General features: G+C 43.2%; 1 protein-coding gene and 2 long non-coding RNA genes across 3 annotated transcripts; all 3 read left to right on the top strand.

Moving 5' to 3' along the window:
* The first annotated feature begins 27,284 nt into the window (after nucleotides 1-27,284).
* Nucleotides 27,285-29,575, top strand: LOC130199775 (uncharacterized). The gene is made up of 4 exons (XR_008832883.1): nucleotides 27,285-27,338; nucleotides 27,899-27,930; nucleotides 28,289-28,315; nucleotides 28,534-29,575. It is a non-coding gene; the product is annotated as an uncharacterized LOC130199775 (long non-coding RNA).
* Nucleotides 29,576-48,741: 19,166 nt separating this feature from the next.
* LOC130199766 (acidic mammalian chitinase-like) lies at nucleotides 48,742-51,009 on the top strand. The gene is made up of 4 exons (XM_056423510.1): nucleotides 48,742-48,779; nucleotides 49,335-49,366; nucleotides 49,725-49,751; nucleotides 49,970-51,009. The coding sequence occupies exons 2-4, from the start codon at nucleotides 49,342-49,344 to the stop codon at nucleotides 50,332-50,334; spliced, it is 417 nt and encodes a 138-aa protein (XP_056279485.1). The 5' UTR covers nucleotides 48,742-48,779; nucleotides 49,335-49,341; the 3' UTR covers nucleotides 50,335-51,009.
* Nucleotides 51,010-69,079: 18,070 nt separating this feature from the next.
* LOC130199345 (uncharacterized) lies at nucleotides 69,080-70,235 on the top strand. The gene is made up of 3 exons (XR_008832809.1): nucleotides 69,080-69,253; nucleotides 69,403-69,557; nucleotides 70,164-70,235. It is a non-coding gene; the product is annotated as an uncharacterized LOC130199345 (long non-coding RNA).
* Nucleotides 70,236-72,089: the final 1,854 nt, after the last annotated feature.

Genomic DNA, 72,089 nt, shown 5'->3' with positions numbered 1-72,089 from the left:
TCTGGTATTAGTACGTTCACATCAGACAACCTTAGATTTAAATTATAATAATAAATATAAGAATCCCTGCATCACTGCTTTTATGAATAATAGAATAAATACAATTGCAATCACTTTCAAGTAAACCAGATTGCTCCATCAGACAAGAAACAAAAGCTCAATGTTGAGCTTTAGTTTAGAAGAACAACAGCAGAAAAGACAAACTCACGGAGGTAGGACCTGGCAAGTCGCCAAGAATCTCGGCCGTCTTTCATGCACAGGCGTAACCTTTTAATGCCTTCACGTAAACATGTATACGAAGGTACAGGCATTTCAACATGTAATTATTAATGACTTAGTTGTATGTCTGTGTCCTTTTAACTTGTCGTCGACACGCTGGCGTGACGGACGGGCTCTCATAGCGGCTGAGTCCAGAGCTATACCGATGAAGGTTATGCTCTGAGACGGGCGCAGAGAGCATTTCTGCATGTTCACCCTGAGGCCCAATAGGGCCACATGGGAGAGAAGGCGGGTGGTGTCTTGTGCAGCCTGAGGCTGGGACGGTGCACAGATCAGCCAATCGTCCAAATACGGCATTATCTTCATGCCCTGCAACTGCAGGGGGGAAAGGGCAGCCGCAACACATCTTGTGAACACACGTGGGGAAAGGGAGAGTCCGAATGGAAGCACCCTGAACTGAAAACAACGGCCTTGAAAGGCAAAATGAAGGAACTGTCTGTGACGAGGCACAATGGGGACATGAAAATAGGCATCCTTCAAGTCGACTGACGTGAACCAGTCCCCTCTGGAGACGGTACGAAGGATGTCTGCCGTGCTGAGCATGTGGAATGACAAGACCTTCAGGAACTTGTTGAGTCCCCTCAGATCTAGGATTGGGCGGAGTCCGCCATCTTTCTTCCTTACGAGGAAGTAGGTTGAATAGAACCCCCTGGGCTGTGACAGGGAGTCCACCGCCTCGATTGCGCCCTTGGCCAGGAGTTTGGCAAGTTCCTGGCTCAAGGCTAAGGCCTTTGCCGGGTCGGCGATGGTGGTTACCCTGACCCGGCCGGAGGCTGGGGGCCGGCTACGGAATTGGAGCTTGTAGCCCTGGGTTAGGGTGGACACCACCCATGGGTCTGGGGCATGAGCTGCCCAGTAGCGGATCTGCTGCTGGGAGAAAAAACCAACGGCCGGCCCGGAGACTTCATCTCCTGCCCCCCCTGCCTCTAGTGGCTGTGGGGGGGCGGCTGTTAATCCCCGGGTTTGGAAACCGTCTGGGGAGTCTGCCAGAAACTTCACGTTGTGAGTGGGTTGGCCTCCCAGCGGGGTGCTGAGGCCTGTGCCGACTATTAAGGTGAGCGCGGGGCTGAAAATGGTCTCTGGGGGCCGGCGTGGGGCCCCTGGCCCCGCATGTCATGGCGAAGATCAGCGAACTGCTGCCTGGTCTGACCGGCTTGCACAGTTCGCTGGAGCGCCTGGAGCACGGCCGAGCCGAACATCTCCCCGGGCTCGACTGGGACAGTGCGGAGAGTCCTTCTACAGGTCTCCGACAGGTGTGACTGTGACAGCCAAACCTGGCGGCTGGTCTGTACCAGGGTGGACATCAGGCGCCCGAGCTCCCTCGACATGAGGCCAAACGCCTGCAGTGACGCATCACTGAGGCTGATAGAGGAGGCGTCGGGAGTATCCTGCTGCAGAGACTCCGAGAGGGCAAGCATGAGATGGGAGAGGGAGTTACCGATACGGCCCATGCGGGCTGCCGTGTTGTAGGCCTGGGAAAGCAGTTTGTCCGTGGCCCGACACTGGGGCCGAGGGCACCTGGCCTCCGGTCTTAGAGTCTCCTCCGGGGAAACTATGAGGGACGCAATAGTTGGCTCAATGGCTGGCATGCGCTCAAGACCATACTTGGCCGCGTCCTGCATGGACGCCAGGGTTCGTCCCTCGGCCGAAGGCCGGGAATGAGCACTGGTGTCTCCAGCATGCGTGTAACTCCCTCAGATAATCTACGGAGGGAGGGACAGAGAAGGTGGCGGGGACGGAAGTGCGCCTGAAGAACGCACTAACCTGTGGGGGTTTGGGCTGCTGTATATCCAGCTGAAGGCGTGCCAGAGCCATGAGCATGACAGACCCGATGGAGCCGTCCTCTCCACCCTCCGACCGACTCTGGACTGAGAGGTGAGAACCCGGCCTGGAAGCCTGGGTGCCCCGCCCGTCACTGTACTCTGTGAAGAGGTTGGCGGATGCCGCCACCGAGATAACGTCCTCCTCTGAGAACTGCTCGGCTGCGGGTGGATCTGATGCTTCAGTTTCCACCGCACTCGGGTGGAGGGCCCGGAGAAGGGACTTCATCTGCGCCAGCTCCGCAGCCATCAGCTCTACGCTAGAAGCTAGCGTGGCGGTCTTAGCCCTCTTGGGGGAAGCGCCCGCAGACAGGCCCGGGGTGGGTAATCGGGAGAATCGGGAGAGTTCCCGGTGGGCCGCTTCACTTCTGGGCCGGTCGAGAATTGTATTTGTTGACATTTGTCACGTTCGTCCATCTTCTCTTAAAGTGGGCTACACACGTTCCACATTCTGACACCGCAGCCTCTGCATGGGTTGTACCATGCGAGGAAGTTCACAACTCCCAAATAATAGAGTTGGTTCAGTCCATGATGGAACCAACCAACTCAATTTGGGAGAGGAGAACTTCCTAATCGAGTTGGTTCGGCCCTTAGCCGTCTTTTCCAAAAAGTGTTCTCAGCTATTGATAGCTGGGCCAGCCCGACCGCAACGATACGCGTCAGGGAGGATGGACGGGAGGAAGAGGGAAGGAGGGGCTGAAAAAGCCAGGTTGAAAAAAAGAAAGGCATTGGAGGAGGATGCTGCCAAATGTGCCAAGCTTACAGATTTATTTTCAAGAGGACAAACACAAGTGGCAACTGGTAAAGAGAAACAAAGGCCTTCTGATTAGCAACATAACTATTCGGCTCACGTTGTAGCCTTGATTAATATCATTGTAGCGTTGTCAACCTATTCCCAAGAAAAATATTAAATTGAATTAAAATATTAGCCTTTTTATATCACCCAAAATATGGCGATCCATAGACTTTGCAAATATTATGGAAATATTGATATATACTCTTGATATTGATATTGAAGTATGCAGTAATATGACTCTTAATTTTTCTTTGTAGCTTCGGAGCAGCAGATAAGACAGTCTCCTGCTGAAAATGATGAGCCCGACATTTGCAATGAGGAGGCCATGACTACAGGGACATGTAGAGAGGATAACAGAGGAAACAATATGAATTAAAGTGATATATTCTAAGAAAGAGCAGTATATGACAGTACTTGATGAACCAATATGCATTGTTTGCTCAGAAGTGGGTGTAGTAAAGGAGTAAATCACCACTTTATAATACTCATGCAGAAAAATTATAATGACCATGATAATGACCATGACAATGACCATGACGGCCCCCATGAGGTCTCACTCCAACAAATCTGTCCGACTGCCTAATCTGAGTCTGACACCCCTGCTACGCCCTTCTGCCTTTTTTAATGTTATGCATATTTTTTGTTAACTTCTCATCTTAAGTGGATTATTATTGTTGTATTTAACCTTTACATTATTTGTTGGACCATGGTATTAATAAAAGAACTACAGGATAGTAAGAGCTGAACTGTTGCTTCATTTATCCAATTTCCACTACCATGAAAAAAGTGGGCTGGTCTTGAGCCTGAAATTCCCGGGCTGAAAAGTGGCCCCACTCCGGCCCTGCCCGCAGAGACCGAAAGCCGGCGCTTGTAATGGTTCGGTTGGGATGGGTCTGGCTGGCCTGACGGAGGGAGGTCAAGCCTGCCGCTCAGGTGTTCCAATTCTGCCAGTCTTGCGGCCCTTACTGCGTATGGCAAAATGCCGCAGTTCATGCACGCATCTTCTGAGAGGCCCTCCCTCAGGTGCTCGAAGCCAAGGCAAGAGGGGCAAAGGTCATGGCCATCCTCGAGCTGGAGAGGAGTCATGCAGGTCCTACAGTCAACAGGGCTAAATTTAGCCATGGCTCTGGAGGGACCCTGAACGGGTCGAAGACAGTCCGTCGAGTGAGGGTAGAGCGCGGACGCTGGCCTCACCAGCATGGTAGCTGTAGTGGCTGGGGGTCGCAGCAGTAGCACTCCGCTACTGTGGCCCAGGTCCTGTAGGACAGGACGGAGACAGCCCGTCTAGTGAGGGTAGAGCCACCGCTGGCCTCTCTAGTACGGAAGCTGTGGCTGCTGGGGGGGGGGGGTCGCAGCAGTAGCACTCCGCTACTGTGGCCCAGGTCCTGAGGAGCAGGACGGAGACAGCCCGTCTAGTGAGGGTATCAGCCACCACTGGCCTCACTAGTATGGTAGCTGTGGCTGCTGGGGGTCGCAGCAGTAGCACTCTGCTACTGTGGCCCAGGTCCTGAGGGGCAGGACGGAGACAGCCCATCTAGTGAGGGTTGAGCCACCGTTGGCCTCACTAGTACGGTAGCTGTGGCTGCTGGGGGTCGCAGCAGTAGCACTCCGCTACTGTGACCCAGGTCCTGTAGGACCGGAGGCAGCTGTCGGAATTAGCGTGGCTTCCGTTAGCCCGAGTTAGCAATCTGCTAACTTTGCCTGGCGGCGATGCCACCAAGGTCAGCGCGCACCCTATCCGAGTAGCTACAGAGAGCTGGTCACGCCCGCGTCGCAGCCTGCGACGCCGAGCGGAGATACTCCCGTTCGCACACAGTTAGCAACACCGAGCGCGCTCTGCTATTGTGAAAAACTGCAACCATTGATAACAATTGGAACGCTCTCACCCGATTGACGCTTCGCGATGGAGGTCCTGGTGAGGAACGAAGGTAGACCTGATGCGTTCTCCGGGTCGACTCGATAGTCAGCAGTAAGAAAACGCGTCGTCTTCCCCCTCCGAGGGGAAGCTTGTCGCAGCCTCTGGAGGGCGAGGGATCGCAACTCCGACCAGTTGGTCGCAAGGCTCCACGCGACGAGCTTTAGATAAACCTCTGTACAACTTCAGCTTTTAGCTGATGCTAACTTAGAGATTCCGTTAGCCTGCGTTTGCGAGAAGATGAAAAAGGGACTGATCTCGGGATGACACCGGAACTTATACCCAGTGGGCGGGTCATCCGAGGTCACATGTGACTTTGTTGTCATTAAGACTCGACCTGCTTATGCTCGAGACGGAATAAATCCAGTGCTAAGCACCGCCTCTGGCAGTCAGAAAGGATGAAATAGAACACGGCTATGTAAGAAAACCCATTTTCAGGCGTTCATGAATCAGGTAGAGATCTTTTCTGACGTCGATCTTCCGCAGTCAGGAAGAAAACATTTCAGAAGACACTTCAGAAAAGGATCGAGAATGAGGAACAAATTGTTTCTGAATTTATTTTCATTTCATTTTGGAGAGCGACAGGGAACGTCTCCAAGATCGACCGGTCTATCGCGATCGACGGGTTGGCGACCACTGCTGTAAGGCAAGAAGGCACAAGGACTCCGGGAAAGAAGTAGTTCGTAATGTGCAATGAAGAGACGTGAATTCGTCCATTAGGGAAAAAAATGAAAAGAGGAGAGAGGAGCTTAGTGTATCCTAAGATGTCCCCCAGCAGGCTATAGGCCTATAGCAGCATAGAGGCTGGACAACGGCAAACCTGAGACAGCCCTAACTATAAGGGCATAGTTAGAGGCTTCCCTTGAAGATTATAAAAACAGCTGTTTCCAGGCGGAACACTGGAAGTGGAAAAAGCAGAAGTTGGGGCAGTGGTGTATAAATTACCCAAAAGCAATACTTCAGTCAAAGTAAAGATACCTTATGTGAAATTGACTCCAGTAAAAGTCACTTATGAGAACACTACTTGAGTTAAAGTATGAAAGATATCTCAAAAAATGTCTTACTTACAGTCAAAGTACTTTGTTACTATACACCCTACATACCATACACCACTGAGTATGGGAAATATCTCACCATGGGACTAATTATCGTTAGCAGAAGCATCGCCCCATGAAGCGGTTAGCCAGTAGCATGCTGTGTTGTTGAAAGGTATTGCACATTGCCATACTCACCAATTGAGATGCCTTAAGCCCAGTGGCTGAAAGAGCATTTAACTCGCCAAAGCCGTTGTTCTGGGTGATAATGTCCTTCTGTATGGACAAGACCAAAAGTAACTATTTAGCAGAGTAGCTACTTATAGCCAGTGAAATCCTGGACAGGCCTCGATTAAGGGCCATAAATGTTGTTGATCATCTTTATCATTAAATACTTTATTATACATCATTGGATTCAGGACTTTCTCTCCACCCGAGTCGGATATTTACATAACTGAAGGCTCTGGCTCCAATCCTACTTTTTAGGACTCTATGAACCACCAGTAGCCCCGCATTTAGTGAGCGCAGTGCTCCAGTGGGGCAATATGGTACTGCAAGCTCTCTGAGATATGATGGTAAATCACTAATTATGGCTTTGTCGTTGAGGAGAAGAAATCTAAATGTGATTCTTGATTTTACAGGTAGTGCAGAGCAGCTAATACAGGAGTACTGTGATTGTGGGGTTTTCACCTTAAAGATAAAGCCCCGCTAGTTGAATTACCAGACCAACTCCAATGACCACAGATGACAGACTCGAGCGCGTAGTTTTACTTGTCACAAGGAGAATGCCCTGAGCTGTGCCTCTGCACGTCTCCAAAACACTCTGGCTCAGTTCTCCCCCGACAATCCTTTTATTGAAGCAAGTCATTTACACAACACAGATGGGGTCTCTTCCGTATGAGCTTTACGACCCTAAATTCCTGTGTGGTGTGGGTGTGGGTATATGGTGAGAATAGAAAACAAACCTTTGTTCCTGTGTCTGCTCATTAACCCGATGTGACCCTGGAACCTTTTGCTCTCAGGGTGACCGGTATAGAATAAACAACACATCAATAATATGATTGTAATTATTAATCTTCTTCTAATAATTACAAACCTGTGGAGTAAACAATAATTCATAGGGCTTACATTCTTGAATAAAAATTGAAAACACATGATCCAAAACCTAACATTCCCTCCTGTTTTTCATTTTTTAGCTTTGTACTGTGTTTTTCTCATATTCAGACCTGGTTAACTTGTTATACACATTGGATGTTGCTCCTTGCCTCGCATGATCAGCCGCTGTGGAATAGATTTCCCTCTAACAGTATGGTTCCAGTTTACCCAAAATTCGGCTTCACATATCCCATTTCTCAAACCTGGAGCGTGGGGGGTGATATCGTCAATTATTATTCTGGCCTTTTAGTAACCTACCCCTGCCATGGATGCAAAACATTTAGCCTGCAATCTGCTCATCACTTTGCCATGGATGGTCACCTGGTCAGAGGAAGTAAGCAACACAGAACACATATAGCAATTCGTTTTCCCATATGCATATCAAGCTCCTCTTTTATGGAACCAGCTTCCAATTTCAGTCCGGGAGGCAGACACAGTCACCTCGTTTAAGAGTAGACTTAAGACCTTCCTCTTTGACAGAGCTTATAGTTAGGGCTGAATCAGGTTTGCCCTGGTCCAGCCCCTTGATATGCTGCTATAGGCTTATAGCTGCCGGGGGACGTTTTAGGATGCACTGAGTACCTATCTCCTCTTTTTTCTCTCCTTAAGGATGAATTTTCATCTCTCAATCACACGTTACTAACTCTGCTTTCTCCCCGGAAGTCCTTTTGACTTTACGTCTCATGGGGTCATCGGACCCTATGAGACGGCATAGATCCTATCTGCCTGATGGATCGTCTGGGTCGTGGAATTCCTGCTCATGACTACGCCACTGTCCTGTTGAGACTCCGCCCACTCCTCCTCCCCACCGCCATCTGCCTGATGGATCGTGGAGGTCTCCATCGTGGAATATGCCTACTATGAACTATTCATACACTCTGTCATATTCATTGAATGTATTTTAACTCTAAATCTGTCCTTCTGTACACATTACATATATTGCATCTGTCCATCCTAGGAGAGGGATCCTCCTCTGTTGCTCTCCTCCAGGTTTCTTCCCTTTTTTTCCCCCTGAAGGGTTATTTGGGAGTTTTTCCTGGTCCGATGTGAGGTTTTGGGGCAGGGATGTCTATGTGTACAGATTGTAAAGCACTCCGAGACAAATTTGTAATTTGTGAAATTGGGCTATACAAATAAACTGAATTGAATTGAATTGAATATAAAAACCATTTATTCTTCAGCCGTGGTTGTTTCTCTTCTTCGCTGTCCCGACCCCAGGGGTCGTTTTTCAGATGTGTCCATCTTTTCTGTCCGACTGCAGTTCGTCAGAGTTCAGCAGTCCTTCGACCTCTAGGGTCGCAGCAACTGTGGCCACTGCAAGTAACACCTTACCAAGCATTTTCTCAATGGATTGTGGCTCAGTTGATTTCTTCACCGGGTTGAGACTAGTGGCCACTAAAAGAACCACCACCCTTTGTAACCGGACTTCACACCACAATCCCGTCGTCTGCCTGGAGAGGTATTACCTTCTTGCAGTGGCTCTGATGTATCCAGGTGTTCCGCTCTGCAATTTTTAACGACGTTGGAGTAGTTAGCAAGACGGTGAATGGACCTTCCCAGCGTGGATGGCGCCAATGTTTTCTTTTCACCACCTTGATGAGGACCTGGTCCTCTGGCTCCACACGGGTGTTCTGGAGGGGAGCAGAGATGTCTGGCAGAGACGTTATTTGTTCGAGCGATCTAGTTACTTTTAAAAAGACGGCTCATCCAGTCAGCTAGTGCGTGCTCCGTCCCCGCCTCATCTACCTCTCTTATAGTGTCTATAATTGGTAGTCTAAACTGCCTCCCTGTCACTATTTCAAAAGGTGACACCCCCTGCGGAGTTGGCGTAATTCTCATGTATGTTTCAATAAAGTCCATGTTCAAATATTGGACTGGGTATGAGGGGGAAGGAAATTTCCCTCTCGTTGGTCTTTCATTTCCTTGTGCATTATGTCTGGAACATATCATACACGCTCTACAAAAGTTTTTGGAAAATGTTGTGTAATTGTATGTATGTAAATGCATGTTTATCATCCGTACCATCCCTCCTGTTGAGACAGTATAGTTATAATAATTATAATGCCGATATTATTTCAGTCTACACTGTAAAACCTGATGAGTAAAGTCAACTCAAATCGTTGAAGGAAACCGATTGCCTTGAACCGTTTAAGTTAAATAACTCAAATCCTTTTTGTGAAAATAATTGCTTAAATGGAGTATTCCTAACTCAAATATTTATTGTGAGGTATACTTAAATAAATAAGTGACTAGTACTAACTCCATTGTTTGAATTGAACTTAAACCATATTCATTATTGAAACTTATTTGTAACGTTTGTATGAACTCATTAAAATAATGTAAAAGCAAATGTATGATTTATGTATGTCTTACTTAAATAGCTTGTGTTACAACAACTCAAAATGGTATAGCAGCTACTCAATTCATTGAAGGAAACCGATTGCCTTGAACCTTTAAAGTTGCATTAACTCAATTCAAATACTCTGTTAGATACAATACATTTATTTGAACAAATATGATTCTTTGACCACAACATTACACATTGTGCCATTATTAAACATTATGAAATTTAAAAAAATGCAATCATTACAAAAAATACAATCTTTACAAAAAATGAAATCACTGAACAAATACATTTTGCTCACAACAAACTGAAACGTTGAAACGTTTTTAAAAAAAACATATTATCATTTATTTATAATTATTTTCTCTTAATTCCTGTCTCCTCTCCATTCCTGTCTCCTATCCATGCCCCTCTATTAACACAATGTTGGGCTTGCTTAACCCTTGTGTTGCCTTCGGGTCATTTTGACCCGATTCAATATTTAAGAACTATCTTAACTTAACTAACTATGCTACCTAATTTAACTAGGTGCGCTCTTTCATTTCCTCTGGAACAGGATGGGACATAACTAATCTCAGCAGCCAACAACAAGCAATTTTAAACCATGACTGCTGGAAGTATTGGTGCAGGACGTCCCCTGTTTACACCAGATGATTTTTTAAGGCCTGCAACTTAGGTTTGAGCTGCTTTCTTGTATCGTCTAGATTTAATAGGACAACCTGAATAAAGTCAAAAAAGCCACTCAGCTGCGCCGCATAGCTCAAATTGAGAGCATAAACCAAGCTGAACAACACCACCAGTGCATCAGTCCAATATCTGAGAGTCATAACCTGATCCTCCAGGATGACTGAGACATGGAGAGGTTGAAAGGGAATCCCTGCAGCCGTGTCCTCTTCAGCCACCACGGCCAACAGCTCCACTTCACCCTCCTGGAATGCTTCGAATTCCTCCTCCTGAAAAAGGGAGTACACATGAGGTCCAGAACATGTGTGTACCAAACACATCAACTAAGATAGACTAATTAATAAGATATAAACCTGAGCTGATACTCCTGGGAAACATATGAAATTAGTGTTCTTCAAGTATTCACAGGTGTAGCATAAAACAGTTAACAATGGTATGGTAGAGGAAGACACTTGATTGCAGAGGTGGGACAAAGTCATCAAGTCTAAGTCTCAAGTCTTTTCATTCAAATCTCAAGTCAAGTCCAGGGAGAATGAGAGATTAACGTTACCTTGCAACTGATGAGTCTTCTTTGAGGTACAGTGGCAGCCCTGCCAGTGCTGCTGTTCTAGTTGCACTGATGTCATTCTTGTCCTTTTACACAGAGAAAGGTTTTTAACCGAAATATTGAATATATGATTTTACAATTTTATTTCATTGATTTTGATGCAACATTTAATTGTATTTAATTGACCTTATAATTTGATAGCCGTTTCATCAATTCAGTCATTATTATTGTAGTTACTTCCAACCTTCAGTCAACATTAATAGCACCCTTACCTGCTCCTCATATGCCATCAGCAGATCTGCCATCTTCTCACCAAAAGCTCCAGTCTTCCTCTCTTTGTAGAGTTTGAGCAGCTTTGCAGTGTTTTTATCGAGCGCAGCGAAGAAGGAATATTGAAGGCTTTGATTTATGATCCTATGGAATTCGCCATAGAGCTGTACCAAACACAAAAGCAAAAAGAGACATCCCATAATGAGCCTAAAATTAAAAAATGTTGGACAACAGTTACAATTCCTAAGCATATCTGTAAAGGGCAAGCAGGTTGCAATGAAGCTGTTATTTTTCAAAGTTTCCCAGAGTAAGATTCGAAGTAATGTATTTTTTACATAAATCATGAGCTGTTTCCCTGATGAAATTATCCTGAGGACAATGTCACAATACATTTTAAAAATCAAATCAAGCAATAATCAATGTTGGTTGTTTGTGTATAAAACATGTCACCTTTGTTTTTTGTGTAGTGTCCCATTATGTTTTACTTACTTGAGCTTCAGAGAAGAGGGCAGGCCATCTGTCTTTCAATTCTGCGATGGGAGGAGCTAAGGTCACAATCTCTTCACGGCGGAGTGGAAAGGTGCGCTGCATGTGCTGATGGACGAGAACCATGTCTCTGTCAGCTGGCATCTTTTTGAATTCCTCCAGGATCTCCATCCTTCTGGTCTCCAGTGTGTCCTTGTTCTCACCACAGGGATAGTTAGGGAGGAACTGGATTTCCCCTCTTCTGGGTCGTTTAATGCTGGCCCGGGATGGTGTCCCCTCCGGGTTGCTGCGGCTGCGCTTTCCTGCATTCACAGAGTGCATTCATTTAATCTAAAACCGGAATGAAATGTTTAGGCGTGAGGATCAGTTTGCTTGACACTTTGAAGAATACTGACCAGTCTGTTGTGTGGTAGCTTCTTGGACTTTCTCCTATACATCTGCTTTTATCAGCAACTCCTGCAGAGATGAGAGAATGGGCACATACATACATGTATGCTGTAAAGACTCAATAAGGTACTCCACAGGCTTAACAAGTGGAAACTTGTTTTCATAATATGACTTCCTCTTCTTAGCAGTTGACAATGGAGCATCAGATGTAATTGATTTGTGCAAAACGTTACTCTGAGACTGCTTGGACAATATCACTTACAACTGTGGCAGTTAAAGGGCAGTTATGTTTTTTCAGTACTTTCGTAACAGCTTCTTCGACAAGAGGTTTTGATCGTGCAAACAACTCATCAACATGCTCAATGAGTTCCTGTGCTGCCCTCTCTGATACAAGGAGAATAGTTTGCAGTTTCAAAAAGAAGGCTGCCAAATTATGTTCCAATTGGTCAGCTAAACCATCAGTGCTGCTACCAGCCACTGGGTTGGAATAGATATTGTCTTCATCTGAAAGAGCTGCATCTTGGACAAGTTCAATATCCTGGGAATCATTTGGCACTACAACAGACACATCGTAATCAGAGTTATTCTGATATTCTCTGCATTTGTGAGAATTATAACCTGCAGTCCCTGAATGGACATGGAACAGTTTGCTTCATTTTTAAATGTCCCCTTAGATGAAGAAACATATCCCTGCTTGAAATCACACAGAGGGCAATGAAATGCCAAATTCAAGATTCAAGATTCAAGATTCAAGATGTTTTATTTGTCACATACACACACAGGGTGTGCAGTGAAATGAAAGTGGCAATGCTCAGCAGGAATGTGCAAGGGCAACAAGTACACACTATTTACAAATAAAAAACAACACAATATTTACAGTAAGTGTGTGTGTGTGTGTGTGTGTGTGCCTAAGAGGGGCAGTTGTGTGGGTCTATGTGGGGGTCCTGGTGAGGTCGGAGTTCACAATCCTGATGGCCTGAGGAAAGAAACTCCGTCTCAGTCTCTCTGTTCTTGCAGCGTGACTACGGAGGCGCCTGCCTGACCGCAGCAGCTGAAACAGTCTGTTGTTGGGGTGGTGAGGATCCTTCATGATCCTGCCGGCTCTGGTTCTGCACCTCCTGGTGTACAAGTCCTGCAGTGTGGGGAGTGTAGTTCCAATAGTGCGCTCAGCCGAACGCACTACTCTCTGCAGAGCCTTCCTGTCCTGAGCGGAGCAGTTGCCAAACCAGGCTGTGATGCTTCCTGTCAGGACGCTCTCTACAGCTCCAGAGTAGAAGGACTGAAGGATCCTCTGGGAAACTTTAAATTTCCTCAGCTGCCTGAGGTGGTAGAGGCGCTGCCTTGCCCTTCTCACTCAAATTGTCTGCCACACCATGTGAGTCACTGCCTGGCCCTGCTATCCTTCTCTCAGTAAAATTATGTCTGTGTACTCTTGACATGTGTATCTTGAGTGAATTAAAACTGCTAAAAGTGCACATGCAGTTGTAATACAAACATGGTAAGGGAGAAACATTAGAATACTGTCCATGTTGGAGTCTGTAATGTCTCAGTAAGCAGACTTTGATGGGACTAGAAAAAGCACATATCTCACATTTCCACATGACTTTGGTCCATGAGCTCAGCCACACCTGAAATGAAAATGATCTGTTCAATTTATTAAAGTTAGGCTTAAAAGAAAGAAAAAGTGTAGCTAAAATAAGGCAGTAACATTCATTTGATATAGTTGTGTATTAGCTGTATTAGCTGTATAAGCAACAAATATATTGAATGGCTTAAATTAAATCAATCGTGTGATATCATTTTCAGATTAAAAATCTAAATCCCATTGTCCTTACGGCGCAACTGATGAAAATTGCATGTGAATGAAACACACTGAATTATCTCCCCACGTGGAGCCCAGCACAATCATGCTAACGTTAACAATGTTAAGCGTATTCGTTACGTTAACTTAAGATAACTCAAAAAATCATGTGCAGACGTCAAAACCCTAACTGGTGAAAAGAGACTTGTTTCAGAGGCAAACTAAACGTTCAGAGAAAGGGCACGCTTTCCTCACAGTAATGTCGACGTTTACGTTAGCTTTCAAATATCTTGCTCGCAAGCTAATAAAAGAGAACATCATTAGAACATCACTACTTACTGGTATAAGGACAGCAAACACCACGGAATGTTTCTCTTCTCTTTCTTGAATTTCTCTTCACTTTCTTGAATTTCTCTTCTCTCTTCACTTTCTTAACTGAGCTGCTGAGCTGGGTCAATGTGCCGTGTATCGTTACACCTGGCTAGTTCGACTTCACACAAACAACAGCATGTGAGTGCGCTGCAGTGTTGCCAGATCCGCGGTTTTCCCGCGGAATTGGGCAACTTTTGAAGTGTTGCCGCGGGTTGAATTTTATTCCGCTGGTTCGGGTAGACCTATTTTGCATGCAAATTACATGAATATCTTGAAATAAAAATCCATATTTTTCATGAAATAATTTATTTATACTCAAATCCTACAAAACTGAATCCAGATCAGCACGTACACACATGGACATGGACTTTAAAAGCAGTGTATATGGTTTGGCACGGGCATATTTTGAGTTCTGATATTGGGCTGGTTTTGGGCTGTTTTTTTTGTCACAGACCTGGTAACCCTGGTGCGCTGCGTCGATGTTAAATAGATCGCTTGTCTAGATCCCCAAAACGCAGAGTATGGAGTCATTCATCCTGATTTTGCAAACCTGTATCACAAAAATGTAGGGTTGTAAACTGCGTTAATGTTAGAAAGTTGGCTGACTGACGCCTTGCAAATCACATCAACCATTATGGCTTGTTACAATAACGATGTTATCGGATAGTACAGTGTCTATTTCTCGGTAACTTTTGAAAAATCTAAGCGAGAAAACGCCAAAAAATGTACATTTACATACAGAAAAGACAGACCCACTGTCTTACGACCTCTCTCCCCTTCGCATCGATGCAGCCTTGAAGCTGCCTATTAGCCACGCATCTGCGCCGGCTCCCTCGGCAACTGGAAATTGTGAACAAAGATGGCGGACCAAACTCCGCTGACAGCCGTGTTTTGTATGTAAATGTACATTTTTCGGCGTTTTCTTGCTTAGATTTTTCAAAAGTTACCGAGAAATAGACACTGTACTATCCTATAACACCGTTATTGTAACCAGTAATAATGTTTGATATGATTTGCGAGGCGAACACGTTTTCAGACACAGCCACTGTATGTAATGTCAATTTAGATCAAATGAGTTAATACAACACATTGGAATTGATACACATAACTTGAAAGTCTACCAGAAGTTGATCAAACTCCAAATGACTGAGTCATTATGGCTGTAGTTCAATTATGAGTTCATGTTCGTGTATCACTCAAGTAGCTACAACTTTTTATGCCATTTAAGTTGGGGTAGCTTACTTCTTTTATTAAGATGAGCTGGTAGGTTTTACAGTGTAGAAATATTAGGCACATTTTAGGCATGTATATCACAAAACAGGCGGAACAAGAGATGTTTAATCGCTCAGCCTACATCCAACACTGCCAACTAATTTAGTATGCAAATACTGAAATTGCATTGACTATCTCACAACATCTACCACAACCAACCCCAAAACGATTGTGCCAAATAGCTCACACCCTTAGCTTTCGAGAAAATTGGGTGTGAGGTGGGTGTGCCTTTGTCCTGGAATTTAAAATCAGTTTGTATTACATTCTGTTCATTAATTCTGAAAGGAAACTAGCCTTGTTCTGTGCATGTCTTACTTAAGCAATAAGGTGCCAGAGGCAGTACTTTGTCGTCAATAATGTCCGCTTCAACGTTGTTGTTAGGTCCCACGCGCAGCGGAGGGCCGGCAAACCCTTGAAAAGGACATTATTGACGATACAGTACTGCCTCAAGTACCTTATTGCTTTCATAATACGGTTTCTTGCGACATTATGAATTGTAAGTAAATAGTAAGCTGCCTTTTAGCACAAAATAGTTGTCGCCACCAAACGTTGTGTATCGCATTTCAGTAGCCGAGAGAAAATGTTTTGTCTGTTGCATAGCAACAGTCCGAATCTGTAAATATCTTTCCAACTTTACCGAACTTTGTTTTGTCGTGTCCCTGACGTCTAGAGGTTTTTACAACGCCAACAATAATATTGTCTGCGGACGTGAACGCGCTTCATCAAACACCAGCACCGACTCAACGTTCAGACGTAACTGCTGATCCCCTTGTCGTCTCCCTTTACATTGCGCACAGTGCCATAGAAATCACCCCGCAGTATTTCAATAAAACCTTCTATGGTTATGGTCTTCGGGTCTAGTTACTGGTTTCTCTTCGCACCAGTTGGTGAAGCAGTTCATTGCCCACTTCGTTTGTCTGACAGTGTTTTTTTCGTTGCGCAACATTTCATAGGTCTCACTTTCTTTCTTCTCTATGGTAGCACGACATGCACCTGAAGTATCCTCTTCTGCTAACTACTCATCTAAAGTCATTCCCCCCAAAATATAAAAGTGCACATGAAACATGTTTGTAACTGTCACGCTGAACTGACAACTAACGCTCGCACAAAATCTACCGTGATTGTTATTTTGAGTGAGCACTGATATGGAACGCTCAGGTAAATGTAAACAGCTGTGACATTATGGCTGATTAAAGTACACCTCTTGAATCACTCTCAACCAATCAGAATGCTTGATTTCATCTACCCGTATTATAATGCTCAATAATTTGTGTATTTGACATTCCGTACGTCATGTCATAATCATTTTTTGTTCATCTCAGAAAATCTATTAGCAACTGGCCAGAAACTACAGGTAAAGACTCCACTTTGAACTGTTCATGCCGGAAAGACAAGTGTTGTTATTGATTGTGTGTTTAAATTGAGTGTTTTGTTACAACATGTTGTTGAATGAAGCAAACACAGATGGAGACCTGGCTTGATTAATGGCTGTAACTCTCACTTTATGTAAAACTATTGGTCATGTTTATTATTTGCTGTCGCCATAGTTGTATACTAAAGACTGTAATTAAATTGAGTGCTATGAGGCTGGACCTGTTCATCTAACCTTAAGGTTCCTTGGACTTAATAAAGGAAATGTCAAACTGACTCAGCATTATGCTTTTCATTGTTTTATGTGAGGATGTATTTAGATGCAGTGCTCTACAGCAGAGTTTTTTGTTTGTTAATCAAACCTATTATAGCGAATGGATAAATGGAGGCAGAAAATGTTATCTTTCAGAAATGCACACATTCAGTGACACACATGAGCTCTCAAGCTGGACACCGGTTCACTCAATGCACGAGACCAGCCTTGGGCTGATATGACCCTCTGTCTGGCAATCTCCTTCTATCCAAGGATAGATAAGTATATGGGTTGAAGATAAGCTTCTTTAATCCTTATGTTTTAAGGTTTAGCATGTTATGAGTTCTGAGATGCTCTTCTGAATACCTCTATTGTAATTAGTGGTAATAAGAGTTACCAGTCCGGTCTTTATCCTCTGACGTCGGTCATCAACAATGCATTTTTGCCCCGAGGCTACCGTAGCTGGATGTTGACAGACACTTTTATTCTGTGCCAGATTCCATCACTGTACTATTTCAAAAATGGAACATCGTGCCCTACTTAATTGCCACACCTCGTCAGTTGCTTACCCATATAAAGCATCGCTGTGAGACACCTATCAGACACCTATCAGACATCAGTCCCAGTAGTGACAGTGTGCTTCTCTCACCATTCGAAAGTATACCTTTTAATTTGATCCTACAAACCACTTTTTCATTGATTTCTTTTTTATTGCTACATATATTTCAATCTCATAGAGGGATAATGTATGTGTGGGATGCTGAGTACCAGCTTATACTTCTGACTCTATAATGATACTTTTGACATTTGATAGCTGTATTGTACTTTTTTTTCCTTTCTCACTATATTTGACAATTTAAATATTTATCTTGGTGAGAATGGAGAATATCCCTTAAGTATTTTGGTGGTGGTTTACTACATCAGTGGCTGTTGGTTACATCATTTATGGAAAAATACACCACTTGTGTGAAATATGTCAAGAATATTTTGTTTCAATACTTAAATTAAACCTTTGCTTTGTACTGGAACAAACACAGAATATGAAACTGACCCTCTTTATCAACACAATATAGCATTTTTTTAATGAATCTGTGTGGTTTGTTTTTATAAATAATAGTTCAGGCTGAGGATTTTTAAAAATAATAATTCTCTTCATATTTCTTCCGCTGCATTTTAATCAAATGCTTCTCTTTCTTCTTACCCAAATAGTGACACGATGTGCAAGCTCACTCTAACTGCAGGTCAGGCACGCCGATCAAGTAAATGTTTTTTTAAAGGGTCAAAAACAAATGTGCTAACTTACACTACCGTTCAAAAGTTTGGGGTCACCCAGACAATTTCGTGTCTTTCATGAAAAATCACACTTTTATTTATCAAATGAATATAAAATATAGTCAAGACATTGACAAGGTTAGAAATAATGATTCATATTTGAAGTATTAATTTTGTTCTACAAACTTCAAGCTCAAAGGAAGGCCAGTTGTATAGCTTATATCACCAGCATAACTGTTTTCAGCTGTGCTTGCATAATTGCACAAGGGTTTTCTAATCAGACATTAGTCTTCTAAGGCGATTAGCAAACACAATGTACCATTAGAACACTGGAGTGATAGTTGATGGAAATGGGCCTCTATACACCTATGGAGATATTTCATTAGAAACCAGACACTTCCAGCTTGAATATTAATTGACCACATTAACAATGTATAGAGTGTATTTTTGATTAATTTAATGTTATCTTTATTGAAAAAACAGTGCTTTTCTTTGAAAAATAAAGACATTTCTAAGTGACCCCAAACTTTTGAACGGTAGTGTACCTCCAATGATATCTTCCCAAGTAAACTTCTAACTCATACTGACGGCAGACTTGTCCATGTCTGTGATTAGTCAGATGCTGCAAACACTGCCCCTTTTTATGTGAACACACTCATAACCAGATTAAGGAACCCTGGGTTGATTTACAGAGTTGATCACCACCTTAATGGGATTGCGGTTGTTAGGGTTAGTTTAACCAGATAACCAAAACATAGCCTGGGTATGTTGAACTCACTTTGGGATACAGTCCCCTGTTAAACTGAGTTTGAATCCATTACTAACCAGTCTGTCACTTTGAAGGTCTCTGCGTGATCATCGCCAGCTTGGGTAAGTGTATAACATGTATAATTAATAATTAACAGTCTATTCAATAAATAATGTCCTTAACTCAACAATTTTTGGAAAACCAGCAAGAGAAGGGGTTGTGGTGATTCAATGCCATAATATTTCATGTAATCCCCTTTTATTACATTTATACATTTGTGTTAGGCTGAGTGAAAATATTGTGCTCATTCAGAAAGAGGTATTCACACATATCTGACTATAATTCTTTAAGGTTTACCTGGCCTTGCGACAGCAGATCATGAAAACCCCTGTCAAGGGAAAGCAGATGGGAACTACGCCAACCCTGATGACGACAATTCTTTTTACCAATGTGTAGCTGGAAAAACCTACGTCCAAACATGCCAAGCAGGTTTGGTGTATAGTGTATCCAAAGATGCCTGTGACTATCCTGATAAATCTGGCATTCCAGTACAAGGATTCTGTAGTGGTAAAGCGGATGGGAACTACGCTAAGCCTGATGACGACAATTCTTTTTACCAATGTGTAGCTGGAATAACCTACGTCCAAACATGCCAACCAGGTTTGGTGTATAGTGTATCCAAAGATGCCTGTGACTATCCTGCTTCACCCTAGTAGTACACCTAAAGGATACTGTCACGGTAGAAAAGATGGGAACTACTGCAACCCTGATGACCGACATTGTTATTACAGCTGTGTAGGTAGAACAGCCTACATCCCAAAATTCCCAGACAATTTGGTGCATAAAAGATTCAGTAATCGCTACATCCCACATCCACTACGACAAAAACAACAACCTCCACTACAGATTTTACAACTCCCAAAAGCAAATCAACTTATTTAGACATTGTCACATTCTGTTAAATGTCCAACTTCCTGTGATTCTTCATTGTGGCTTGAAATGAAAAGTTATATAATAGTTGTTTCTGCTCATTTATCTGACATGATTAATTTCATGATTGTTGTTGATAAATTAGGCCTATGTGATTGTTGGTATATTTAATCGTAAGGGTGTGTTCTCTATGTTTTTTTGGTTTAGCATTTAGTGAATGGCTTTGTTTTACATTATGACAGATATGTTGCATATTCTGTCATTGTTGGTGTATTTAATCATATGGGTGTGTTTACTGTATAATGGAACAATAAAATAGCACAAATATACCAGACTTATAATGGCACGTTTTTTGAGGGTTTTGATCTTCATTTGGTTGTTCTGTATTGGCTGCGCTATAATATTACGGTGTAAAAATAGTGAAACAATGAATCAATAAAATATCACAATTATAACTGACTTATTATTGCAATTTTTTTGATGGTTTTGAACTATGTTTGGTTCTGTATTGGCCGCTCTTTGCATATCTGCTCTTGAAAAAAAAGAAAAAAAACAATATTGACCTTTTTTGAACCAATGTCATTATTATGTCAGAGATTCTCCCCAGGACGCATGACTGAGCCTAAGCCCAACAAGGAAAAATAAAAGCCGAAAATGTGTTCGAAGTTTAAAGCCCCATTATTTAGTTTTTCCCTTTTAGCGCCCCCTTCAGTTTTTGAGGTATTTAACATTTACTTCAGTGTCGTAAATACCCAGTTACGATAGATGCAGCCTCGCATACACTTGTATTGAGTTGGGATCATGTGTTGTCCTGTATTATAATTATTATTATTGTTATTATTTGCACGTGTCATGGGTTATAAAAGGTGATGAGGGGGAGGTGACGCGAGGTTTTTTAGTTTGGAGCGCGCTGACAGGCGGCGGTCTTGTGAGCGGACTCAGAACGGCAGCAATCCGGCGACTATTTCTATTTTGGATTTATACCAACGGGCGGGATCACTAATACGAAGACTGCGCAGGAACACTGTGAACTGGGCCCAGCACCTACCGGACTAGGGTGAAGTAGCGCGGGGATTGAACGCGGCGCCTCGCCACGTTTCCGCCTGGTCGGTCAGCTGTTTGCCGGCTTTTGGGGGGAGGGGGGTGTGTGCGCGTGCAGTCATTCACTTTTGTTTTGGGGGACTGCAAAGACTTTGGGGACTGTCGGGATCCGGGGATTACACTTCGTTTTGAGTGGGTTTGATTGTTTGTAGTGTATGTGTTCATTTTGGGGGCTTGCAGATGCATTGAATTTGATTTAATATAATAACATTTGGGTTTCCGCATATGGACTGTGTGTTTTTCTTTTACGACCATTTGAGCAGAGAGAGTTAACGCCAGAATTCGCATATCCGCCCATTCCCTTTTTTTTAGCGTATTGTACCTTTTCCCCTTGATTGAGTTGCTAAGGGCGAATTGTTACAACATAACCAAAAGAATGACAACATTTAGTTTCGATGAAATACTGATCGCGTTTTCAGCCTATATACCTTGTTTTCTAAATGTTTGAATGTGGAGTACTTGTGATCGAATACAATATTGTTGACAACACCAAAAAGCTACATAAAAAAGCTACCCTTATACTGTAGCTGCGAGCGTGGAGTGGCACTATATGACATTGCATAATCACTGCCAGAAAGCAGGTCGAAGTACATCCGCCCCAGAATCCTACATTGCGGAGTTATTTCCCCACAGACCCCTGATGGCGGAGCCGCAAATCGCCATATTAAAAGTCATTGTAGCGGCACCATTATTTTCAAGCTGTTATTTTAAGGTACAATTGTTACATAATGTTACTTTAAGTAAAAAGCTATTTTCTTTCAATTTGGCAGAAAGCAATTACACATTAAATCCTATAATTTAAAGAAAGAAAAACTAATATCCCATGCGATAGTTTCAGTGCTTCATCGTGCTGCAAACACGCTCCATTCTGTCTCCATAGCGAGTGTCACAGATGCTCAGGAAACTCTTACTATTGTTCAATACATGTACCAGTACTTGCTGCTCTGACTTTGAAACACAAGGTAATTATAACAATAGTTTAGGCTGTATGGTATAAAACAGTTCACAGGAGGAGCACTTTTCTTTTTAAAACCCTTCTAGAGCTCTCATGGTGACAGGTCGCCTGGTACTTTGTTTCTTTTCTGACAAAATAAATGTGTCAGAAAAGGTCTTTTGTGCAAATTCTTTTGATTTTTTTAAGGAGAAATGTGTCTTTCCTAATCTGGCAAGTATTTGTCATTAATATATGTTATAGATGCTTAAAACACTGTATAATAACACACAAATAAAGAAAGTTTTCATCAGGTTTCTCTTGATAACATTTAAAATCAACTATTGACATTATAAGAATGAAATTAAACCTATTCTTCTCAAACAGTTGTTTATTCCTGTAGCATTCAGTGTCAATGTTACAGGCGGTAATATTGGTAAATGTCCAGGCGTTTTAGAGATTGTTTTTAGCTCCTTGAAGCAGTTCTTGTGAAGCTGAACACAAAATCCAGCCTTGCACTCCTCTGCAGAGAATACACTGTTTCTGTCCCAGGCTGGTCTTCTGTCTGTTCTTTTCCCAGTGTCCTTCTTTTTGTTTGTGGGGACAGGAGAATGGGCCATTGAGAATTAAATAATACTATTTGTGTTATTTACAACATATCTACAAACAAACAAAATTATCTACAAAAAAAATTCCACTAAAAGTCCACTCAAACACTCTCTCCTGCTGGTCCCCTGCTCCACTCACTTCCACCCCTCCCCCAGGGGAAATCCCGCCACTAGTTGTTTGTACTATTACCGTTATGTACCGCATATCAACGTGAATATTCAGATTCCATTGGAATTACGCTCATAGCACAAACGGTCAAGGAGTTACGGTTTAATGTCGCATGGTTCAATGTTGCCCCTGAGTGTCTGGCGCAGGGTGCGAGCGCCAGCGTCAGACACTGCTCTAGAAGAGATCAAAGTTAGCTGGAGGAAAAACTATTTAAATGGGGGAAAACACAGATAACCTAAGAGTAGTAGGCTAGCGAGAGTAACCCATTAAATCTACCTTGCTGTGTTTTTGGGTGACACAATTGATATTATAAACATTTGAAATGATATACTCTGACATTTGGCTCTAGCGAGCAACAGTATCAGCACAAGACTTTAGAGAGTTTGGAAGCAAGCGACGACAAGGTTAGTGGAAGAATATACATGTATATTAAAATGCATATCTTGGAAAGAGATTAGGCTTAATTGGATTATATTCTAAGTATGTGACATGTTACCTCTCTCCTTAATCAATTAAGCGGAAAATACTACTACATTGTGAGGAAAGTGTCCTGAAAATGAATTGGGGACATCTGTGACTACATACAGACAAACAATCAAGTATTCTTCCTGAATAAATCTATGGATTTTACAAAGTACAATTTTCACATCTGCAAATAGCCTATATTCCTAAATATTTTAGGGGCATTAAAAAAACATTTCTCTATGTTTCCAAACTATGACTACCCTCTGACTACTAACTTCTAACTCATAACTCTCACACACTCAGCAACGTTAATTCAATTCAATTCAATTTTATTTGTATAGCGCATTTTCACAAATTACAGATTTGTCTCAGAGTGCTTTACAATCTGTACACATAGACATCCCAGTCCCAAAACCTCACATCGGATCAGGAAAAACTCCCAAACAACACTTCATGGGGAAAAAAGGGAAGAAACCTTCAGGAGAGAACAGAGGAGGATCCCTCTCCAGGATGGACAGGTGCAATTGATGCTATGTGATCAGAAGGAATCATTACACACAAATTAAAACACAGTAACAACACAATCAATGAATATGACAGAGTGTATGAATAGTTGGTAGTAGTCATATTCCACGATCCAGACTTCGATGATCCATCAGGCAGATAGGATCTATGACGTCTCATAGGGTCCGATGACCCTATGAGACGTGAAGTCAAGGACTCGGGAGAAAGCAGAGTTAGTAATGTGCAATAGAGATGAAAATTCATCCACAAGGAGGGAGAAAGGAGGAGATAGGTGCTCAGTGTATCCTAAATGTCCCCCAGCAGCCTATAAGCCTAAGGGGCGTTACTCTCCCATGTAGTAACAACGTGTCATCCTCTCCATCTGCAGATACTCCACACCAACAACAGAGAGCGCCACAGAGCTGTGTGCCGTTGAGCCCGATGAGGTCGATAATAAAACCGTGATTATGAAAGGAGAAACGAAAAGCAAAAAGCTGACTTCACTCCTAACACCTGATTTGTCCTCAAACTCCAGCTGGGGCTCGACGGGACCAGAGACATCTTTTCGAAAAGTACAGGACTGGTCGTTAGAGGTACGGAAGACAACCCTAATCATAGGGGACTCAAACCTCTCCCGCAATCCCAACATTTTGAAACCCACAGATAGAGACAGTTATCCACGTGTCACCTTCCATCACATTAACGCCATACTCAAAACTCCCCCTCTGTCAAGAACCCCAACACGTTATTCTTTAGGACAAACTCGGAATAGTTTCCTAATCCCTCTACCAACCTCTGCTCTACACTTTCCCTCAGCCCCGCACAGCTGGAGATACTGGGTAAAGTACTTACCTTCATCCGCAAACCAAACCCCCCCATCCGTCCAGAGATCAGAGTGGATCTCCAAACCTTTCACAGGAACAGAAAAGGAAACATTAATGGACCACTTCTGGGGAGCACAGAGGTGGGAGCCTGAGTCCTTCACTAGTTTGTCTGGTTAGGAACTACATTCAGACACTATTCCATCACAACTCAAACAATTAATCCATATACATTTACAAACACTACAACAACGCTGCTGGCACACACACAACCCAAAATAGCATGAGAAACAATGACTATACACTCTGACGACACTAATACTGAAAATAAAACCCTTAACCCTAACTTCTAACTCATAACTCTCACACACTCAGCAACGTTACTCTCCCATGTAGTAACAACGTGTCATCCTCTCCATCTGCAGATACTCCACACCAACAACAGAGAGTGCCAGAGATGTGTGCCGTTGAGCCCAATGAGGTGGATAATAAAACCATGATTATGAAAGGAGAAATGAAAAGTGACAAGCTGACTTCACTCCTAAAATCTGATTTGTCCTCAAACTCCAGCTGGGGCTTGACGGGACCACAGACACCTTTTAGATAAGTACAGGACTGGTCGCTGGAGGTACGGAATACAACCCTGATCATTGGGGACTCGAACCTCTCCCCCATCCCGACATTTAGAAACCCACAGATATAGATAGAAAGTTATCCCGGTGTCACCTTCCATCACATCAACGCCATATATCCCACACTGCTTATCATCCCAAAAAACAAAGTGGAAAACTCTATATTGTCAGACGATACAACACAGATGAGGATTTTCCAAATAGAGAGAATAATGCATGGCTCAGAGTGCATGTAACAGGCATGTAAGACAAATCATGTAATCCACCGCTAAGACTGGACTAACTTAAAGACTTGGTTATCTAACCTCTAACCTTAAGGTTCCTTAGACTTACTACAGTAAACGTTGCACTGACTGAGTGTTATGACCCAGAGCGTCAGGGGGGAAAAGCCCAACCTTATTGTTGTTCACCCCCCTTACCTGAGGGGGTTGCTGAGATATTTCTGTTCCTTGCCCTGTGCTTTTTCTTTCGTTGCAGGTAATTGGATGGCAACTTAGGAGGGAACCTGAGGGGGCCGGCCCTCTCTCTCCAGCTTCCAACGGGGCTATGCGACACAATACAGATTTGTGGGTAGTGGGTTTAGAAAGGGTAGGGGTGAGGAGCCCTTTTTGTTTAACCCTGTTTCATCCTGTTTTCTGATAGGGGGAAAGGTAAGACATCTGTACTTTCTTTTGTGGTCGAGGGAAGTTGGATGCTTTGCAGGGATTGTTTTGTTTATTATTTTGGGCCAGACTCACCTGGAAGAATGTATGACTCAGAGTGCACATTAAACATCCATTGTTCATTATAAACTGCAGCATTGGTCCTAATTTGGGAGGTGGGGAGACCCTTCCGTACGTTATACTCAGGCTCCCCTAGGCCGGGCGTATGAGCATCAAGCTTTTCATTGTTTTATGTGAAGATGTATTTGGAGGCAGTGCTCGACAGATATTCAATTCAATTCAGTTTATTTTTCTAGCCCATTTTCACAAGTTACAAATTTGTCTCAGAGTGCTTTACAATCTGTACACATAGACATCCCTGTCCCAAAACCTCACATCGGATCAGAAAAAACTCCCAAACAAACCTTCACGGGGATAAAAAGGGAAGATACCTTCAGGAGAGCAACAGTTGAGGATCCCTCTCCAGGATGGACAGGTGTAATATATGTCATGTGTACAGAAGGACAGATTTAGAGTTAAAACACATTCAATGAATATGACAGAGTGTATGAATAGTTCATAGTAGGCATATTCCAGTGAGCACTGATATGGAACGCTCAGGTAAATGTAAACAGCTGTGACATTATGGCTGATTAAAGTACACCTCTTGAATCACTCTCAACCAATCAGAATGCTTGATTTCATCTACCCGTATTATAATGCTCAATAATTTGTGTATTTGACATACCGTACATCATGTCATAATCATTTATTGTTCATCTCAGAAAATCTATTAGCAACTGGCCAGAAACTACAGGTAAAGACTCCACTTTGAACTGTTCATGCCGGAAAGACAAGTGTTGTTATTGATTGTGTGTTTAAATGGAGTGTTTTTTTACTACATGTTATTGAATGAAGCAAACACAGATGTAGACCTGGATTGATTAATGGCTGTAACTCTCACTTTATGTAAAACTATTGGTCATGTTTATTATTTGCTGTCGCCATAGTTGTATTCTAAAGACTGTAATTAAATTGAGTGCTATGAGGCTGGACCTGTTCATCTAACCTTAAGGTTCCTTGGACTTAATAAAGGAAATGTCAAACTGACTCAGCATTATGCTTTTCATTGTTTTATGTGAGGATGTATTTAGATGCAGTGCTCTACAGCAGAGTTTTTTGTTTGTTAATCAAACCTATTATAGCGAATGGATAAATGGAGGCAGAAAATGTTATCTTTAAGAAATGCACACATTCAGTGACACACATGAGCTCTCAAGCTGGACACCGGTTCACTCAATGCACAAGACCAGCCTTGGGCTGATATGACCCTCTGTCTGGCAACCTCCATCTATCCAAGGATAGATAAGTATATGGGTTGAAGATAAGCTCCTTTAATCCTTATGTTTTAAGGTTTAGCATGTTATGAGTTCTGAGATGCTCTTCTGAATACCTCTATTGTAATTAGTGGTAATAAGAGTTACCAGTCCGGTCTTTATCCTCTGACGTCGGTCATCAACAATGCATTTTTGCCCCGGGGCTACCGTAGCTGGATGTTGACATACACTTTTATTCTGTGCCAGAGTCCATCAGTGTACTATTTCAAAAATGGAACATCGTGCCCTACTTAATTGCCACACCTCGTCAGTTGCTTACCCATATAAAGCATCGCTGTGAGACACCTATCAGACATCAGTCCCAGTAGTGACAGTGTGCTTCTCTCACCATTCGTAAGTATACCTTTTAATTTGATCCTACAAACCACTTTTTCATTGATTTCTTTTTTATTGCTACATATATTTCAATCTCATAGAGGGATAATGTATGTGTGGGATGCTGAGTACCAGCTTATACTTCTGACTCTATAATGATACTTTTGGCATTTGATAGCTGTATTGTAAATTTGTCTCTCTATTCTGGTCACTATATTTCACAATTTAAATATTTATCTTGGTGAGAATGGAAAATATCCCTTAAGTATTTTGGTGGGGGCTTACTATATCAGTGGCTGTTGCTTACATCATATATGCAAAAATACACCACTTGTGTGAAATATGTCAAGAATATTTTGTTTCAATACTTTAATTAAACCTTTGCGTTGTACTGGAACAACCACAGAATATGAAACTGACCCTCTTTATCAACACAATATAGCATTTTTTTTATTAATCTGTGTGGTTTGTTTTTATAAATAATAGTTCAGGCTGAGGATTTTTATTATTAATAATTCTCTTCATATTTCTTCCGCTGCATTTTAATCAAATGCTTCTCTTTCTTCTTTCCCAAATAGTGACACGATGTGCAAGCTCACTCTAACTGCAGGTAAGGCACGCCGATCAAGTAAATGTGTTTTTAAAGGGTCAAAAACAAATGTGCTAACTTACCTCCAATGATATCTTCCCAAGTAAACTTCTAACTCATACTGACGGCAGACTTGTCCATGTCTGTGATTAGTCAGATGCTGCAAACACTGCCCCTTTTTATGTGAACACACTCATAACCAGATTAAGGAACCCTGGGTTGATTTACAGAGTTGATCACCACCTTAATGGGATTGCGGTTGTTAGGGTTAGTTTAACCAGATAACCAAAACATAGCCTGGGTATGTTGAACTCACTTTGGGGTATAGTCCCCTATTAATGAGTTTGAACCCGATACTAACCAGTCTGTCACTTTGAAGGTCTCTGCGTGATCATCGCCAGCTTGGGTAAGTTTAGAACATGAATAATTCATAATTAAGTCTTACTATTCAATAAATGATGTCCTTAACTCAACGATTGTTGGTAAACCAGCAAGAGATGGATTCAATGCCATTATCTTGAATGTAACCCCCTTTTATTACATGTATACATGTGTGTTATGCAGAGTGAAAATATGTGCTCTTTCAGAAAGCTATTAACACATAACTGACTATAATTATTGTAGGGTTACCTGGCCTTGCGACAGGAGCTCCTGCAAACCCCTGTCAAGGGAAAGCAGATGGGAACTACGCTAAGCCTGATGACGACAATTCTTTTTACCAATGTGTAGCTGGAAAAACCTATGTCCAAACATGCCAAGCAGGTTTGGTGTATAGTGTATCCAAAGATGCCTGTGACTATCCTGATAAATCTGGCATTCCAGTACAAGGATTCTGTAGTGGTAAAGCGGATGGGAACTACGCTAAGCCTGATGACGACAATTCTTTTTACCAATGTGTAGCTGGAAAAACCTACGTCCAAACATGCCAACCAGGTTTGGTGTATAGTGTATCCAAAGATGCCTGTGACTATCCTGCTTCACCCAAGTAGTACACCTAAAGGATACTGTCACGGTAGAAAAGATGGGAACTACTGCAACCCTGATGACCGACATTGTTATTACAGCTGTGTAGGTAGAACAGCCTACATCCCAAAATTCCCAGACAATTTGGTGCATAAAAGATTCAGTAGTCGCTACATCCCACATCCACTACGACAAAAACAACAACCTCCACTACAGATTCTACAACTCCCAAAAGCAAATCAACTTATTTAGACATAGTCACATTCTGTTAAATGTCCAACTTCCTGTGATTCTTCATTGTGGCTTGAAATGAAAAGTTATATAATAGTTGTTTCTGCTCATTTATCTGACATGCCTTACTTAACTTCATGATTGTTGTTAATAAATTAGGCCTATGTGATTGTTGTTATATTTAATCGTAAGGGTGTGTTCTCTATGTTTTTTTGGTTTAGCATTTAGTGAATGGCTTTGTTTTACATTATGACAGATATGTTGCATATTCTGTCATTGTTGGTGTATTTAATCATATGGGTGTGTTTCCTGTATAATGGACAATAAAATAGCACAAATATACCAGACTTATAATGGCACGTTTTTTGAGGGTTTTGATCTTCATTTGGTTGTTCTGTATTGGCTGCGCTATAATATTACGGTGTAAAAATAGTGAAACAATGAATCAATAAAATATCACAATTATAACTGACTTATTATTGCACATTTTTTGATGGTTTTGAACTATGTTTGGTTCTGTATTGGCCGCTCTTTGCATATCTGCTCTTGAAAAAAATGAAAAAAACCAATATTGACCTTTTTTGAACCAATGTCATGATTATGTCACAGAGATTCTCCTCAGGATGCATGACTAAGCCTAAGCCCAACAAGGAAAAATAAAAGCCGAAAATGTGTTCGAAGTTTAAGTAAAAAGCTATTTTCTTTCAATATGGCAGAAAGCAATTACACATTAAATCCTATAATTTAAAGAAAGAAAAACTAATATCCCATGCGATAGAGCTTCAGTGCTTCATCGTGCTGCAAACACGCTCCATTCTGTCTCCATAGTGAGTGTCACAGATGCTCAGGAAACTCTTACTATTGTTCAATACATGTACCAGTACTTGCTGCTCTGACTTTGTAACACAAGGTAATTGTAACAATAGTTAAGGCTGTATGGTATAAAACAGTTCACAGTAGGAGCACTTTTTCTTTTTAAGACCTTTCTAGAGCTCTCATGGTGACAGGTCGCCTGGTACTTTGTTTCATTTCTTACACAATAAATGTGTCAGAAAAGGTCTTTTGTGCAAATTCTTTAGATTTTTTTAAGGAAAAATGTATCTTTCCTAATTTGGCACAAGATTCCTAATAGATGCTTAAAACACTGTATAATAACACACAAATAAAGAAAGTTTTCATCAGGTTTCTCTTGATAACATTTAAGATCAACTGTTGACATTACAAGAATGAAATTAAATCTATTCTTCTCAAACATTTGTTTTTTCCTGTAGCTTTCAGTGTCAATGTTACAGGCGGTAATATTGGTAAATGTCCAGGTGTTTTAGAGATTGTTTTTAGCTCCTTGAAGCAGTTCTTGTTCAGCTGAACACAAAACCCACTGTTATAATACACTGTTTCTGTTCCAGGCTGGCCTTTTGCCTGTTCTTTTCCCAGTGTCCTTCTTTTTATTTGTGGGGACAGCAGAATGGGCCATTGAGAATTAAATAATACTATTTGTATTATTTACAACATATCTACAAACAAAATAATTATCTACAAACAAAATTCCATTAAAAGTCCACTCAAACACTCTCTCCTGCTGGTCCCCTGCTCCGCTCACCTCCACCCCTCCCCCAGGGGAAATCGCGCCACTAGTTTGTACTATTACCGTTATGTACCGCATATCAACGTGAATATTCAGAATCCATTGGAATTACGCTCATAGCACAAACGGTCAAGGAGTTACGGTTTAATGTCGCATGGTTCAATGTTGCCCCTGAGTGTCTGGCGCAGGGTGCGAGCGCCAGCGTCAGACACTGCTCTAGAAGAGATCAAAGTTAGCTGGAGGAAAAACTATTTAAATGGGGGAAAACACAGATAACCTAAGAGTAGTAGGCTAGCTAGAGTAACCCATTAAATCTACCTTGCTGTGTTTTTGGGTGACACAATTGATATTATAAACATTTGAAATGATATACTCTGACGTTTGGCTCTAGCGAGCAACAGTATCAGCACAAGATTTTAGAGAGTTTGGAAGCAAGCGACAAGGTTAGTGGAAGAATATACATGTATATTAAAATGCATATCTTGGAAAGAGATGAGGCTTAATTGGATTATATTCTAAGTATGTGACATGTTACCTCACTCCTTAATCAATTAAGCGGAAAATACTACTACATTGTGAGGAAAGTGTCCTGAAAATTAATTGGGGACATCTGTGACTACATACAGACAAACAATCAAGTATTCTTCCTGAATAAATCTATGGATTTTACAAAGTACAATTTTCACATCTGCAAATAGCCTATATTCTTAAATATTTTAGGGGCATTAAAAAAACATTTATCTATGTTTCCAAACTATGACTACCCTCTGACTACTAACTTCTAACTCATAACTCTCACACACTCAGCAACGTTAATTCAATTCAATTCAGTTTTATTTGTATAGCGCATTTTCACAAATTACAGATTTGTCTCAGAGTGCTTTACAATCTGTACACATAGACATCCCAGTCCCAAAACCTCACATCGGATCAGGAAAAACTCCCAAACAACACTTCATGGGGAAAAAAGTGAAGAAACCTTCAGGAGAGCAACAGAGGAGGATCCCTCTCCAGGATGGACAGGTGCAATTGATGCTATGTGATCAGAAGGAATCATTACACACAAATTAAAACACAGTAACAACACAATCAATGAATATGACAGAGTGTATGAATAGTTGGTAGTAGTCATATTCCACGATCCAGACTTCGATGATCCATCAGGCAGATAGGATCTATGACGTCTCATAGGGTCCGATGACCCTATGAGACGTGAAGTCAAAAGAACTCCGAGGAGAAAGCAGAGTTCGTAATGTGCAATAGAGAGATGAAAATTCATCCACAAGGAGGGAGAAAGGAGGAGATAGGTGCTCAGTGTATCCTAAATGTCCCCCAGCAGCCTATAAGCCTAAGGGGCGTTACTCTCCCATGTAGTAACAACGTGTCATCCTCTCCATCTGCAGATACTCCACACCAACAACAGAGAGCGCCACAGAGCTGTGTGCCATTGAGCCCAATGAGGTCGATAATAAAACCGTGATTATGAAAGGAGAAACGAAAAGCAAAAAGCTGACTTCACTCCTAACACCTGATTTGTCCTCAAACTCCAGCTGGGGCTCGACGGGACCAGAGACATCTTTTAGAAAAGTACAGGACTGGTCGTTAGAGGAACGGAAGACAACCCTAATCATCGGGGACTCGAACCTCTCCCGCAATCCCAACATTTTGAAACCCACAGATAGAGACAGTTATCCACGTGTCACCTTCCATCACATTAACGCCATACTCAAAACTCCCACTCTGTCAAGAACCCCAACACGTTATTCTTTAGGACAAACTTGGAATAGTTTCCCAATCCCTCTACCAACCTCTGCTCTACACTTTTGTAAAGAATATATACTCTAGTTTAGCATAGCCTAGTATTGTTTGCATAAATATTATGTGTAAGATGGAAGACACTGAATGGAAGTTAAAATCTCCAGCGGAGCACTCTGGTATCTGACGGGTCTAAAGAAAGATAACAGTGATGCTGGGTGGGGTTCTGTTAGCCCCCTCCTCCTTGTTCACACTTCAGTGGAAGGTGGGAAGCTCTGAAGGAATGTTGAAGCATCTACAAAAGAGCCCTTCTGTTAACTGGCTGATCGCCATAAAGATAACGGTGACATTCTCTAAGGAAGTTCTATGCACAACCCCCGTCCCCCGCATCACGAATAGCTTAGAAGTGGTCAACAACCAAAGAAGCTCTTTATATTCATAGGTTAGGAAAGGGCAATCACACACCTGACCTCACCGGGGCAGAAAGATTAGGACGAGGCCGTTTCTCTCCTTAGAGTCACGTATGGCCACACACACGAACACACACACACACTCTTTCAACTCTTTAATGATTCGGTCCTTTTGTCCAGTCAGCCATCTGAGAGGAACCAGCACCCTACCATCATTAATGAATGACCGGACAGGAGTCCTTCTCAAAAGAAGGACCTTGAATCATTTCTTTATTTTATTACAACCCCCTTACTAAATATATGCATTTATACGCTGGCCACAACATCCAATGAAGGAACGACAGAGGCGGGAGCTGGCAACAAGAACCAATGAGAAGACACCGCTCCCTTGCTCCTGCCCTGAAGCCATTGGTGACAGGTTTGGATTTGGGTCCATGCGCATGAATTGTCCATTTTGTATCTTGATTTTGAATAAACGCTTTATAGATTTAAAGTAAAAGTCTGTTGCTATTTCTTCCAGTGAGTCCTGTCCAGGTGGTGTGTGCAGTCCAACTCCAACAAATGGTAGCAGACGAATGGTTGTGAAATCCGGTCCAGAGACCTGAGGAGGACGAGCACGAGAGACCCCCGGACGGACCACTGCTTTCAAGGCCCACTCCAAAAAACTGATCAAATACCGGTGTACAAAATAAGGTAGGACTGAACCTATTTATTTTTGAATCAGTCAGATTGAATACTCTAAATTTGATCAGGAGTATTGGAAGTGAGTATTGAAACTGCAGAAATTTTTGACTTGATTTAAATAAATAGAATAAAGCGTAAAAAGGGAAATCACGATACAGTTTGACACTAAAGCCCTCTAACACAAGTGAGGCCAGCGATTGACGTTGGAAGGTAGACCTCTAAAGTAAAAACTGAGGCCGCATTTAGTCAAGCCCTCTAACACAAGTGAGGCCAGCGATTAACGTTGGAAGGTAGACCTCTAAAGTAAAAACTGAGGCCGCATTTAGTCAAGCCCTCTAACACAAGTGAGGCCAGCGATTAACGTTGGAAGGTAGACCTCTAAAGTAAAAACTGAGGCCGCATAGAAATTAAACACATGTGTATGCATAAAACGGTGCATGAATGTTGAATACCGGTGGTGAATACATGTTGTCAAAGTGGAATCAACAGAGCAGAGTCGAAACCTCACGGTGTCAACGCAAGCTCTAGTCTGTTGAATTGCACGAGTGATAAATAAGGATTTATTGTTTTGAAAGGCACGCTGCCAAGTAAAGAACACATTGTATGGCGATTATGTACTACGTTTAAAAGCAGTTACGAGTTTGAGATTGAGGAAGATACTGAGAAACAACGAGGAAACTCTGCTTAACAAGAGCAGAAAACGTAAACACAGGAGGAGGAGACAAGCTGCTGCGCGTCCCCGCGGAGGGCACGCGCCTTCACAGAACAGAGTAGCCCCCCCCTTCCCCACATAGCTGCGCGCGCCGTTTTACACCCTGCAGGCACACAGAGCGAGAGAATAACAGAGCAGGAAAGTGACAAAAGAATTCCTTTTGAAGATAAGATATAGTGTTGGGTTTACTATTGATTTTGAGAAACAATAGTGGTTATTATTACAGTAATGCCGTTCGGCGTACGAGTAATTGATTTCCCATCACTGTTTCAGTACTGAGTTTTTATTTGTTTATCTTTTTTGATTGACAGTGTTAGAGAATAGTGTTGGGTTTACTGTTTTTTGGGAAAAGACAGTGGTTATTATTACAGTCGTCCGTTGGACGTACGAGTAATCGATTTCTCATGAGCTGTTAAGAAACTGACACCTATTTATGCGATGTGCAAATGTTTTGTTTTTTCCCCATAAGCTGATAGAGTGTGTGAACATCACCTTTCTTTCTGAAACATAGTTTTTAATAAGTACGTATTTTAATATTAACAGAAAACGGACATTTGCAGATACCCAGATAAAGATAAAAGAACACAACAACACATAATGACGAGCCCACCCAAAGGAGAGATGACAGTGCGAGATTGGTTGAAAGAACGAGTGAAGGACAGAGCAGGCCTGAATTGGGCAGAAGTAAGCAAAGTATTCAAAAGAGTAGAAGGAAGTTGGATACAAAGGGGATGGTTAAGACCAAACAATTCTCTCCCCAATGAGGAAGAAAGAGAAAGCATGAGGAAAAGCATAGACAAGGATGTAGAAGATGCAAAAGACAGATATAACAAGATAAAAAAGGGTGTGAGCACAATTTCAACCCGTAGAAAGGCTAAAATAGAAATAACAGAGGCTGAGGGAGAGGAGCAGGTCAAACAATGGGCCCTCGAGGAACTGGAACGTAAAACAAAATCAATAAGAGACGACAGGGTAGAGAAAGCTCAGCAGCAGGACTGCAGTTTATACCCAAACCTAAAAAACACTGATCTAAAAATAGACAGCAGAGCAGGCCCGACAGCGCCTCCATCATATCACTCAAGCAACCCATTCATACAGATGCCGGTAATAGAAGTGGCAGATGGAGGAATAAAGGCCTCCATCTCAGGCATCATAACACTTAATGCAGTGCAGGGACAGGTGAATGCAGACTTTAAACCTAGAACCACAGATGACAAAGAGAGACTAAGCAACTTGTCAGGGATAACAGAAGGACTGGAAGACATGACTGGACATACAGCAAAAACACTAAGTAACCAACAAGCACGAGGTGAGCGTGAACAGAGAACCCCCCTTCAAACAGGCACAGGTCACCAAGTCTTACAGCCCACTAGCACACCAACAGCAGTCGGGGTTGAGAGAGAACAGCTGGCCAAGAACAATAGAGAACGCCTCCAGAGGAGACACAGCTTAGGGGAGGAGCCTGAACCACGCCAAGGCCTCACAGAAGAGATGCTGACCTTAATGATAGAAGAACTTGATAGACAGGAAAGAGAGAGAAATCAGAGGAAAAAGAGACAGTCAGCAGAAATCAGATAGTAACATAAACAAAAGTGACGAAACTAGGTCAGCAGAGGGAGACAGTGAGCCAGAAGAGCATGATGACCAGCCTAGAGCAGGTGACGCACCACTAGGTAATGCTGGCTGCTACAATGTGTGCGGCAGACTTGAACTCTCCCCTCTCACTGACCCCTCCCCCCTCAGAACCAGGTCAGGTCATCAGTATGGAAGAAGACGCTCGCAGGGCGCACCTGTCTACAGGGACCCCATTTTTTCTGACCTTTCACCTGTCCCACAACTCCCTTTGGTGCAAGCCCCCGGGCATGCCGCTGGGGTCATGGATTATGTTCCATACTCACCCGTAGACACAACAGCGGTACTGGCGACATTACCCCCCCTGATGAACGGGGCTGATGAGTGGATCGCAGCACTTAAAGTGGCCACTACTGGGACAGACTTGGCTCTAGGTGACTTTCGCCGCTTTCTGGCAGGATGTGTGGGTGCAGCAGCCGCACAAACAATTTGGGAGAAGATAGGGATTACAGAGAAACACCCGCATAACATAATTCAGAATAGATTCCAAGAAGCACTCTACGGAGCATTACGAGGAAAATACCCCAGTAAACACATAGCTACCGCAGTCGAGGATTTTTCCTGGAACACAAAAGAGTCCCCAGTTGCGTTTATGGCAAGGAGTGAAGCTATATGGAGAAAGGCATTTGGAGAGGAACATACACAAACACCCCCAACCAGAAAGATGTATCGAGCCATGGTCATTAAGGGACTGCCAGACACCGTGCAGGCTCAGCTAAAGAATGTAGTGGGACTGAAGAATTTGTCCCAGGAAGTGTGGACTGATAATGTAATGCACTTCCTAGAAAGCGTAGCTCCAGAGGTCACAGAGCCTACTAATGCAGAAGCTCTAAAGTTAGAGCTGCTGAGACTACAGATTCAGAATGAAAAGAAAATCGCAGCAGATAATACCAAAGTAGCCAAAGATGACAAAGCACAGAAGCAGCTGGTAGCCACACAAGAACAGTTAGCGAGTGTGCTGGGATCCATGCAGGAGGATCCAAAAATAGCTCCTGTTATGCAGGCAGTACAACAACAAGTAGCCCCCCTTCCTCCTTTCTACCCTCCCCAACCCACATGGTCCCCACAGATGATTCCCCAGCCGTTGAATAACGGATGGTACAGACAGACTGACAACACACAACACCATAACGACTTCAACTATGTACCTGGTAGAGGAGACAAGACAACAGGCCCGTACAAGTGTTATAACTGTAACGCAGTAGGGCACTTTGCCAGAGACTGTAGGAAGAAGAATAACTATTACGGAAAAGGTGGGACAGGAAGAGGAGGAAGAAACAGAGGAGGAAGTTATGGAGGACCTGGAGGTTACAACGGACCCCAGGAAGCCCCAGTACAACAACAACAGCCCCCCTTCTTGCAGCCAGCTCAGCAGCAAAATTCCCCACAACAGCCCCCCTCCTTGCAGCAGCCGCACTCGCTCCCATATCCACATGATCAATATCCTCCCTCACAAGCCAACCCGCCTAACCCATTACAGGGATGGCAGGGACAGTACTGAAGACGCCCACTACAACACGAGGAAGAGATGTTCACTAAGGAACCACTGGTCACCTTAACCATAAATGGACAAAACATAGTTATGTTAGCTGACTCAGGAGCCACATTTTCTAGTGTACAACAACCATTTCCTCCCTCAAACAAGGCCATAGCGGTTGTAGGGGTATCAGGCCAGACACAGATGCAACGATTCTCTGTCCCTTTACCAGTAACCTGGAGAGATAAGAGCCTGCAACATTCCTTTCTGCTGGCCCCAAGCTGCCCTGCCAACCTACTGGGCCGAGACTTGTTACAAAAATTGCAAGTATGCATATATTTGACTACCGAAGGAGTACGCATTTCCCCTTGTGTACCTGAAAGCACGCCAGCTGAACCAATAAGAATATTATTTGTAAAAAATGAAGGACCTTCATCAATAACTCAGGAAGTGTATTGGCTGCGACTTTGCAGAACAGGCCCCGACACGCCCGCCATTCAGAAACATTTTATGGAGAACAAACATAAAATATATTCATTGCACCCTTACATGACCCCACTGGACCATGTCCACTGTACCATGAGTGTCACAAATAATGATAATGAAATATATCAGAGCGACTGGGATGACAGCATGCGTCCACTTCGCCCCACACTAACTTGCGAGTATATATACTGCGGCAAGGAGGGTGTGGCAGCAGGAGTCCAACTGACTCCATGGCTGAAGGAATGGTATAAACTACAAGACTCGTCCAGCCCCCATGTCACACTGGCAGTGGGACATGGATATGAGTCAAGAGGGTTAGGCCCAATGATTAAACGCGCTCTCAACCTGACGTGGGAACCCACTACGGATCCCAGGGTAATGAAAGCCTCAGATGAAGCGACGTATCGATTCAGTGTAAACACAATCGAGAGCACTCTGCCTGAGCATATTCCTGTTCATAGACACCATGGTCTCCCCTGTACAGATCACCCCTCAGCCCCCACCATGTTGTCTCAGGTACCCGACAGATTGTGGACCACCTCAGCTTTTGATGTTGGCCACATTGACGCGCCACCAGTAGTGGTACGATTGAAAGACCCCACCCGGCCGGTTTGGAGGTCTCAATACAGACTAAGCCCGGAGAAAATACAAGGCATCCAGCCCACCATTGATGGACTGACGAAAGCTGGTGTAATTTACCAATGTCAGTCAGCCTATAACACCCCATTCTACCAGTCCCGAAGCACAAGGAAAAGGATGGCGAATGGTGCAGGACTTAAAACCAATTAATGACGCCACGATACCTGACCCATTCCCCGTTCCAGACCCACATCTGACGCTGACTAATTTGCGACCCACTATGACATACTTCACTGTCATAGACTTGGCGAATGCATTCTTTTCCATACCTCTGGCGGTTGAAAGTCAACCCTATTTTGCATTTACACATGATGGTAAACGCTACACCTACTCTGTGTTACCACAAGGATACAGGGACTCCCCCGGTCTGTTCAACAAAGCACTGAAGGAACATTTGTCTGTTCTAACGGTCCCAGCAGGTGTTGTGCTAATTCAGTATGTTGACGACCTACTGCTAGCGGCAGAAACAGCTGAGCTGTGTCTGGACGTGACCCTGGCACTCTTGACCCTATTATCAGATAAGGGCTACAAAGTCAAAAGAGAAAAAGTGCAGTGCTGCAGACGACAGGTTACCTTTCTAGGCAGACAGATTTCAGCAGAAGGACTCACTATAACTAACAGCCAAAGAGAAAGCATCCTACACCACACCAAGCCACAGACAGTCGCAGAAATGCTCTCATTTCTCGGCCTAACTGGTTACAGCCGTTCACACGTACCAGACTACACAGGAGCGACAGCCCCCCTAAGGGACATAGTGCGCATTGCAGGTCCAAGAAACATGACAGCCACCTTGGATTGGACATCAGAGGCCTCAGAGGCCTTTTCGAACGTTAAACAGATTTTGTCCCAAGCTGCGGCCCTCAGGAGCCCTGCTTATGGCTCTCCCTTTCACCTTGATGTTTCTGAAAGGAATGGCTTTGTCAATGCCATCCTGTATCAGAAACAAAGAGGGGACAGGTGTGTATTATTGTACCACTTATCTAAATTAGATGTAGTAGAAACAGGACAAACCACATGCGGAAGATATGTGGCATCAGTAGCCAAGGCACTAGATAAAACCGCACACATAACCATGGGACATGAAGTAATGATACATACAGCACATGGTGTGGCAGCATTTCTGCTGAGCAAAGAATTCACATTCAGCTCAGCCAGAAAGACCAAGCTCCATAACACCTGTATGGCCTCTAATGTAACCTATGAGACAGGACTAAACAACATGGCAGACAGAGTCACGAATGGTCCCCCACATGTGTGTGAAGAACACGCAGTAAAAGAGAACAAGCTAAGGATAGACCTGCATAACACCCCCTTAACAGACCAAGACATGACCCTATTCAGTGACGGCTGTTGCTATAGGACACAGGAAGGAAACAAAGCATCATATGCAGTGGTAGAGCAGACTGAAGAAGGTGAATATGAGATCAGGAAAGAAGGCGTATTACCACAACCAGCATCAGCACAGGTTGCAGAAGTAATCGCCCTGACTCAAGCACTGACTCTGGCCACAGGAAAGACAGCCAATATTTACACAGACTCTGCGTATGCGCATGGAGCTGTACATATTGACGGCCCTGCATGGGTCAGACGACATTTTATCACCTCGAGTGACCAACCAATCAAACACAGAGCTCAGATGGAACAGCTACTAGACGCAGTACAGCTGCCCAGAAAAGTAGCCGTGATGAAATGTAAAGGACATGACAAAAACACCAACGACAATGTCAGCAAAGGAAATGACGCAGCAGACGCTGCAGCCAAAGCCGCAGGAGGCTATGTGCCAAGACAGATGATATGCCGACCAGAACTACCACAACAGACTGAACTAACTGAGAACGAGTTAGTGGAAATACAAGTTAAAGCAGGACCTTATGAGTGGTCGTCATGGAAAAGAAAGGGGGCAACTAGAGACTCCACCTCTAAAGAGGGACTATGGAGAAGCCATGATGGCCGAATAGTGGCTCCTGCCCAACTCGTGCCCCTTCTGTTAAAAGATGCACATGGCCTCACACATGAAGGAAAAAAGAGAACATTGATAAATATCAACCACCTATGGTGGCATCCACATATGGAGAGTATGGTAAATTTGTATTGTGATGAATGTACAGTTTGTGGAAACCACAATGCAAAGAAGCCGTTCCAGTCCCCCATGGGATCCTACCCTGTTCCCTCAGCATGCTTCCAAGAAATCATGATAGACTACACAGACATGGGACCAGATAATGTAGTCGCAGGAAAGAGATATCTGTTGGTAATGGTAGACAGGTTCTCCAAGTGGGTGGAGGCAATCCCGACCAGAAAAGAAGACTCGCTTTCCGTGGTAAAGTGGTTGAGAAATGAACTCATACCCAGGTACGGAATACCCAGAGTAATCAGATCAGACAATGGAGCACATTTCAACAGCAAACTGCTGGCAGAAGTTGAGGCCTCACTGGGGATTTCCCATAAATATGGTTCAGTGTATCATCCTCAATCCCAAGGTCTGGTAGAAAGAGCGAATCAAACAATCAAAGGAAAGATAGCTAAGGCCTGTGAGGGAACCAAGTTGACGTGGGTTCAAGCATTACCTTTAGCTCTGATGTCCATGAGAACATCACCAGGTGCCAAAACGCATTTGACCCCTCATGAAATACTGACGGGAAGACCAATGCCAGGGCCACCCAGAGACGGAGGTCACGTGCCGCCTCTGGATGTCCAAATGATCGAAATGAGTGACTACATGAAAAAGCTAACATCCCTTACCAAAGCTCTCTCCCTGCAGGTGTCCAGGGCCCATGCGACACCAGCGGAGGAAGAACAACAGAGTAAGGTCAAAATTGGCGACTGGGTCAGGGTCAAAGTTCACAAAAGAAAGTGGACTCAGCCTAGGTGGACTGGTCCGTACGAGGTGAAGGAAATTACGACACACTCGGTCCAGGTCAAAGGTAAATCAGGAGCACCTTGGCACCACTTAACACATTGCGTCCCAGCTAACGCCCCCACTAGGTCCCTGACGGAGGTCAGAGCAGACTTACGGAATGTCGAGGGAAGTACCAAGAGCAATTAGACGCTGCTTCGGCGACCCCGATGCCAATCCGGCAGAAACAAGGAGGTTTCAACCTCGAACCCTAAAGGAGATGGGTTTTGGAACAAAAACAACAGCCATAATAGCAGTAGCCTGCGGTCTGTTGGTGCTAGTTATATTAGGAGGATTCGCCTGGAAAGAACACATAAAGATAGATAGACTCACACACGCCATCCTACTAGCTAAACACTTCACGCCACGAAACCCAGAACTAAATAGAGTAAAGAGATCCCCTGCAGCCAGCCCCAATCACATGAGAGCATGCGACGCATACTGGATACTTAACTACCCCAGGAACAGTACCACGTCCTTCACCTTTGACTTATGTGAGGTAATTGGATGTCAAGGGAACCCGTTAGCATGGAGTGGCTATGACTTATATCTCTGTGCAGAGCCCACAATAGTGCGGGACTGTGAGAGAGATGGTGACTACAGAAGGGGCACAGGAAAGTCTTGTAAAAACTGGGGCATGGTAACTAAATACACGGGAGCGTGGATACCTACTATGAGTCATCACACCACAGATAGGAGAACATGGTGGGAAAAGATAAGTTTTCAGAAAAACTTTAACCAAGGTTCCATCCCCGTCACCCTTTCATTAGATAGAATCAGCAGCAGCTCGGAAGGACGGGACCGCATCTTCTTCCTACTGGGAGTTGACGCAGTAGAAAAAGACCCCCTGGTAGGCATACAGATTAACATCTACGACCCCCCCGAGGAGAGTCAGATCCCGGACGAGCCCCCGGAGGCTGCAAAGGACTTTAAGGTCATAACACAGGACTTCTCCCATCTGACCCCACAGCAAGTGATAGAGAGGAATACAGGTTATGGCAATGACAACATTTGGCTGAATTGGATAATACAGTCAGCACAAGACCAAGACATGGGAGGATGTATAGCTTGTGCTAGTGCACGCCCGAAATTAATCACCAGCCCCGCCCCATTGTTCCCCGAAACAGACGCCGAGGGTTATGCTTGCATGATGGCGCTGTTCAAACAAGCCACCCCAGGGAACTGCACTACGCTAGCAGCCATTTTTCCCCCTTTACCGAGGAACACAGAGACTGGACCATTCTCCCCTTATAAAGGGGCCCCCCATAGATACACATGCTTCAATTTTACTAGTACAAGAGCCAGAGTTAATGTGGGAAAAATAGATCCTGAATGGTGCAATCGCACATCCTCCGGAGGAGAGATAGGACCAGAGGCAAGAAATGGACTGTATTGGTATTGTGGAGGACTGAGACTCTTAATAACACTGAATGCAAACGAGACCACAGGGATCTGTGCATTAGTCCGTTTAGCAGCCCCACTCAAATTAATAGGAACCAGGCTGACTCAAGAAACTCACCTCGCACAGAGACTCACCCAGCGCAGACGCAGACACGTAATGAGAAAAAGAGAGTTAGTTAATCAAAACAACCCCACGTACATGGATGCGATAGGGATTCCCCGAGGAGTCCCCGATGAATATAAACTAGCAGACAACATAGCCGCCGGCTTTGAGAATTTGCCACTGATCTCTGCAATCTTCCCAGTCACCCCCATAAAGAATGTGGATAGAATTAATTACATTTGGTATACCCTCTTAAGATTGACCAATCACACACGCGATGGCTTGGAAGCAACCGCAGAACAATTGGCCCCCACCTCCACCATGGCGATTCAGAATAGAATGGCGCTGGACATGCTGTTAGCAGAGAAAGGTGGAGTGTGCGCCATGTTTGGAGACTTATGCTGCACTGTCATCCCCAACAACACTGCCCCGGATGGTTCTATGACCAGAGCCATTACCCAGCTTAAAGCCCTCTCCAAGGAGATGCATGAAGCATCAGGAATTGACAATCCATTCTCCAGCTGGTTAGAGGCCACCTTTGGCAAATGGAAGGCATTAATCACCTCCCTATTCATGTCAATAGCAGTACTTTTAGGCATCCTGGTCTCGTGTGGATGTTGTTGTATCCCCTTCCTGAGAGCCATGGTGGCCAGGCTCATCGCAGCAGCACTAACAAAAGAAAAGCCTCCTCCACCCTATGAACAGTGTCCCTTGCTCCAGGCCGACCAGGACGATCCAGACGAGATCAAGTTCGAGACCACCGGATAAAGACCCCGACGACAGCCATGGACGACGTTGACCCACAGGAAGCAGACGACATCACAGACGAGGACCAGGAGTACCAGGATGAAGCAGACGATGCTGTCACAGATCAGGATGAAGCAGACGATGCTGTCGCAGACCAGGATGAAGCAGACGATGCTGTCACAGACCAGGATGAAGCAGACGATGCTGTCGCAGACCAGGATGAAGCAGACGATGCTGTCGCAGACCAGGACGAGGCAGACGACTTTGACCCAGCCAGGGTTGAAGCAGATGGGATGCAGCGGGGACAGGATCGTCAACCGGTTTTCAGGCTGCCAGCCTGCACCCCATCATCGGCCGTCAGAGTGCAAGACCCGGGCCAGCCTAACCACCCTCAATTTCACCTCTTTCCTTCCACACCCACACATTACAGATTCAATACATGCAGACCCTGTGACTTCCCCGAGATCGAGGAGTTAGATGGGTGGGTCGGGGTGCCACACGACAGGAGCCACGCCCCTATTCCCATCCCGAACCGAAGGAGACTCTCACCTGGAGAAGCAGGTATCGAGACAGAGCCACTGTACGCGATATGGCACGAGAATTATCAGTACCTGCAACGTTGGGCTATCACACATCCCTTTTTCACTGGTTACCCTCCCGCAAACAGTCTCACAGGGTTGCAGATCCTATGGGATCTCAGTTTAGGCAACGCCAAGAAGGACAAACTTCAGGTCAGACAGTACAACTGGCCATACCAAGCAGTCGAGGACTGGGCGGTCATTAGTACGGTAACACAGTGCTCCACGGTTTCTAGCCTACAGATAACTCTGGGTATGGATGTTGTGATGTGTACCGGAGCTCCCTGTCCCTTTGACATAGCCCCAACTTTCTATGGGATGAAAGAATGGGAGAGCGTGTCACAAAATTAACTTGAGCTCCATACAAGCAGGCCTCAGTACCCGCCTTCTTCCCCTCCGGTTCTCCGTTGGGCACAGCGAGAGCGAGACGAGAGGGAAGCAGCCCCTCTCCTTCCCCCACCGAATGCTAGGGAGAAAGCCGGGGACAGGGAGATCCATAGGCGCTTGGCAAAGAAAATAAAGTTCTTTCAGACCGAGGCACGTAGCCGCTCAGTGCGGCCAGGCCAAGATGAAGATCTGGCATGGAAAGGGAAATAAATATTCCCGGAGTAAGGGTTCACATCCAGCGGATGTGAAAAGAGGGATTTGTAAAGAATATATACTCTAGTTTAGCATAGCCTAGTATTGTTTGCATAAATATTATGTGTAAGATGGAAGACACTGAATGGAAGTTAAAATCTCCAGCGGAGCACTCTGGTATCTGACGGGTCTAAAGAAAGATAACAGTGACGCTGGGTGGGGTTCTGTTAGCCCCCTCCTCCTTGTTCACACTTCAGTGGAAGGTGGGAAGCTCTGAAGGAATGTTGAAGCATCTACAAAAGAGCCCTTCTGTTAACTGGCTGATCGCCATAAAGATAACGGTGACATTCTCTAAGGAAGTTCTATGCACAACCCCCGTCCCCCGCATCACGAATAGCTTAGAAGTGGTCAACAACCAAAGAAGCTCTTTATATTCATAGGTTAGGAAAGGGCAATCACACACCTGACCTCACCGGGGCAGAAAGATTAGGACGAGGCCGTTTCTCTCCTTAGAGTCACGTATGGCCACACACACACACACACACACTCTTTCAACTCTTTAATGATTCGGTCCTTTTGTCCAGTCAGCCATCTGAGAGGAACCAGCACCCTACCTTCATTAATGAATGACCGGACAGGAGTCCTTCTCAAAAGAAGGACCTTGAATCATTTCTTTATTTTATTACAACCCCCTTACTAAATATATGCATTTATGCGCTGGCCACAACATCCAATGAAGGAACGACAGAGGCGGGAGCTGGCAACAAGAACCAATGAGAAGACACCGCTCCCTTGCTCCTGCCCTGAAGCCATTGGTGACAGGTTTGGATTTGGGTCCATGCGCATGAATTGTCTATTTTGTATCTTGATTTTGAATAAACGCTTTATAGATTTAAAGTAAAAGTCTGTTGCTATTTCTTCCAGTGAGTCCTGTCCAGGTGGTGTGTGCAGTCCAACTCCAACACTTTCCCTCAGCCCCGCAGAGCTGGAGATACTGGGTAAAGTACTTACCTTCATCCACAAACCAAAACCCCCCATCCGTCCAGAGCTCAGAGTGGATCTCCAAACCTTTCACAGGAACAGAAAAGGAAACATTAATGGACCACTTCTGGGGAGCACAGAGGTGGGAGCCTGAGTCCTTCACTAGTTTGTCTGGTTAGGAACTACATTCAGACACTATTCCATCACAACTCAAACAATTAATCCATATACATTTACAAACACTACAACGACGCTGCTGGCACACACACAACCCAAAATAGCATGAGAAACAATGACTATACACTCTGACAACACTAATACTGAAAATAAAACCCTTAACCCTAACTTCTAACTCATAACTCTCACACACTCAGCAACGTTACTCTCCCATGTAGTAATAACGTGTCATCCTCTCCATCTGCAGATACTCCACACCAACAACAGAGAGCGCCAGAGATGTGTGCCGTTGAGCCCAATGAGGTGGATAATAAAACCATGATTATGAAAGGAGAAATGAAAAGTGACAAGCTGACTTCACTCCTAACATCTGATTTGTCCTCAAACTCCAGCTGGGGCTTGACGGGACCACAGACACCTTTTAGATAAGTACAGGACTGGTCGCTGGAGGTACGGAATACAACCCTGATCAATGGGGACTCGAACCTCTCCCCCATCCCGACATTTAGAAACCCACAGATACAGATATAAAGTTATCCCGGTGTCACCTTCCATCACATCAACGCCATATATCCCACACTGCTTATCATCCCAAAAAACAAAGTGGAAAACTCTATATTGTCAGACGATACAACACAGATGAGGATTTTCCAAATAGAGAGAATAATGCATGGCTCAGAGTGCATGTAACAGGCATGTAAGACAAATCATGTAATCCACCGCTAAGACTGGACTAACTTAAAGACTTGGTTATCTAACCTCTAACCTTAAGGTTCCTTAGACTTACTACAGTAAACGTTGCACTGACTGAGTGTTATGACCCAGAGCGTCAGGGGGAAAAGCCCAACCTTATTGTTGTTCACCTCCCTTACCTGAGGGGGTTGCTGAGATATTTCTGTTCCTTGCCCTGTGCTTTTTCTTTCGTTGCAGGTAATTGGATGGCTACTTAGGAGGGAACCTGAGGGGGCCGGCCCTCTCTCTCCAGCTTCAAACCGGGGCTATGCGACACAATACAGATTTGTGGGTAGTGGGTTTAGAAAGGGTAGGGGTGAGGAGCCCTTTTTGTTTAACCCTGTTTCATCCTGTTTTCTGATAGGGGGAAAGGTAAGACATCTGTACTTTCTTTTGTGGTCGAGGGAAGTTGGATGCTTTGCAGGGATTGTTTTGTTTATTATTTTGGGCCAGACTCACCTGGAAGAATGTATGACTCAGAGTGCACATTAAACATCCATTGTTCATTATAAACTGCAGCATTGGACCTAATTTGGGAGGTGGGGAGACCCTTCCGTACGTTATACTCAGGCTCCCCTAGGCCGGGCGTATGAGCATCAAGCTTTTCATTGTTTTATGTGAAGATGTATTTGGAGGCAGTGCTCGACAGATATTCAATTCAATTCAGTTTATTTTTCTAGCCCATTTTCACAAGTTACAAATTTGTCTCAGAGTGCTTTACAATCTGTACACATAGACATCCCTGTCCCAAAACCTCACATCGGATCAGAAAAACTCCCAAACAAACCTTCACGGGGATAAAAAGGGAAGATACCTTCAGGAGAGCAACAGTTGAGGATCCTCTCCAGGATGGACAGGTGTAATATATGTCATGTGTACAGAAGGACAGATTTAGAGTTAAAACACATTCAATGAATATGACAGAGTGTATGAATAGTTCATAGTAGGCATATTCCAGTGAGCACTGATATGGAACGCTCAGGTAAATGTAAACAGCTGTGACATTATGGCTGATTAAAGTACACCTCTTGAATCACTCTCAACCAATCAGAATGCTTGATTTCATCTACCCGTATTATAATGCTCAATAATTTGTGTATTTGACATACCGTACATCATGTCATAATCATTTATTGTTCATCTCAGAAAATCTATTAGCAACTGGCCAGAAACTACAGGTAAAGACTCCACTTTGAACTGTTCATGCCGGAAAGACAAGTGTTGTTATTGATTGTGTGTTTAAATTGAGTGTTTTTTTACAACATGTTGTTGAATGAAGCAAACACAGATGTAGACCTGGATTGATTAATGGCTGTAACTCTCACTTTATGTAAAACTATTGGTCATGTTTATTATTTGCTGTCGCCATAGTTGTATTCTAAAGACTGTAATTAAATTGAGTGCTATGAGGCTGGACCTGTTCATCTAACCTTAAGGTTCCTTGGACTTAATAAAGGAAATGTCAAACTGACTCAGCATTATGCTTTTCATTGTTTTATGTGAGGATGTATTTAGATGCAGTGCTCTACAGCAGAGTTTTTTGTTTGTTAATCAAACCTATTATAGCGAATGGATAAATGGAGGCAGAAAATGTTATCTTTAAGAAATGCACACATTCAGTGACACACATGAGCTCTCAAGCTGGACACCGGTTCACTCAATGCACAAGACCAGCCTTGGGCTGATATGACCCTCTGCCTGGCAACCTCCATCTATCCAAGGATAGATAAGTATATGGGTTGAAGATAAGCTCCTTTAATCCTTATGTTTTAAGGTTTAGCATGTTATGCGTTCTGAGATGCTCTTCTGAATACCTCTATTGTAATTAGTGGTAATAAGAGTTACCAGTCCGGTCTTTATCCTCTGACGTCGGTCATCAACAATGCATTTTTGCCCCGAGGCTACCGTAGCTGGATGTTGACATACACTTTTATTCTGTGCCAGAGTCCATCAGTGTACTATTTCAAAAATGGAACATCGTGCCCTACTTAATTGCCACACCTCGTCAGTTGCTTACCCATATAAAGCATCGCTGTGAGACACCTATCAGACACCTATCAGACATCAGTCCCAGTAGTGACAGTGTGCTTCTCTCACCATTCGTAAGTATACCTTTTAATTTGATCCTACAAACCACTTTTTCATTGATTTCTTTTTTATTGCTACATATATTTCAATCTCATAGAGGGATAATGCATGTGTGGGATGCTGAGTACCAGCTTATACTTCTGACTCTATAATGATACTTTTGACATTTGATAGCTGTATTGTACTTTTTTTTCCTTTCTCACTATATTTGACAATTTAAATATTTATCTTGGTGAGAATGGAGAATATCCCTTAAGTATTTTGGTGGTGGTTTACTACATCAGTGGCTGTTGCTTACATCATTTATGGAAAAATACACCACTTGTGTGAAATATGTCAAGAATATTTTGTTTCAATACTTTAATTAAACCTTTGCGTTGTACTGGAACAAACACAGAATATGAAACTGACCCTCTTTATCAACACAATATAGCATTTTTTTTATTAATCTGTGTGGTTTGTTTTTATAAATAATAGTTCAGGCTGAGGATTTTTATTATTAATAATTCTCTTCATATTTCTTCCGCTGCATTTTAATCAAATGCTTCTCTTTCTTCTTTCCCAAATAGTGACACGATGTGCAAGCTCACTCTAACTGCAGGTAAGGCACGCCGATCAAGTAAATGTGTTTTAAAGGGTCAAAACAAATGTGCTAACTTACCTCCAATGATATCTTCCCAAGTAAACTTCTAACTCATACTGACGGCAGACTTGTCCATGTCTGTGATTAGTCAGATGCTGCAAACACTGCCCCTTTTTATGTGAACACACTCATAACCAGATTAAGGAACCCTGGGTTGATTTACAGAGTTGATCACCACCTTAATGGGATTGCGGTTGTTAGGGTTAGTTTAACCAGATAACCAAAACATAGCCTGGGTATGTTGAACTCACTTTGGGGTATAGTCCCCTATTAATATGAGTTTGAACCCGATACTAACCAGTCTGTCACTTTGAAGGTCTCTGCGTGATCATCGCCAGCTTGGGTAAGTTTAGAACATGAATAATTCATAATTAAGTCTTACTATTCAATAAATGATGTCCTTAACTCAACGATTGTTGGAAAACCAGCAAGAGATGGATTCAATGCCATTATCTTGAATGTAACCCCCTTTTATTACATGTATACATGTGTGTTATGCAGAGTGAAAATATGTGCTCTTTCAGAAAGCTATTAACACATAACTGACTATAATTATTGTAGGGTTACCTGGCCTTGCGACAGGAGCTCCTGCAAACCCCTGTCAAGGGAAAGCAGATGGGAACTACGCTAAGCCTGATGACGACAATTCTTTTTACCAATGTGTAGCTGGAAAAACCTACGTCCAAACATGCCAAGCAGGTTTGGTGTATAGTGTATCCAAAGATGCCTGTGACTATCCTGATAAATCTGGCATTCCAGTACAAGGATTCTGTAGTGGTAAAGCGGATGGGAACTACGCTAAGCCTGATGACGACAATTCTTTTTACCAATGTGTAGCTGGAAAAACCTACGTCCAAACATGCCAACCAGGTTTGGTGTATAGTGTATCCAAAGATGCCTGTGACTATCCTGCTTCACCCAAGTAGTACACCTAAAGGATACTGTCACGGTAGAAAAGATGGGAACTACTGCAACCCTGATGACCGACATTGTTATTACAGCTGTGTAGGTAGAACAGCCTACATCCCAAAATTCCCAGACAATTTGGTGCATAAAAGATTCAGTAGTCGCTACATCCCACATCCACTACGACAAAAACAACAACCTCCACTACAGATTCTACAACTCCCAAAAGCAAATCAACTTATTTAGACAGTCACATTCTGTTAAATGTCCAACTTCCTGTGATTCTTCATTGTGGCTTGAAATGAAAAGTTATATAATAGTTGTTTCTGCTCATTTATCTGACATGCCTTACTTAACTTCATGATTGTTGTTAATAAATTAGGCCTATGTGATTGTTGTTATATTTAATCGTAAGGGTGTGTTCTCTATGTTTTTTTGGTTTAGCATTTAGTGAATGGCTTTGTTTTACATTATGACAGATATGTTGCATATTCTGTCATTGTTGGTGTATTTAATCATATGGGTGTGTTTCCTGTATAATGGACAATAAAATAGCACAAATATACCAGACTTATAATGGCACATTTTTTGAGGGTTTTGATCTTCATTTGGTTGTTCTGTATTGGCTGCGCTATAATATTACGGTGTAAAAATAGTGAAACAATGAATCAATAAAATATCACAATTATAACTGACTTATTATTGCACATTTTTTGATGGTTTTGAACTATGTTTGGTTCTGTATTGGCCGCTCTTTGCATATCTGCTCTTGAAAAAAACGAAAAAAACCAATATTGACCTTTTTTGAACCAATGTCATGATTATGTCACAGAGATTCTCCTCAGGACGCATGACTAAGCCTAAGCCCAACAAGGAAAAATAAAAGCCGAAAATGTGTTCGAAGTTTAAGTAAAAAGCTATTTTCTTTCAATATGGCAGAAAGCAATTACACATTAAATCCTATAATTTAAAGAAAGAAAAACTAATATCCCATGCGATAGAGCTTCAGTGCTTCATCGTGCTGCAAACACGCTCCATTCTGTCTCCATAGTGAGTGTCACAGATGCTCAGGAAACTCTTACTATTGTTCAATACATGTACCAGTACTTGCTGCTCTGACTTTGTAACACAAGGTAATTGTAACAATAGTTAAGGCTGTATGGTATAAAACAGTTCACAGTAGGAGCACTTTTTCTTTTTAAGACCTTTCTAGAGCTCTCATGGTGACAGGTCGCCTGGTACTTTGTTTCATTTCTTACACAATAAATGTGTCAGAAAAGGTCTTTGTGCAAATTCTTTAGATTTTTTTAAGGAAAAATGTATCTTTCCTAATTTGGCACAAGATTCCTAATAGATGCTTAAAACACTGTATAATAACACACAAATAAAGAAAGTTTTCATCAGGTTTCTCTTGATAACATTTAAGATCAACTGTTGACATTACAAGAATGAAATTAAATCTATTCTTCTCAAACATTTGTTTTTTCCTGTAGCTTTCAGTGTCAATGTTACAGGCGGTAATATTGGTAAATGTCCAGGTGTTTTAGAGATTGTTTTTAGCTCCTTGAAGCAGTTCTTGTCCAGCTGAACACAAAACCCACTGTTATAATACACTGTTTCTGTTCCAGGCTGGCCTTTTGCCTGTTCTTTTCCCAGTGTCCTTCTTTTTATTTGTGGGGACAGCAGAATGGGCCATTGAGAATTAAATAATACTATTTGTATTATTTACAACATATCTACAAACAAAATAATTATCTACAAACAAAATTCCACTAAAAGTCCACTCAAACACTCTCTCCTGCTGGTCCCCTGCTCTGCTCACCTCCACCCCTCCCCCAGGGGAAATCGCGCCACTAGTTTGTACTATTACCGTTATGTACCGCATATCAACGTGAATATTCAGAATCCATTGGAATTACGCTCATAGCACAAACGGTCAAGGAGTTACGGTTTAATGTCGCATGGTTCAATGTTGCCCCTGAGTGTCTGGCGCAGGGTGCGAGCGCCAGCGTCAGACACTGCTCTAGAAGAGATCAAAGTTAGCTGGAGGAAAAACTATTTAAATGGGGGAAAACACAGATAACCTAAGTGTAGTAGGCTAGCTAGAGTAACCCATTAAATCTACCTTGCTGTGTTTTTGGGTGACACAATTGATATTATAAACATTTGAAATGATATACTCTGATGTTTGGCTCTAGCGAGCAACAGTATCAGCACAAGATTTTAGAGAGTTTGGAAGCAAGCGACGACAAGGTTAGTGGAAGAATATACATGTATATTAAAATGCATATCTTGGAAAGAGATGAGGCTTAATTGGATTATATTCTAAGTATGTGACATGTTACCTCACTCCTTAATCAATTAAGCGGAAAATACTACTACATTGTGAGGAAAGTGTCCTGAAAATTAATTGGGGACATCTGTGACTACATACAGACAATCAAGTATTCTTCCTGAATAAATCTATGGATTTTATAAAGTACAATTTTCACATCTGCAAATAGCCTATATTCCTAAATATTTTAGGGGCATTAAAAAAACATTTCTCTATGTTTCCAAACTATGACTACCCTCTGACTACTAACTTCTAACTCATAACTCTCACACACTCAGCAACGTTAATTCAATTCAATTCAGTTTTATTTGTATAGCGCATTTTCACAAATTACAGATTTGTCTCAGAGTGCTTTACAATCTGTACACATAGACATCCCAGTCCCAAAACCTCACATCGGATCAGGAAAAACTCCCAAACAACACTTCATGGGGAAAAAAGGGAAGAAACCTTCAGGAGAGCAACAGAGAAGGATTCCTCTCCAGGATGGACAGGTGCAATTGATGCTATGTGACCAGAAGGAATCATTACACACAAATTAAAACACAGTAACAACACAATCAATGAATATGACAGAGTGTATGAATAGTTGGTAGTAGTCATATTCCACGATCCAGACTTCGATGATCCATCAGGCAGATAGGATCTATGACGTCTCATAGGGTCCGATGACCCTATGAGACGTGAAGTCAAAAGGACTCCGGGGAGAAAGCAGAGTTAGTAATGTGCAATAGAGAGATGAAAATTCATCCACAAGGAGGGAGAAAGGAGGAGATAGGTGCTCAGTGTATCCTAAATGTCCCCCAGCAGCCTATAAGCCTAAGGGGCGTTACTCTCCCATGTAGTAACAACGTGTCATCCTCTCCATCTGCAGATACTCCACACCAACAACAGAGAGCGCCACAGAGCTGTGTGCCGTTGAGCCCGATGAGGTCGATAATAAAACCGTGATTATGAAAGGAGAAATGAAAAGTGACAAGCTGACTTCACTCCTAACATCTGATTTGTCCTCAAACTCCAGCTGGGGCTTGACGGGACCACAGACACCTTTTAGATAAGTACAGAACCGGTCGCTGGAGGTACGGAATACAACCCTGATCATTGGGGACTCGAACCTCTCCCCCATCCCGACATTTAGAAACCCACAGATACAGATAGAAAGTTATCCCGGTGTCACCTTCCATCACATCAACGCCATATATCCCACACTGCTTATCATCCCAAAAAACAAAGTGGAAAACTCAATATTGTCAGACGATACAACACAGATGAGGATTTTCCAAATAGAGAGAATAATGCGTGGCTCAGAGTGCATGTAACAGGCATGTAAGACAAATCATGTAATCCACCGCTAAGACTGGACTAACTTAAAGACTTGGTTATCTAACCTCTAACCTTAAGGTTCCTTAGACTTACTACAGTAAACGTTGCACTGACTGAGTGTTATGACCCAGAGCGTCAGGGGGGAAAAGCCCAACCTTATTGTTGTTCACCTCCCTTACCTGAGGGGGTTGCTGAGATATTTCTGTTCCTTGCCCTGTGCTTTTTCTTTCGTTGCAGGTAATTGGATGGCTACTTAGGAGGGAACCTGAGGGGGCCCTCTCTCTCCAGCTTCAAACCGGGGCTATGCGACACAATACAGATTTGTGGGTAGTGGGTTTAGAAAGGGTAGGGGTGAGGAGCCCTTTTTGTTTAACCCTGTTTCATCCTGTTTTCTGATAGGGGGAAAGGTAAGACATCTGTACTTTCTTTTGTGGTCGAGGGAAGTTGGATGCTTTGCAGGGATTGTTTTGTTTATTATTTTGGGCCAGACTTACCCGGAAGAATGTATGACTCAGAGTGCACATTAAACATCCATTGTTCATTATAAACTGCAGCATTGGTCCTAATTTGGGAGGTGGGGAGACCCCTCCGTACGTTATACTCAGGCTCCCCTAGGCCGGGCGTATGAGCATCAAGCTTTTCATTGTTTTATGTGAAGATGTATTTGGAGGCAGTGCTCGACAGATATTCAATTCGATTCAGTTTATTTTTCTAGCCCATTTTCACAAATTTGTCTCAGAGTGCTTTACAATCTGTACACATAGACATCCCTGTCCCAAAACCTCACATCGGATCAGAAAAAACTCCCAAACAACCCTTCACGGGGAAAAAAAGGGAAGAAACCTTCAGGAGAGCAACAGAGGAGGATCCCTCTCCAGGATGGACAGGTGTGATATATGTAATGTGTACAGAAGGACAGAATTAGAGTTAAAATACATTCAATGAATATGACAGAGTGTATGAATAGTTGGTAGTAGGCATATTCCACGATGGAGACCTCCACGATCCATCAGGCAGATGGAGGTAGAGAGGAGGAGTGGGAAAAGTCTCAACAGTGGGCGGAGTCTCAACAGGGCAGTGGCGTAGTTGGTAGCAGGCATATTCCACGATCCAGACCTAGTTGATCCATCAGGCAGATAGGATTTATGACGTCTCATTGGGTTCGATCGACCCTATGAGACGTGAAGTCAAAAGGACTCCGGGGAGAAAGCAGAGTTAGTAATGTGCAATAGAGAGATACAAATTCATCCATAAGGAGAGAGAAAAGAGGAGATAAGTGCTCAGTGTATCCTAAAACGTCCCCCAGCAGTCTATAAGCCTATAGCAGCATATCCAGGGGCTGGACCAGGGCAAACCCGATTCAGCCCTAACTACAGTATAAGCTCTGTCAAAGAGGAAAGTCTTGAGTCTACTCTTAAATGAGGTGACTGTGTCTGCCTCCCGGACTGAAGGTGGAAGCTGGTTCCATAAAAGAGGAGCTTGATAACTGAAGGCTATGGCTCCCATTCTACTTTTTAAGACTCTAGGACAGGGGTGCTAAATACGTCGATCGCGACCTACCAGTCGATCGTGGCGACCTACCAGTCGATCGCGGCGTAGTATGGTAGATCGCATGACATTAAAAAAAATTGGCCCGCCCCCCTGAAATTTTCTCTATAGCACGTCTTTGTTCTTTTATTAAACAGCTGTCTGTTGTTGATCGTATCTACACAACAGCATGTCATTTCTGTCTCTACGTGTCGAGTTAACACTTCTCGGCTCTCCGTCTCGCGCGCCGCAGAGTGCGCGCATCGGGACGGAGCAACAAAAAAAAAGTAATTTTCACCCCGCCCCATCTCGCGTGCTGAAAAAGTGTGAGCACCCCTGCTCTAGGAACTTTGAGAGCAGCTCTCTAGTGGGGCAATATGGTACTACAAGCTCCTTAAGATATGATGGAGCATCACCAATCAAGGCTTTGTAGGTTAAGAGAAGAGTTTTACAAGTGATTCTTGATTTTACAGGTAGTGCAGAGCAGCTAATGCAGGAGTACTGTGATCTCTTTTCTTAGTTTTTGTAAGTACACAAGCGGCAACATTCTGGATCAACTGGAGGAACTTAAGAGACGTATGAGAGCAGCCTGGTAATAACCTGTTGAAGTAACAAAGGATTGAACCAGTTTTCTGCATCGCTTTGAATTGGGTGTGCCTGACTTATTAATTGTTACGTCGGTGAATAATGGAGCTCTTGAGAAATATTTGTTTTACGTGGGAGTTAAAGGGCAAGTCGTGAACAAAGATAACATTGAGATTCTTCACAATTGTGTTGGATGCCAGGCTTGTCACGACGCTATTAGAGTGGACCCAATAGCACGACTCAGACAGGAGTAACAAAGATGACTGTCTTTGGTTGGAAACAGGCTGGGTCAAAACCGGGAGATCAGTCGAAGAAGAAAACAAGTCCAAAAAGGGGCAGGGCAGAGAATCAGAGGTCAGGGCAGGCAGGCAGGGTCAGAACAGGCAGGTCAGGAATAAACTCTAATAACGCTGGAGAACTTGGCACGAAAACACAAGACAATCTGGCAGAGGATAAGTGGAAGTGAGGGAGCTAAATAGTGAGGGACTAATGAGGGGATGCTCTGCAGGTGAGAAGGGCGTGAGGACCAGGTGAAGGGAATGAGGGACTAACGAGGGAGTGATCAGAGGCAGCTGAGGGGAGTTGGATTGACGAGATGGTGTGACAGGATGAAAACAACAATAACAAAAAGGAAGGCGTGGAGCTAAACTGTGACAAGGCTAATGCCATCTACAAAAACAACATCACGAGATAATTGATCTTGTCACATGGGAGCAGTCAATATGGCGCTCTGTTATTGAGGCAGCCGCACATTGACATGACTTCAAAACAGCCCAGCTGAAGGCTCAATGGAAGAGGAGTGAGATTAGGCTAGTATAGTATACATCCCACACTTCCAGAAAAAATGAGTCTGAACCCAATACTGCGATTATTGTGACCATCCAACAACACATCCCACTACCACCACCAGAACCACAATAATTCAAATTACCAGGACACATACTGGAAATCGCTGTCATGGACCAAACGGTGGGCAATACTGCAACACTGATGACCCACATTCTTTAAGGCTGTTCTGATGGAAAAGACTACGTCCATCTCTGCCATGAAATGTCAGCAATTGATTATCCAAAACATATTTACCACTACCAACACCACAAAAACCATGACTACTAAAACTACCAGGACACATACTGGTAACTTCTGTAATGTAGGCTGACCAGACGTCCTCTTTTCCCCAGACATGTCCTCTTTCTGAGACCTAAAAAATGCGTCCGGCAGGGATTCCAAAAACGTCCTGGATTTTGCTTCGTCGGATATTTGTGTTTCTCTGGGTCTTTCACAAACTAGTTATTACCCCTTACAAGTTTTGGAAATGGTATCTCGCTTACGTTCCACCTTCTTGCGCGAGCTCTGACTGTAGAGAGAACAGTCATTGGTCGACCGATCTCAGTGTTGCCAGATACACGATAATTATCCTCTAAATACGACCATTTTGAGCCTTTGGTACGATCCTTCACCATTTCCAATCTGGCAACACGGAGCACCTTGCCGCCTCCACTAGTTCATTGTTGTTTGTGCGGTGTTAGAAGTGGGACAAATAAATGCGAATTTTTCTGGGATTAGCAAGGGGATCCGTGGACCAGGCCGGGAAGAATCGAACGCGGAATGTTAGTAATAAAACAGATCAAAGGTGACCCCAGTTCAATTAGACAACAACAGGAAAGCAACCAGGCGTCCATCAGGCCGACGGGGAGAGTGGCTGTAAGATCAAATAAAAGTGTCGAGGCCATCGCTAGGACAATACGCAGAGGGCCAGGTGCGAAGAGAACAGGGGTCCTGAGGGGTCAGCGGAGGCGTTTACAACCGGCTCGACACGAGAGGTAAACATGGCCACTCTTGTGACATTCAAATGAAGACTTGTTTAATTATGTGTTCGGAGCCCGTAGCCCAACCATATGGGCCCAAAGGTGATGTTACGGCGGAGTGAATAAACACAAGCCTGGATTCATGTTTGTTAACCTGCCTGTAAGATCAATGTTCTTTGATATGATAATGTAATCTATGTCTCCCATATGTTCTGTATCCTGACCCCCGGTTAGAGTGTGTTTGATGTCACTGGCATCGGGAAGTCTCACCAAGTGTGAAAGGAGCTGTAAAGAGGGGACCTAAATGCCTGATCGATAAGATGAGACACTCGGGGACAGGTCACAGAGGTGACCCAGCTCATCTACACCAGCTAAAACAACGGCGCTCCTCTTTGATGTGGGCCAGGGTCCCCCCAGAACCTCTCAGGAAGAGGGGGGGGGGGGGATGACCCCCCATCAGCACCCTGGGGGGGGGACGGAGGTCCGGTAAAAGTAGGAAGGGCCAGAGGGTATAAAGGTGACGAAAAGAGAGAGTTTTTTGAGAGTTTTTTTTGAGAAAAAAAGGTTTTTTTCATGGGTTGTGGTTTACGTCAGGCGTCCGTGAAGAACTCACGGACGCCTGACGTACTTTGTCTATTTTTCTTATTTTCTTCTGAATAAGAAAAGAGAGTTTTTTTAGTTGTTGTGATTTTGCGTCAGGCTTCCGTGAGGGAACTCACTTGTAATTGTACTTTGTTTATTTCTTCTTTCTTTTTTTGAATAAAATACTTGCTGCCTTGCAGTCTTAAAAACTTTACATTCGGTTTGTGGACCTACTTTTTTGTGCGAGACCTATTTCTTCACCTGTCGACTCACCGAGGAGACCGAAGGCGGAGACCCGAGAGCGGACCCCGCAGCCCCCGAGGTGAGTCTGAGCGACATCTGCACGGCTACACCCACTGACCTCAGTTACTCAGGGCACATACTGATTCCTCACACACTTGTAACTGACATTTTGTACTGAAGAGAGATATCGCTGCAGCTGGTAGACCTCCGGCTCTCGGCCGAGCCGGGGTTGGTTCTGGGACCAAGAGAGTCACTCGTAACACTCAAGTCCTCGTCGCGGAGTTTGTCCTAAAAATAGAATATTAATAAGTGTCCCGCCAGCCGCTCTACGAGCCTGGTACCCTCGAGCGTGTTGGGCTGAGACCAGATAATTGAATACCCAGCGTTTCTCTCCGCGGAGATCGTTCCGACATCATCTCGGGGTGATGCGCGCCAAGCCGAGCAGCCACCACTGTCGAGGTGCACGCGCGTCGCTCATCAGGCCCGAACGGTCGCAGAATCATATAGAGGGAGTTACTGAACTCCGCCTCCCTCCCCCTTAACTCGGTCTTCGCCCTCGCTCGAGTTTCTCTTTCCCCCTCGAAGCGCAAGGCGAGGATACCGTGACCGGGGTGATCGTCAGAAGAGAGGTCGGGCATCGTGACCCGTGGACCCGCGCCCTCTCCAGTGCGACAGGTTAGCAGCGCGCGGTGAAGCGCTGCGCCTGGGCGTCGCCGACGTGGTTTTACGACAGTTTGCTACACGTCTGTCCTTAGAGCACGATTATCTCCCTCAATAAAGTAAACGGTGTGAGCCGACTCGCACCTCGAACCTTCCTCTCTCCTCTCCCGTCTTTCCTCTCCCGTCTCGTCCCCCCCCCACTCTCCTTTCCTCACCCGTTTCCCCTACACGAGAATAAGCGGCGTGACTTTTCTTTCCGTCTCCCACCCGAGGCGACCGAATCGGTTTACGTACGCGTCTCTCTTAACAGCGGCATGCTATAAACTACTACCAGCGCCGCCGCTCCCATAACGCTCACTACGCGCTGTGCGTAGGGCACCGAGTCCTGAGGGGGCACCACAAAATAGGCAACAACAAAAATCCTCAGTTATAATAATTATAATGTTGATATTATTTCAGTCTAGAAATATTAGGCACATTTTAGGCATGTATATCACAAAACAGGTGGAACAAGAGATGTTTAATCGCTCAGCCTACATCCAACGCTGCCAACTAATTTAGTATGCAAATACTGAAATTGCATTGACTATCTCACAACATCTACCACAACCAACCCCAAAACGATTGTGCCAAATAGCTCACACCCTTAGCTTTCGAGAACATTGGGTGTGAGGTGGGTGTGCCTTTGTCCTGGAATTTAAAATCAGTTTGTATTACATTCTGTTCATTAATTCTGAAAGGAAACTAGCCTTGTTCTGTGCATGTCTTACTTAAGCAATAAGGTGCCAGAGGCAGTACTTTGTCGTCAATAATGTCCGCTTCAACGGTGTTGTTGGGTCCCACGCGCAGCGGAGGGCCGGCAAACCCTTGGCAAGAGGGGCAAAGCAAGAGGGCCAAGGCAAGAGGGGCAAGAGGGGCAAAGGTCATGGCCATCCTCGAGCTGGAGAGGAGTCATGCAGGTCCTACAGTCAACAGGGCTAAATTTAGCCATGGCTCTGGAGGGACCCTGAACGGGTCGAAGACAGTCCGTCGAGTGAGGGTAGAGCGCGGACGCTGGCCTCACCAGCATGGTAGCTGTAGTGGCTGGGGGTCGCAGCAGTAGCACTCCGCTACTGTGGCCCAGGTCCTGAGGAGCAGGACGGAGACAGCCCGTCTAGTGAGGGTATCAGCCACCACTGGCCTCACTAGTATGGTAGCTGTGGCTGCTGGGGGTCGCAGCAGTAGCACTCTGCTACTGTGGCCCAGGTCCTGAGGGGCAGGACGGAGACAGCCCATCTAGTGAGGATTGAGCCACCGTTGGCCTCACTAGTACGGTAGCTGTGGCTGCTGGGGGTCGCAGCAGTAGCACTCCGCTACTGTGACCCAGGTCCTGTAGGACCGGAGGCAGCTGTCGGAATTAGCGTGGCTTCCGTTAGCCCGAGTTAGCAATCTGCTAACTTTGCCTGGCGGCGATGCCACCAAGGTCAGCGCGCACCCTATCCGAGTAGCTACAGAGAGCTGGTCACGCCCGCGTCGCAGCCTGCGACGCCGAGCGGAGATACTCCCGTTCGCACACAGTTAGCAACACCGAGCGCGCTCTGCTATTGTGAAAAACTGCAACCATTGATAACAATTGGAACGCTCTCACCCGATTGACGCTTCGCGATGGAGGTCCTGGTGAGGAACGAAGGTAGACCTGCTGCGTTCTCCGGCCCGACTCGATAGTCAGCAGTAAGAAAACGCGTCGTCTTCCCCCTCCGAGGGGAAGCTTGTCGCAGCCTCTGGAGGGCGAGGGATCGCAACTCCGACCAGTTGGTCGCAAGGCTCCACGCGACGAGCTTTAGATAAACCTCTGTACAACTTCAGCTTTTAGCTGATGCTAACTTAGAGATTCCGTTAGCCTGCGTTTGCGAGAAGATGAAAAAGGACTGATCTCGGGATGACACCGGAACTTATACCCAGTGGGCGGGTCATCCGAGGTCACATGTGACTTTGTTGTCATTAAGACTCGACCTGCTTATGCTCGAGACGGAATAAATCCAGTGCTAAGCACCGCCTCTGGCAGTCAGAAAGGATGAAATAGAACACGGCTATGTAAGAAAACCCATTTTCAGGCGTTCATGAATCAGGCAGAGATCTTTTCTGACGTCGATCTTCCGCAGTCAGGAAGAAAACATTTCAGAAGACACTTCAGAAAAGGATCGAGAATGAGGAACAAATTGTTTCTGAATTTATTTTCATTTCATTTTGGAGAGCGACAGGGAACGTCTCCAAGATCGACCGGTCTATCGCGATCGACGGGTTGGCGACCACTGCTGTAAGGCAAGAAGGCACAAGGACTCCGGGAAAGAAGTAGTTCGTAATGTGCAATGAAGAGACGTGAATTCGTCCATTAGGGAAAAAAATGAAAAGAGGAGAGAGGAGCTTAGTGTATCCTAAGATGTCCCCCAGCAGGCTATAGGCCTATAGCAGCATAGGGGCTGGACAACGGCAAACCTGAGACAGCCCTAACTATAAGGGCATAGTTAGAGGCTTCCCTTGAAGATTGTAAAAACAGCTGTTTCCAGGCGGAACACTGGAAGTGGGAAAAGCAGAAGTTGGGGCAGTGGTGTATAAATTACCAAAAAGCAATACTTCAGTCAAAGTAAAGATACCTTATGTGAAATTGACTCCAGTAAAAGTCACTTATGAGAACACTACTTGAGTTAAAGTATGAAAGATATCTCAAAAAATGTCTTACGTACAGTCAAAGTACTTTGTTACTATACACCCTACATACCATACACCACTGAGTATGGGAAATATCTCACCATGAGACTAATTATCGTTAGCAGAAGCATCGCCCCATGAAGCGGTTAGCCAGTAGCATGCTGTGTTGTTGAAAGGTATTGCACGTTGCCGTACTAACCAATTGAGATGCCTTAAGCCCAGTGGCTGAAAGAGCATTTAACTCGCCAAAACCGTTGCTCTGGGTGATAATGTCCTTCTGCATGGACAAGACCAAAAGTAACTATTTAGCAGAGTAGCTACTTATAGCCAGTGAAATCCTGGACAGGCCTCGATTGGGGGCCATAAATGTTGTTGATCATCTTTATCATTAAATACTTTATTATACATCATTGGATTCAGGACTTTCTCTCCACCCGAGTCGGATATTTACATAACTGAAGGCTCTGGCTCCAATCCTACTTTTTAGGACTCTATGAACCACCAGTAGCCCCGCATTTCGTGAGCGCAGCGCTCCAGTGGGGCAATATGGTACTGCAAGCTCTCTGAGATATGATGGTAAATCACTAATTATGGCTTTGTCGTTGAGGAGAAGAAATCTAAATGTGATTCTTGATTTTACAGGTAGTGCAGAGCAGCTAATACAGGAGGACTGTGATCTCTTTTCTTGGTTTTTGTGAGTACACGAGCTGCAACATTCTGGATCAACTGAAGGAACTTAAGAGACGTATTAGAGCAGCCTGGTAATAACACATTGCAGTAATCTATTGTTGAAGTAACAAAGGCTTGAACCAGTTTTTCTGCATCGCTTTAAATTGGGTGTGCCTGATTTATTAAACGTTGGGTCAGTGTACAATGCAGCTATTGAAAACTATTTGTTTTACGTGGGAGTTAAAGGGCAAGTCGGGAACAAAGATAACATTGACATTCTTCACAATTGTGTTGGATGCCAGACTAATGCCATCTACAAAAACCACATCACGAGATAATTGATCTTGTCACATGGGAGCAGTCAATATGGCGCTCTGTTATTGAGGCAGCCGCACCTTGACATGACTTCAAAGAAGCCTAGCTGAAGGCTCAATGGAAGAGGAGTGAGATTAGGCTAGTATAGCATACATCCTACGCTTTCAGACAAAATTAGTCTGAACCCAATACTGCGATTATTGTGACCATCCAACAATACATCCCACTACCACCACCAGAACCACAATAATTCAAATTACCAGGACACATACTGGAAATCGCTGTCATGGACCAAACGGTGGGCAATACTGCAACACTGATGACCCACATTCTTTAAGGCTGTTCTGATGGAAAAGACTACGTCCATCTCTGCCATGAAATGTCAGCAATTGATTATCCAAAACATATTTACCACTACCAACACCACAAAAACCATGACTACTAAAACTACCAGGACACATACTGGTAACTTCTGTAATGGGCAGAGCAAAGGGCAATACAACACTGATGACAAGCATTTTCATACAGTTGAGCTGATGAAAGAGCTCGCCTACATCCAACACTGAAAACAAATTTGGTATGCAAATACTGAAATTGCATTGACTATCTCACAACTTCTACCACAACCAACCCCAAAATGACTGCCAGATAGCTCACACGCTTGGATTTCGAGAAAATTGGGTGTGAGGTGGGTCTGCTTTTGTCCTGGAATTTATAATCAGTTTGTATTACATTCTGTTCATTAATTCTAAAAGGCAACTAGCCTTGTTCTGTGCATGTCTTACTTAAGCAATAAGGTGCCAGAGGCAGTACTTTGTCATCAATAATGTCCGCTTCAACGGTGTTGTTAGGTCCCACGCGCAGCGGAGGGCCGGCAAACCCTTGAAAAGGACATTATTGACGATACAGTACTGCCTCAAGTACCTTATTGCTTTCATAATACGGTTTTGTGCGACATTATGAATTGTAAGTAAATAGTAAGCTGCCTTTTAGCACAAAATAGTTGTCGCCACCAAACGTTGTGTATCGCATTTCAGTAGCCGAGAGAAAATGTTTTGTCTGTTGCATAGCAACAGTCCGAATCTGTAAATATCTTTCCAACTTTACCGAACTTTGTTTTGTCGTGTCCCTGACGTCTAGAGGTTTTTACAACGCCAACAATAACATTGTCTGCGGACGTGAACGCGCTTCATCAAACACCAGCACCGACTCAACGTTCGGACGTAACTGCTGACCCCCTTGTCGTCTCCCTTTACATTGCGCACAGTGCCATAGAAATCACCCCGCAGTATTTCAATAAAACCTTCTATGGTTATGGTCTTCGGGTCTAGTTACTGGTTTCTCTTCGCACCAGTTGGTGAAGCAGTTCATTGCCCACTTCGTTTGTCTGACAGTGTTTTTTCCGTTGCGCAACATTTCATAGGTCTCACTTTCTTTCTTCTCTATGGTAGCACGACGTGCACCTGAAGTATCCTCTTCTGCTAACTACTCATCTAAAGTCATTCCCCCCAAAATATAAAAGTGCGCATGAAACATGTTTGTAACTGTCACGCTGAACTGACAACTAACGCTCGCACAAAATCTACCGTGATTGTTATTTTGAGTGAGCACTGATATGGAATGCTCAGGGAAATGTAAACAGCTGTGACATTATGGCTGATTAAAGTACACCTCTTGAATCACTCTCAACCAATCAGAATGCTTGATTTCATCTACCCGTATTAAAATGCGCAATAATTTGTGTATTTGACATACCGTACGTCATGTCATAATCATTTTTTGTTTTGTTTATCTCAGAAAATCTATTAGCAACTGGCCAGAAACTACAGGTAAAGACTCCACTTTGAACTGTTCATGCCGGAAAGACAAGTGTTGTTATTGATTGTGTGTTTAAATGGAGTGTTTTTTTACTACATGTTATTGAATGAAGCAAACACAGATGTAGACCTGGATTGATTAATGGCTGTAACTCTCACTTTATGTAAAACTATTGGTCATGTTCAGGCACGTGCACAGACATTTTGGGGGGCAGGTGCTCAAACCAAAAAAAAAGGGCACCCAATGCCAAAAAAGAATTCTGACAGAGTTGAAGCATCAGCAGCAATGAACTGATGAAGCTGTCCTCGACCTGCGTCTCCTCTGGGCAGCATCAGACAGCTACCTTACGTTTTCTTCATGAATAAAGATGAATTATTATATAGCAACAACAGTACAAGCGTTCTGATTGGCTAATGGGTCGTCATGCCAGCCACGTATCGCCCTCCTCGCTGGTCTGATACGGATCCGTATTGCCCTCTTACGTCATTTTCAAAATGAGCGATATTGATAGACATCAACAGCCAAGAGCAGTGGTCCTCAAACTAAGGCCCGCGGGCCGTATACGGCCACCTCCGCATTTAGCCCGGACCTCTGAACAAGAGAGGCCATATGATTTGTTTTCAGTCTGGCCACGCAAATCCTAGACTAGCCCGTTAAATAGAACGGAATAAGAATTCTCTCTCTCTCTTTTCTCTCTCCTCTCTCTCTCCTCTCTCCCTCTCTCTCTTTTCTCTCTCCTCTCTCTCTTCTCTCTCTCTCTTCTCTCTCTCTCTTCTCTCTCTCTTCTCTCTCCTCTCTCTTCCTCTCTCTATTCTCTAAACATAACTAACATCAGTAAACAGCTGGACGAGGCTTTGAAATCACGGATTTCGTGAGTTTTTGTTTATTTATTTTTTTAGGAAACGTCAGACCAGTTGTGACATCATGTTTTCAGCAGCGTAATATTGTGGTTGATTTATCACAAAACAACGTCAGGGGACAAACACCGTCATGACCTGTGTGTCTGGTGCTGCGGGTCAGAGGAGAAGGAGGTGCACCCGTTTGGTGGCGCGAGGAGACCTGTGCGGAGGAGGGAGGAACGCGGCGGGGGGAGGGCTCGTGAGCGCCGCGGAGCATGTCGGGGCGAAATACTCACAAGAACTCAAATAAATGCCCCGTCGGATATTAAAACACATTTGAGGGGACTTGATGACAGAAAGAGTAACTTTTATTGTGCTTCTCTCACCATTCGTAAGTATACCTTTAAATGTGATCCTACAAACCACTTTTTCATTGATTTCTTTTTTATTGCTACATATATTTCAATCTCATAGAGCACTGAAAAAAGTGAAACAACTGTGTCATTCATGTAAAGTGCATTTTTTATTTGGTCTCATCTAAAATCATGGTTTCCGGTTTAAACAAGTTGTTTTCACTTTCCCTTAAAGCAAATAGAACTCCCCATAGACTAAATTAAAAGCAATATTTTAGGTAAAAGTCATATTTTCACTTTAGACCAGAGGTTTACATGTCACGTGACTACCACGTGACCATATGAAGTCGCATCTCGTCTGTGTTCTGATGTCGGCCATTACCTCGCTTCGCCTGAAGTGAAAACCCTCAAGGCAACTCAAAAACAAGGTAATAATTCTAAATTGTGTTGTTTTAAAGGGAACATGTGTTTTCCATGTATATTCATTGTTAATGGCAGAATGTACAACTGTCTATATGTTGTGCGTGTTCGCTAGAGTAACGTAATGTTGGCTGATGTACCGTAACATTAGCTGACGTAAGTTAACGTTAGCCAACGCTAGCTCGCTCGTTATGAAAATCATAGTTTAGGAGCTGTTTGCCTGCTACTGGGCATCCACAGCCCACATGGTTACAGAGCCACAGCAATCGCTATGCTCTCCTGTGTTCTCCAAGCATATTGATTGTTAGTGGCAGAATGTACAACTGTTTATATTTCGCACGTGTTCGCTAACGGTACCGTTAGCGAACACGCGCTAACGGTACCTTTTAGCGAACGTACCGTGAGCTTTTATAGGGAACATGTGTTTGCCATGCATAGGTATTGTTAGTGGCGTAATGGACAACTGTCTATATATTTCGCACGTGTTCGCTAACGTAACGTAATGTTGGCTAACGTTACGTTAGCTAACGCTAGCTCGCTAGTAACCACATGGCTTCTGTTCAGGAGGTAACTACTTTCGCAACGTGGGGACAACTTAATTTCTTTCCAATACCACACATTATACACTCAAATGAAGCTTGGAGCCTGTGGTTTTTAGTTAATAATTAAAATATGTATGTCAGTATGTCTAAAGCCTAATTAATACATGTGTCCAGGGTTTTTCTGGGTCCCCCGTCAACACTTCTCGGGGCTCGCGTGCCGGCATCGAAGCTCTGCCGTGATGCGCGCACACGGGTCTCACTAGCCCCCCCCCCCCCCCGCCCCCCGGCTCGCACGCGCCAGAGCTCCGATGCCGGCGCGCGCCTCGCTCAGCCGTGATGCACACACACAGGTCATAGGCGTTCGGGAAAACGGCTTAGGCGCGCGCCCAAATTTTCTCTATGCAGGAAAAACCCTGGTGTCTGTAGTGACAATTATGGATCGTGCCAACTGTCACAAAAGTTATTTCTCTTTCCTTTGTGTTTACAGGTCTACTGCTGTGTCCCGTAACAGTCCGAAATTGTAAGAAGAATAAGAATATACACTTTTATTAATCCCCAAGGGGAAATTAGTTCTCTGCATTTAACCCATCCTTAGTTATTAAGGAGCAGTGGGCTGCGGTGAAGCGCCCGGGAAGCAACTGGGGGTTCAGTGCCTTGCTCAAGGACACTTCGACTTGCAACTAATGGGGAGAGCGGGGATCGAACCCACAACCCTGCGGTTGCAGGACGGCCCTCTTACCCCACTGAGCTAAAGCCGCCCAACCATATTGCTGAATTCTGTAAGTCCCAATATGACAACTGTGAACATGTTCATGTATTTTTAAATGGGAACGATAAACCCAAAATATAATTGCAGCACTTCAGAGAATACCTTGAATTTACCACAAATGTATACTTACGAATGTAGTCTGTAATTTCAAACAAATTGTAATGTAGTGGACATTACATTGTAATGGCAGGTTCATTTTACATTTCTATTTTTGCAATATTTATTTATTATCATATTTGTACAATTTTAATCACAAATAACTTGCAGTCAAAACAAATATCAAGAAGTTACCCACCCAATGTAATGTGAATAGATTTCACCAAACAATAAACAAATACATTAAATGTTAAGTCATTTACTATAGTTGTATATATCCTTAAAACAATATTTAAAATACTAAAGTTAAAAGATGATCATTGCATGACTGAATTGTAGATAATCATGCAATACAGGAAATCACTGTTTCTTTTTGTTTCAAACTGTAGAAACCGTTTTGCCTTTTCCATCTTTTGAATTATTGAACAGTATGTGAAGATGTTCAGGATGGTGTGATCAGACTAATAACAATAACTCTAGTCAAACTACATAGTTGGTGGACAGCGCCTCATCTCGCTGAATAGATACATTCATGCAGAAGGTTGTATATTAATGAATTTGTGAATATGAATTGGATGTTATGGCCAATGTTATGACACTAATATTACTGTTTTTATTCTTTTTTTTAATAGATCCCTTTGGATGGGCTGACATGGCAGGGAAAAGGCCAGCCAAGTTGCTAGTTATCCTGAATTCTGATGACACCAGGAAGCTCATTCTGCCTGATGGAATTCCAGAGACAATGGAGCAGCTATTGAATGAAGTCAGGAAACAGTGTGAGTTAAATGGAACGTTTAGACTGCAGTACAAAGACAGAGACTTTGGAGATGCACTCGTGAACTTGACATCTACTGCAGAACTTGAGGATTTGACAACTGTCAAGGTCATCCCAATAACTGATGATTGCAGCGAAGGATTTGATATCACTGCCTCTAATGAGTCGATGTGTACCCAATCAGATGACACAGAGCTCCTGTCCTCACCCTCCAGCACCGTCTCTACAAGAACTCAGTTGTGGCCAAGAGTGTTTCCAATACCAACATTCTCTTTCGAAACTGAATTACAGTTAGAAACAGGAAATGCAGTGCATAGGTCAAACATGACAAGATTGTCAATGAGTTTTAAATTAAAGTCAGATATCCTGGAAAAAGTAGCTGAAGAGATGTTTAAGTACAAAGCCGACCTCAGACAAATTGGAAAATGAGAGACTGTCACTTTTAAGTGAGGTGAAGAAGAGAAACAATCGTACAGTGATAAAGTCGAAAATGGACAAGACTTTTTCAGTGCGAAGACAAGAAATTGTGGAAAAGGAATTGGGAGTGGAAGAGTTGAAAGAGAGATGGCCTGCATTGTTCTCAGTGGATGAGGTATGTGACTTTTTCTATAAGTCAGTGGTGGCTTGTAAAGTAAACAATATTTTCTTATATTATAAGAAACCTACTAAAAAACTCACAACACATCTGCAATGCATCACGTAATGTTTTATACCATTTGCATGTTTTTCTTTTTTTTAAAGATCAATGCTGAATTTACAAGAATTACAACTGTGCCACTTCAACCGCGCTTCCTCGCTGCCTTGGACAAGCACTACGGCAGACTGATGGAGATCATCAAAAAAAAGGAGGAGTTATCGGAGAGAAAACCCGGAACATACTGAAAGTTATTGATCACGTATGTACTTGCATTGTTTACGACTTTGGAGTCGGAGATTACCTGTTGACCGATGCACTACCTTAATCGTTTTAGTTTCAAAGGTCTTTTAAATGGTTTGCTCAAAGTGTGTGTACATTAGGGTCTTGCAAAAAGTGCAATATTGCTATTGACCATCCGACCGCATATCAAGTGAGTGTGGCACATTTCATTTTAAATTTTTTTTTCATTATCGAGAGTTGGAAAAAAAATCAAAGTCTGAATCTCATTTCCCTTCTGTGTTCTGCATTTAACAATAATTAGGTATTTAATTACTATTAAAACGGTCATCTTTGTCATTTAAAAGCCAACAATGTACCTAATACAAGTACCTAAAATAGTTTATTTACATAGCACTTAAATCTGGATCTTCTGAGTAATATCAAATAAAAACAATAATTCTGCATTTTCACTATTGAGTCGATAATCAGGGGAAATTCCTTCATCGCAACAGCCCTAAATCACTATTACTGTAACTCCAAGTGCCCATTTTATGCATTGTATAGTGTTGCGTCTACAGTGAATTGTTCAAATTGGACAGCATCATTTTGCATTTTTATAATTTTGTGTGTTTGTGCTTTCACCTAGAGCCTTGAGGTGAATCTAAAAAGAGTGTGTCTGCTTAAGTGCCTGATTGTATACCTTGGGGAAGATGGGGACAACCTTATCAAGGACTATCTGGGAAGTAGTTTTGCTTTAATTACATACGCTTCAAACAAAAGAAAACATTAAATTAGGGCTGGGCGGTATACCGGTTTTAATTTCCCGTATGATATGAATTTTTCATAGCTGTAACAACTGCTGTCGCTCTTAACAAGCAGCAAAATATATTGTTCACCGCCGAGGACACAGCGGTCGGAGCTGTGGTACATCAGAAACTGGTTTCATCAGAATAACTTTTTTAATAAGTGTTTTGTCTTTTATCAGGTTGTTCAGAAGGATGAAGCTTGGTCCCAGCTTCAGAAGTGCAAAATGGCAGTGTTTGTCTTCAGGGAGGAGGAGGATTGCCTCCAGCCGCCACACGACATTGGAGTTGTGATCGATGGTGTAGAGGTCCTTAATGGTTTGCAATCAGTAGCGCATGCATGTGCCATGTTGCTTGGGCTCATTTATGCTCTAAACTCTGCAAAAAATCTTCATGGAGATAGAAGCCAACAAGATGACCCGGTGAGTGCACTCTGAGTCTTAAACTCTAAATATTGTTGTGCATGTTATGCACAAAGGGTTTATCCCTTGTTAGCACTTTATAATAAGTGCACACTATTTAGCATTAGTATAGCAATGACAAACAATGAATTCATCATTTATAAAGCATTATTCCAACATGAATACTCATTAGTAACTCATTCATAAACACAGTTCTAAATGTTTCATTAAGCTTGGGTTTCATACTTTATGAATGATAGATTCCCCATTTGTAAATGAAGTATTCAGGACTTTTATATGATTAATAAGATACTTTGTAAAGTGTTAGTAAATGATACACAATACTTAATTTACAAATGGGGAATCCATCATTTATAAAGTATAAAACCCAAGCTTATTAATCAAGAATGAAACATTTATAACTGTGTTTAGGAATGAGTTACTAATGAGTATTCATGTTGGAACAATGTTTTATAAATGATGAATTCAGTGTTTATTCATGCTTTACTAATGCTAAATAGTGTGTACTTATTATAAAGTGCTACCCTTCTTTGTTATCAGTCTCTCATGTTAAAGGACGGATGTAAAAAAACACCGTAATGGCGTTCAAATTGTCATGTTTAAATGGAGCCATATTGTAATCGTATTGTTCATGTTAAGATTTATGTAGATCTTTTGAAGTCTATATATTTTTGTTATAGTTTAAACTAAATTAGACACTGATTGTAACAATGTTTTGTATTCTAGCATATTTTGCGTTTGTTTATGGTAAACCTTTTAAATTGTATAAAAGCAACATGAAAATGTATATTCTTCTACATTAAGCAACATTTTTCCTTTGGACTAAATTAAATATATTATTAATTGCAATGTACTAAAACCAAAATGTCATTTAAGATTAATAAAATGACCTGTAACAAATTAGTGTTTCAATTAGTTAAGTCCAAAGTAAAAACGGTGCTTGTATGTAATAGAAAATATATAATTTTCTTTTTTTTCCCTTCAAATTGAAAAATAAAGTTGTTTTAATGTAAAACAAACAAACATGGTTTATGGTCTTTATAATTACTTATTTTACTTGGTGTGAATGTAATTTTTTTACTTTATATTTAATCAACATTTTAGGTTTCAACCAAATCGAATATATCATTTGAGAGAAACTAATAAATTTGCTTGTAACAAATTAGAGTGTTTTAATTACTTTTGTGGAAAGTAAAATCTTTGCTTTCATGTAATCCAAAGTAAAAATAATTGTCTTTATAATGTATATAACTTTTAATTTGTATGAATGTAATTTTTTTACTTTATATTTAATCAACATTTTAGGTTTCAACCAAATCAAATATATCATTTGAGAGAAACTAATAG

Source organism: Pseudoliparis swirei, chromosome 9, assembly GCF_029220125.1.
Source record: "Pseudoliparis swirei isolate HS2019 ecotype Mariana Trench chromosome 9, NWPU_hadal_v1, whole genome shotgun sequence".
NCBI classification, from domain to species: Eukaryota; Metazoa; Chordata; class Actinopteri; order Perciformes; family Liparidae; genus Pseudoliparis; species Pseudoliparis swirei.
The sequence above is the reverse complement of the archived record's forward strand: the minus strand, read 5'-3'. Positions and strand labels throughout refer to the sequence as shown.

What these genes read in the sequence shown, in the direction of transcription:
- LOC130199766 (XM_056423510.1), top strand. Translation starts at nt 49,342, where the DNA reads ATGTGCAAGCTCACTCTAACTGCAG. An exon ending in CAAGCTCACTCTAACTGCAG is followed by an intron (nt 49,367 to 49,724) that starts GTAAGGCACGCC and finishes GTCACTTTGAAG; the next exon opens with GTCTCTGCGTGATCATCGCC. An exon ending in CGTGATCATCGCCAGCTTGG is followed by an intron (nt 49,752 to 49,969) that starts GTAAGTTTAGAA and finishes TAATTATTGTAG; the next exon opens with GGTTACCTGGCCTTGCGACA.